Source organism: Pituophis catenifer, unplaced genomic scaffold, assembly GCF_029215685.1.
Source record: "Pituophis catenifer annectens isolate HBS135680 unplaced genomic scaffold, rPitCat1.0.hap2 SCAF_1, whole genome shotgun sequence".
In the NCBI taxonomy this organism is placed as follows: Eukaryota; Metazoa; Chordata; class Lepidosauria; order Squamata; family Colubridae; genus Pituophis; species Pituophis catenifer.
The window spans coordinates 351,560,637-351,621,584 of NW_027256881.1; the positions used below are offsets into that span (position 1 = coordinate 351,560,637).

The window sequence follows — 60,948 nt, forward strand, 5'->3', positions numbered from 1 at the left end:
TGTAATAATAATAATAATAATAATAATAATAATAATAATAATAATAATAATTGTCACAAGTAAATGCCTTATTCTCCATTATGTAAATAGTATATGAACAGAGTATCAGGGGTTAACTTATTCTTCACTTCTTAATGTATTCATACTTCACCACTCCCATACTTAGCTCCACCCATTGTATATATAAGGAGCTGCATACGTTCATTCTGTGCTTCTATCTGTGAATATTCAGTGAATATAGAATGCCTTATGTAAATAAAGAGAGATATATTTGAACTCTTAATTCTCAAATTATTTATTGAGTCTGATCCTGAAAATATCGCAACAATAATAATAATAATAAATTTCTGCCTTCTACCCCATTAGCACTCATATTAGCTGATCCAACTATGGCATAAGCCAAAATCCATCTTGTGTGCAGGGGCTCAGTTTCATGGAGGTCAAATTCACAACTTCCCCATGACTCCATCTGCTCTGTGAATTAGAAGAAGAGACACAAACATATTTTCCATTCTGCTGCCTGAAGAGAAGCTGTTGCTAAGGGGATAGGACACTGGCTTTCCCTGCAATTATCAGAAGCACATTCATTCTTCATGTATCCCCTGTGGATTTCCAGACACAAAGATCTTCCAGGATAAAACCTGCTTTAAAAAAACATCTCTGAGTTCACCAGATGGGGGGCAGAACGTGTCACCTTAGGCTGCCTTGCAAAGAGCTCACTCCTGGGTTTGAAGAGACTCACATGCCTTTGTTTCCTCAATGGTCACAGCCCAAACACAGGTAAGAGGAAGGATTTTTGATATAAATTTGTCCTGGGGCCATCCAGGTGGCACAGGTGGTGTCTGATCTGCTAAAGCTACAGTGAGATTTCAGGAGCAACCTTCAAATTAGTTTCTGCATGAACCTTGATTTCTGTTCTAGGAGGGAAGGTGATAAGAATGACCGGGCAGGAGTTATGCTACTGCTGATGATGCTGATGCTCTTCTGGCTCCTGGCTCCAACTACAGCAAAGAGGCTGCAAACCCTCTGTGTGTTCAAGGAGTATATCCCATTAAAGGAAAGCTACTATAGGCCTGGAAATGTCATTATTGGTGGGAATTTGCCCTTGGGAACCATTTTTAAGCCTGTAGCCCCAGACTTTAATACACTGGAGCTTCTTGTACAGAATGTGTAAGTTTCGATTGGAAGAAACATGGAAATAAAGGTTCTCTTTGTTTTCAATCTTTTTAGAAATACTTTTGGTATTTTGCAGTGTCCTAGCGTAGTGCACATATTGTGCTTCTTTCAGTAAAGTTCTAGGCTTTTAACAGAGGCTGGAATTCTCAGTCTCTTCTTAAGTAGATAATAAAAAACAAACACAAAGTGTGCCACTACATTAGAAGCTGTGCTGGCCAAGTGAAGAAGTCGAATTATAATATTAATCTGAACAATAATTTGTGGTAGAAAACTCCAAGAGCAGCTTAGCAATCTTCAAGTGTTTAGGAGTTAGAGAAATCCCTCTCAGTGTTGGAATCAGCATGGCTAATGCATAATGGCCTTCAGTAAATCTAGGAGGTGACTCCCACTGTAGTCCTGTGCTCAGCAGTCCTTACCACACCTGAAGAACATTCTCCCAGAGAGACCCCAAAACATTAGCCTGAAAGAGGAGCAGATGGGAAGGATTGCAACCATTGGAGCAAAGTGAAGATGGGAGAGAGGATAGAGGGCTATAAAACTGTCTATGATATGTAGAGAAAGGCTTGTTTCCTTTCTCACAAAGTCATCCACATTTAGCTAAGGGAGATCCTTTGAGAAAATCCAAACCCAATGAAATTTCCTGCCTCCAAAATATCCCCCCCCAACAGTTAATAAAATTCTACCAGCATATACTAGCTTTCCTGCAGTGTTCTCCAATGTTTTTCTCACTACAGACTCTTCAACAGTAAGTACCAGCAGTTTCTTGCATTGATGTTTGCTGTCTCTGAGGTCAATAAGGATTTTCTTCTGCTCCCCAACATCACCCTTGGCTTCCACATCCATGGCCATTTCCAGAGTGAGATATTTATTTCCTTAAACAGCCTCTCCATGCTCTCCTCACGAGGCCAAGTGGTTCCAGGATACAAATGTGACCTGCAGGACACTCTACTGTCTGTCATTGGTGGTCTCAGTGCCAAGTCCTCAAGGCTGATGGCCTCCATCTTCAGTGTCTTTAAGGTCCCACAGGTAAGAGAGCTCTCTTGGATAGAGTATGGAATAGGCAAAAATCAGAAATCTACACAAAAGACAAAGATAGGGGGATTTCTTTTGAGGGAGTATATCATGAGCTTCTGACTCTTAGTTTATATTTGATAAAAGGATAGCCATTGTTTTCATGCTGTTTATTTTCTGCATCAGTCTGGTGGTTTCTTCTCTTGTCTTCTGATGTGCCACAACCAATCAAAATGTGTATCTGGTGGCTCTTACTAAGATTGGCAGGAGATTAAGCTGACACTCAAGGAGAGTCAGCCTGACTGCTGGGCCACAAACCACACAATGGTGACCCCCTAAAGTCACCATAAAACTTTACTTTGTCTTTGAAATGCTTTACTTTGTCCCTTTTTCCAGCTCGGTGTTAGTTTTGAGTTCTCTCAGGGAGAGAGAAGAGTTTATCCTTCCTTCTTCTGGATTAATCCCACGGAATCTCCTCAGTATGTGGGATTAGTCCAGCTGCTCCTGTATTTCCAGTGGAACTGGGTAGGGCTGGTGGCCCCTGAAGATGACAATGGAGAACGTTTCATTTCAACTCTGACACCAATGCTCCAGGAGAAGGAGATCTGCCTGGCCTTCACTGAAAGGTTGAAAATGGATGATATTAACATCACACTCAAAAAATTAATTCACTCTTTCATAACCTGGTCTAAAATTGAAGTGTTTATTCTGTTTGGAGAGTCCACTGTTCCAGCCAGTATACAAGGGGCTGTGTTTTTTTTTGAAAATAACAAAAATATATCATTTAGGAAAATTTGGATATTAACTTCCCATTGGAAACTTAGTATGACTGCATTTCAAGACCCATTGAAATTAATAAAGCTTTTCCATGGGGTTTTGCATTTCAGGGACCACACCGGGAATGTCTCAGAATTCAGTCATTTCCTCCTGTCTTTAGACCCCTTGAACCCCCAAGGAGATGTTTTTCTCCCTCCATGGTGGGAAAGGGTCTTTGGCTGCAAAATCCATAAATCAGGAAAGATTCCTCCAAAGGGGGAAAAACAATGTACAGGAAAGGAGAATCTGCAGAATGTGCCCAATTACACTTTTGAAAGAAGCATGACAGGTGAAAGTTACAATATCTACAATGCTGTTTATGCTCTGGCACATGCTTTACATGCAATGTATGGATCCAAAGCCCGACCCACCATGATGAGGCTTGGAAAGAGGATCTCCAATGTCCAGTCATGGCAGGTAATTTCTCAGACTTTTTCTCTAGTCCACCGATGCTTAGAGAGGAAGCTCCTCATATGAACTTCTCAATGTTGCAACCTATCCAGAACAATCTCAGTTTTGCTTGGAATGTGCCCCAAATATAACTTGAAAAAATACACTCAATTTGTTTTAATCTTAGTTGATGTTTCTATGGCTTAGTACTGTGTGTGATCCTGCCCATTTTGTTTAGTTTTCCTTTGTTGCACTACTCAGATTGCTGTGCGAAAACATCTTCTGTTTAATAAGGGGTGGAAACTAACCAAGCAGAGAAGAAAGCTAGAACTAAGGAGAAATTTCATAATGCAAACCATCAGGGCAACCGCTTGTCTTTAGAAGTCGTGGCTGCCCCATCGCTGGAGGCATTTAAGAAGAGATAGGACAGCCTTTGCCTGAAATGGTAGAGGGTCTCCTGCTTGAGCAGGGATTTGGACCAGAAGACCTCTAAATTCCCTTCCAACTCTGTTATTCTGTTTCTATGTCAACCACAGAACACAACAGGATTCAAAGTGGTTGTAATGGGCTCCTGGACTGAAACTCATCAGAATCTTCTGCATCAAAGACTAAAATGTTGGACCTCTCTGAATAGTGAAGTGACCAGCCAGGACAGGGGCTTCCTTCTACATGGCCCAGTTGGTCAGACCTTCTTCCTGCATTCTGCTGCCTTTGACTATGAACTAGACAAAGTCAGTGGAATTTTCCATGGTTGTGATAGAAACCATTTATTCATTTCTAAAATTAATTTGTCAGTTAACAAGACCTTGAGCCAAAGTAACTATTTGAAACTGCAGGTAGCCAAGTATCACAAAAGGGAAAACACTACAATTAAATTTGGAATGTGGAACTACAATTTTTGTATGTCTTGTATTTTGATGAAACTGGAGTTGGAAACCACGCCCAGCAATAACAGGAAATTTTTATAGTTTCAGAGTTCAATATTTGGCATTACTCTTGTTTTTTCAAATCTCCACCAAGAGAACCCCTCTAACTTTTCAGACATAAATTAATCTTCTCAAGATGGCCATTATGTGATGATAAAAGCCATGTTGTCTCATTTGTAGCTCTAGCCCATATACTCATTTCTGAAACTCTCCTTTCTTTCAGATTCTTGCCTATTTGAACAACATACAGTTCAACAACAGTGCTGGAGAGGAAGTCTCCTTCTCAAAAGATGGACTGGGATCTGCTCATTATGATCTTCTCAACTGGGTTCTCTTCCCCAATCAATCTTTTCTCCCCATGAAGGTTGGGCAAGTAAATCCTGAGGCTCCCCCAGGCCAAGATTTCACCATTAAATCTGATGGAATTGTCTGGGCCACAAAGGTGAGCTACAAGGAAATGTAAGTCCAGGGAAAGATTAATTCTCTTCCTGGGATGCAGAACACCTTCCTAACTTGAAAAATAATAAATCAACTCAGAAATTAACCCAATAATTTGGTGAAAAATCTGCTTTGTATGTAACACCTTTGAGGTCTTATATGTGTCACTCCACAAAGGGTTAGGCTTCGGAACAATGCCTGCTTGAAATGCACGATGCTATTAGAGCAGGCATCAGTGATTTCCATGGACCATTGATGCTCAGTTGTATCCTGATGGTTCTTTCTTTTAGAAATGCTGTAGTTCAGTCACAAGCCTTCCTCTGCAGGCTGAGACCCCAGTTCCAATCTCCAGTATCTGCTGGTAGGTTGCGAGTGCCACTGGCCTGAATCCCACAGGAGATGTTCCTGGTTCCTGATAGACGGTAGCAAACTTTTATAAGAGAGTCTGAATGTAGAACTCAGAATAAGGAAGGGAACTTGGAATGGGGAAAGAATGAATGCAACAGGTTCATTGCTTAAGTAGTTTCAAATATTTCTCTTTTAGACGATTCTTTTTGCCAGGTTCAACACTATGGTGAATCGGTTCTTTTGAAGATGGAAATGTCAATGTGTAGATTTCAGGATACATGATCACTGAATAGACCTTCTCAAGTATTTGTCTTTTCTCTTTCAGAAGGTGCCCTTTGCCAGGTGTGGCATGAAGAGGTGCCATGCAGGAGAGAAGAGAAGAGTTCCAGAGGGCAAGCAGGTTTGCTGCTACCAGTGTGATCCTTGTCCAGAAGGGACCATTTCTAATCAGACAGGTAGAGCAGACTTCAAATATAAATCTTCCAATATCAAGGAAGACATTAATTAATTTATTTTTTGTTATTCTTCCCATTTTTGATAAGATTGACATGCACTTATACTTTTCAATGGAACCCTTCAGTTTACAGATCTAAACTGTCCTGGCCACTAAGGTCACAGAGATCGTCAACAATTCCATGCAGGGTATGTTTAGGGCAGAATTTATGAATCTCCAACTTATATTTCCACTTCTACTCTAACATCCAATTGGGAAAACCAACTCCCAAACTTTTCTGAGGAGGTCCAAGCTTTAATTTTTATCATTTGGAGTGTGCTTCTTGAGTGGTTATGGTTAGGGTTAGGCTCCCCCATGGATTTAGCTTGTCAGAAGGTCGCAAAAGGGGATCATGTGACCCTGGGAAAAACTGCAATGGTCATAAATGTGAGTCAATTGCCAAGGGGTTGAATTTTGATCACTCAATCCTGGAGAGGCTGCGACGGTTGTTAAGTGTAAAAAAGTGTCACTTTTTTCAGTGCCATTGTAATGAATGTAATGAATGCTTGTTAGTGGTAGCGTGGCCTACAGGTGGAGCTCTCACCTCACAATAAGGAGGTTGTGAGTTCAATCCTAGGTAGCGGCAGATATTTCTCGCTGGGCACAGTGAGTAAATATCAGCTGCGAACGCTGCATTGGTGACAGGAAGGGCATCCAGCCAGTAAATCCTCAACTCCATTCATTGCCCTAACTCTACTGACTCCATGATACAAGGGATTACGGGGTCATTAAAAGACACACGTACACAAAAAAATCAGAGTGTGCTTCTTCTGTCAGCAGTATTAAACTCTGAGGAAACAGACCTGCCAGAGAAGGAGGAGATCCATCTATCTATGTTTCTTTGATAGAGCAGGAGGGAGCAAAAGAAGTCTGAATGAAAAGATATGAAGTACAAAGCAGAGAGGTCAAGGCAGGGATAATGTACATGTAAACAAAACAGCAGCTTTGCTGGATAACATATCTATTTTGCGGGTTCCATTATAAAGTTGGGAGAAAAGCAGGTAGCAATCTCAGACTGAAAGCCACATTATACAAAAAGTGCACAGTGAATGGATAGCTGGAATTGAACAAATGCTTATCTCTGGCTATTCTATCCTCAGGATTATCATAAATGAAAGATGATTTGCTCTTTTTGACACCCCATAAATAGCACAGGGGATTATTTCATTACTCCTTTTGTAGGTAAGTCAACAGCAGAAAGGCAACATTCCTATCATCTATGCCAGAGGGATAATGTGCATGGAAGATGCTCAAGAAATCCTTAGACAAAGACTTTTGATTTCAGATGCAGCTCACTGTGAACCCTGCCCAGGAGACCAATATCCCAACAAGGACAAGGACCACTGCATTGCCAAGAAGATCCACTTCCTTTCCTATCAAGACACCCTTGGATACATCTTAGTTTTTCTTGCTATTTTTCTCTCAGGGATCACATCTGCAGTCCTGGTGATTTTCCATAAACATCATGACACACCAGTTGTCAAGGCCAACAACAGAGATCTCACCTACATCCTCCTGGTCTCCCTCCTGCTTTGCTTCCTCTGCTCCTTCCTCTTCATTGGCCAACCTGGGAAGATCACCTGTCTCTTCCAACAATCTGCCTTTGCCATTCTCTTTTCCTTTGCAGTTTCCTCTGTCTTGGCAAAGACTGTCATGGTTGTTCTGGCCTTTATGGCCACCAAGCCAGGGAGCAAGACAAGGAAACTCTTAGGAAAACCACTGACCAACTCCATTGTCATAGCCTGTCCCCTGATCCAAGCCCTTCTTTGTGCCACCTGGCTGATAACCTCTCCCCCGTTTCTTAACTTGGACTGCCAGTCCTTGTTTGGAGAGACCATCTTGGAATGTAAGCAAGGCTCAGTTGTAATGTTTTACGGTGTCCTCTCTTACCTAGGACTTTTGGCCCTTGTCAGTTTCACAGTGGCATTCCTAGCTAGGAAATTGCCTGATAGTTTTAATGAAGCCAAGTTCATTACTTTTAGCATGCTGGTCTTTTGCAGTGTTTGGATCTCCTTCCTCCCTACCTATCTGAGCACCAAAGGGAAGTCCATGGTGGCTGTGGAGATTTTCTCCATTTTAGCCTCTGGAGCTGCTCTCTTGGCTTGTATCTTTTTTCCCAAATGCTACATTATTCTGCTGAGGCCCAATCTGAATTGCAGAGAAAATATAGTACGAAGCAAGAATTTCTAATTATTTCAAGGATTGGCCTCATTTTTATTTGTCTTTGTGGCATGTTTAGAATGTGATAAGATTTCTAATAAATGATGACCTGAAGGAGGAATTTGTCCATAAAAGAATTCCTTATGAAGTTCTGCAATTTACAATATTCCTGTGGTCAGCTTTTTTTTAATGTTTTCAAAGTGTCCTTAATGAGATCCAATGCCCTGTATGGAAGGAAAACTTGTTATTAAATATGTGTTTATTCTTTCTGATATTATATGGCAAGGGGAAAAAAACAAGAATTAGATACAAGCAACTGCAAGATGCTAAGGAAATAGGAGGTTTGGGTTTACCAGACCTGAAATTGTATTTTGAGTCATGTTGTCTGGCCTGGTTAAAAGAGTGGGTGAACTTTCATAATAAGAGGCTATTTGAATTAGAGGGCCACGAATTAAGGTTTGGATGGCACCATTATTTATTTTATGATAAAGTTCAAGTTAATGTTGATTTTAATCACTTTGCTAGACGTCCCATACTAAGAGTTTGGAATAAATATAAAACAAGGTTCTATATGAAGTTGTCTCTTTGGGTGTCCCCCCAAGAAGCTTTTTTTAGAAAAAAAATTGTGGCAAAGCCAGACTGCTGGACGTGTGCTAAAATATTATCTTTCAACTCTGGTGAACCTACATTAAAGTTGAGGGAAGAACTTAAATTATGTTTATCATTGGTTTACATATCGAGAACTGAAAGAATGGTTTAAATCAAATAAAAAGAGTTGTGAGTTTGATTTTGCTAAGAATGAATTGGAAATATTACTGTGTGGGAGTGATGAGCATATTATTGCTAAGTTTTATAAAATGTTATTGAAATTGAATTTGAAAAGTGAACATGTAAAACATTGTATGATTCAATGGGTAAGGAATTTTGGCTATAATGTGATGCCTGAACAATGGGAAAATATGTGGATGAAAGGTTTAAAATAAACTATAATTTAAAATATTTTTTTATAAGATGATGTATCGCTGGTATTTAACACCGGATAAATTATCCAGAATGTATAAAGGTATTTCAAATGAATGTTGAAAGTGTAAAAGCAAAGAAGGAATATTTTTCCCATTTATGGTGGACATGTGATAAAGAAAAGAAATTTTGGAGTAAGATTCATATTATAATACAGAATATTCTTAAAATGAAAATAAAAATGAAAGCAGAATCTTTTCTTTTGGGTTTATGGAAGAGGACTTGGAGAAAAAAACTTGGAACTTGGATCTTATATATGTTGACCACAGCAAGATTATTATACACACAAAAGTGGAAGGACTCTTAGATTCCCACTATGGATGAATGGCTACAGAAGCTGATGGAGTTGGCAGAAATGGCTAAATTGATCATTTTGGTTAAAGGAAAGAATATAAGTACCTTTGTTTCCACATGGAGACTGCTTCTGAACTTTGTGCCTGAAGTAGGGAAAAAAATTAAACTTTGATTTTGGGTTTTACCGATTAGATTGATATGTTTTTATAGAAATGGATAGTTTATATTACGATGGGAAAACAAAAACTTGTGGTTTGATGTTAATGCTTTTTTTTTTACTGCAACAGAGGGAGTCGGAAGGCAATGTTTCTCCTTTTCTTTTCCCCAATTTCTTCTCACTTTTCTCTTCCTGTTTCCCCCTCAACACACTGTGTCTTCCTATTTACTTTTGTATTTTGTATTTTATCTTATAACCTAATAAAAAATGTTAAACTGGAAAAAAGATGTGTTTATTATTTCAAGGAGGAAATTTTCTTATTTTGTTCCTTAGTTTATGTAGTGTATTTTTAAGGTAGTGTTTTAAAGGATTGGATTCAATATCGGTGTTTTTAAACATATATGGCTGTTTCCTTAGATGTTTGAGGCTTTATAGAACTTCCCTACCACTACTCAATTATTTTTGAAATAGCAGAGTTTAAATCCCCCCACCCATCCAGATCTGCAATACTGCCTCATCAATGTTGGGCAGAATCTACCTGAGAGGAGTGAGCAAAGAATGTCATAATTGTATGGAGTAGGTTAATCATCTCTTGTGACATTTCATCTCATGGATTTCCATGGTAAACTATGCTGTTCCATGAGATCTGTGTGCACAGAAGGTCTCCACAGGAATCATTCTATCCATGCCCAACATCACAATCCAATTTCTTTAATGAGGACAAGTTCCCAGTAACATCATTCAAGGTGTGCCAAGACCTTGCGAGGACCTGGCATGAGACGCTTTCAGATCTTGGGAGGCCTCCATTGTTTATGTGGGGGCTGGGGGGGGCTAGAGATAACTGCTCCTGTTTCTCCCCAATGCTTCTCTACCGGGACTATGCCCACCTTGGATTGTCGGCTAGCTCACTGACTCACTTGACGCCAAGTTTATTTTCATCTGAACTTTCCCTAACTGCGGGGAGGACTATTTAAATCTGAATGGGGGCTGGTACATGGCTCCATCCCATCAGCTGAGAGGGCTGGGCTCAGTTAAACCACCGTGAGAGGGTGGCTCTGATGTCGGGGCCCCTGGGGGCTGGACTGGGATGATATTGAATTTCTTGCATCTGCCAGCAGAGGGGACCTGACCATCGGACCAACCGCCGTGAGAGGGCGGCTTTTGGACCTGAGCCCCAGATGCTGTGCTGTCTGCATTGGTTCATCGCTGCCATCTCACCACAAGAGGGGGTCGACTGGTTGATCGGACCACCGTGAGAGGGTGGTTGGGTCTACCCCTCCCCCTTGGATTGTGGTCGACCTGGAACCTGATTTTGTCCTCTGTTGTGAGGGGACAGTGGACTTGGTCTTGTTGGAAATACCCTGGAGACTCCCATTCCATGTCTCTCCCCTGGACCTTCTATATGGACCCCCTAGGATATGGTTGCTCCCATCCTCTGTGGTCAAGATGTATTCTGCAGCAGAGCTTCTTGGTCTGCGAGACTCCCCCCTCTTGCAGGCTTGGCCCTCCACTCTATCGAGGGCCTACCTCGATGACGGGCTTTGGAACCCCGAGAGGTGGCATGCCGCAAAGAGGGGGTTGTGGGGTTTCTTAAAATTGTCTTTTTGTAATCTTTTAAGGGGTTTAGGGCGGGGGGTGGGGAGGGAGGGGCATAGGTCAGGCTCGTTACAGGGGCATGGAACGGAAGGCGGGGAGCGGGGTGTGGAGGAGCTCAGTGTGGATAGGGTGGAGGGCAATTCTATCAGGACCATGGTTGGGAGGGGCAGATATGGTGGGAGTAGGGGGCCACATCAGGTGGTGGGGGCACGCACCCGCTATCTCCAAGCGGTGGCATGCCTCAGCCCCCAGGACTCTTCTCGTCTCCCTGGCTGTCCAGAGTCTCAGAGCCCAGGCCTTAGACTGATGCTGTGCAACGCCAGGTCCGTGGTTAATAAGGCCCCCCTCATTTGTGAGCTAATACAGGAGGGGGGTGCGGATCTGGCAGGTATTACAGAGACCTGGTTGGGCCAAGAGGGGGGGTCCCCCTCGTAGAGATGTGCCCACCAGGTTTCCGCGCATTCCATCAGCCAAGGGCCCAGGGCAGGGGTGGGGGGGGTGGCGGTCGTCATAAAGGAAGGTCTTGATCCGAGGGAGGCCACTGTACCTCAGATAGCCGGATGTGAGTCTCTCCTGGTGAAGTGGGGCCATGGGATGCAGGTGGGCCTGCTGATCGCGTACCTGGCTCCCTGCCACGTGACAGCGGCCCTGCCCGAGCTTCTCAACGTTATTGCCGGGGTGGCGGTTGATACCCCCAGACTTTTGGTCATGGGGGATTTCAACCTGCCGTCTACCGGTGAGGCGTCTGGGATGGCTCGGGAGTTTATGGCTTCCATGACAGCCATGGACCTGACACAATTAATTCATGGCCCCACTCACGTGGGAGGACACACTCTGGACTTGTTTTTTATCTCTGGTCAGTGGCTGAGTGGTCTGGATATAGGGGATATAGTTATTGAACCCCTGTCATGGTCAGACCATTCTCTCCTGAGACTGGACCTTTTGACCGCTGCACCCCACTGCAGGGAGGCGGAACCGACCAGGTGGTTCCGCCCCAGGCGCCTGATGGATCCTGATAGGTTCCAGAGGGAGCTTGGGCCAGTTCCTGAAACTCTGGCTCATGACTCGGCTGAAGATCTGGTGGCTGCCTGGGATAGGGCGGCCGCCGGTGCTCTGGACCGAGTCGTGCCTTTGCGGCCTCTGACCCGACGCCGAACCTGCCCAGCCCCTTGGTTTTCCGAGGAGCTGAGGGAGATGAAGCGCCGGAAAAGACGCCTAGAGAGTGGTTGGAGGGCTAGTCGCTCCGAATCCGACCGAACACTAGTTAGGTCTCATATTAAGACCTATCTAGTGGCGATAAAAGCGGCAAAGTGTAACCACTTTTCCGCTCTTATTGCATCGGCAGATAACCACCCAGCCGCCTTGTTTAGGGTGACTCGCTCCCTCCTACATCAGGGAGCGCGGGAAGACCCCTTGCAAGGGCAGGCTGAGGATTTTGCACAGTATCTGCACGATAAAATCGCTCAGATTCGGGAAGGCTTGGACTCTGACTGGGTAGACCCTGGCGGGGTGACTGAGGCTGGTCTTGAGAATGTTATCTGGGATGAGTTCGACCCTGTGACTCCTGAGGACGTGGACAGGATCCTGGGGAGGTTAAACGCAACCACATGTTTATTGGACCCGTGCCCCTCCTGGCTGGTACTGGCCACCCGGGAGGTAACACGAGGCTGGCTCCAGAGGATTATAAATGCTTCTCTGAGAGAGGGTTTCTTGCCTCCCGCCTTGAAAGAGGCGGTGGTGAGGCCCCTCCTCAAGAAGCCTTCTCTGGACCCGGCCGTTTTAGCAAACTACCGTCCGGTCTCCAACCTTCGCTTTGTTGCGAAGGTTGTGGAGAGTGTGGTTGCGCGACAACTCCCACAGTTCCTGGATGAAACCGTCTATCTAGATCCGTGCCAGTCCGGCTTCAGGCCTGGGTACAGCATGGAGACGGCATTGGTCGCATTGGTGGATGATCTCTGGAGGGCCCGGGACAGGGGTTGTTCCTCTGTTCTGGTCCTGTTAGACCTCTCAGCAGCTTTGATACCATCGACCATGGTATCATGCTGTGCCGGCTGGAGGGATTGGGGGTGGGAGGCACCGTGCTGCGGTGGTTCTCCTCCTATCTCTCTGACCGGTCGCAGTCTGTGTTGACAGGGGGGCAGAGGTCGACCTCAAGGCGCCTTGCTTGCGGGGTGCCACAAGGGTCGGTCCTCTCGCCGCTCCTGTTCAACATTTATGTGAAGCCGCTGGGTGAGATCATCCGTGGTTTTGGGGTGCGATGCCATCTGTACGCTGATGACACTCAGCTGTACATTTCCACCCCAGACCACCCCAATGATGCCCTCGAAGTGATGTCCCAGTGTCTGGAGGCCGTGCGGGTATGGATGGGGAGGAACAGGCTTCGGCTCAATCCTTCCAAGACCGAGTGGCTGTGGATGCCGGCGTCCCGGTATAGCCAGCTGGTGCCATCGCTGGCTATTGGGGGCGAGTCACTGACCCCCACAGAGGGGGCCCGCAACTTGGGCGTCCTCCTGGACACACGGCTGTCTTTAGAAGAGCATATGACGGCCGTGGCCAGGGGGGCTTTTTATCAGGTTCGCCTGATACGCCAGTTGCGCCCCTTTCTGGATCGGGACTCCTTGTGCACAGTCACTCATGACTTGGTTACGTCACGCCTGGACTACTGTAACGCTCTCTACATGGGGCTCCCCCTGAGGAGCACCCAGAGGCTCCAGCTGGTGCAGAATGCAGCCGCGCTGGTGATTATGGGAGCGACATGGTGCTCCCATATAACACCTCTCCTGCGCGAGCTGCATTGGCTCCCGGTGGTCTTCCGGGTGCGCTTTAAGGTGTTGGTTCTCATCTTTAAAGCGCTCCATGGCTTAGGGCCAGGGTATTTGCGAGACCGCCTGCTGCTACCGATAACCTCCCACCGGCCAATACGCTCTCACAGAGAGGGCCTCCTCGGGGTGCCGTCGGTCAGGAAATGTCGGCTGGCGGCCCCCAGGGGGCGAGCCTTCTCTGTGGGGGCACCCGCCCTGTGGAATGAGCTGCCTCCTGGAATACGATTGATCCCGGACCTCCGGACCTTCCGTAAAGCCCTGAAGACATTTTTATTTCATCAAGCCGGCCTAGCCTAAATGGTTTTAATTGGGATTTTAAATTTTATGGATTTGGGGTTTTAAATTGGGTAGCCAGTGATTTAATTCTTTTAATTATCTTAACTTTTGCATTTGTATGTTTTTTAATTTTGGCTGTTCACCGCCCTGAGTCCCTTCCGGGAGAAGGGCGGTATACAAATTAAATTAATAAATAAATAAATAAAATAAATATGACAGTCATCAAAGTCAGGAGGCACCTACAAATCACAGAGTCCTGTGACATGTAGTCATTTAATCCTGGGTAGTGCACAATTCGTATGTTGATGATAACATCTCCATTTCCATCAGAAGGCCTCTCATGTGGGAAATGGAAACAATGGAGGAATGTGTGCAAATTGGCCCATAAAATAGCAAACTCAAATTCTCTAGTTTTCCCATAAGCTTTATCAAAATTTCTATGGCAACGTAACTGACATACTTTTTTATTAAGAGAATATTTCTCTGTTGAAGATAGTAACACTAGACGAGTGACAGCATAATTGATAGTTTGTTAATTATGAATAGGTATGATTACACCATCTATATATCATTTTCTCCTTCTTTCTCAAATGTATGAACATGAGTGTATCCTTTGGTCTTCAAGAGTTCCTCCACTGGCACAAAATATTCAAGAACCAATAATGGTGGAAACTTGGGAAAAAATATGGGTTAAAAATGTGAAATTTACGCAAGCACAAAATTTAAGAGAAAATGTTTATAAAATGATTTACAGATGGCATTTCGATCCTAAAAAGTTAGCTTGCATGTATCCGAATCTGCAATCTAAGTGTTGGAGATGTGATTGTGATTATGCCATTTATTATCATATATGGTGGACTTGTAAAAAAGTTAAAGCATTTTGGATCAAAATATGGTGGATTATCCAAAATATCCTTAAAAAGAAGATAAAGTTTACACCACAGTTGTTTTGCTGGGTATAATCACAGATTGTACGGTTATAGAGACTAAATTGATCTTAAATTTAATAACTGCAGCTAGACTTTTGGTGGCGCAATATTGGAAGAAGGAAGATTTGTCTACTACTGAAGAATGGACATTAAAAGTAACGAATTTAGCAGAAATGGTGAAAATTTCAGCTTATTTGAAAGTTCACTCACAAGAAAGATATATCTCGGAATGGAGAAGATGGATCGATTATATTCAAAACAAATATCGAACTAAAAAGTATCAAATAGCTTATGAATGAATAGAAAAATTAAGAGTATTCATATTTAGTTAAGTAAAAGGGGAGTTAAAGTGTCAAGGGGGGATAGGAATCCATAGATAGTTAGATTAGTTTACTATATGATTGTCAATTGTTATACCCTGTATTTTGTTCTGGGAAGTTCGTGGGGGAGAGGGAGTAGGGGGGTTAGGGAAGGAAGGGGGAGGGGGAAATATTTGTAAATTTATTTATTTTTGTGTAAAACTTTTTAATAAAAAAAAAGAGAGTTCCTCCCACTATTCTCTGGAGAAAATTTATCCTGGGCACACTCTTAACAAGTAATTCTGCTGTGAGACTTACTGGTTTTTGGTGCTGCATTTGAATCCACTGTGGTTTTGGGAGGATTAAGGATTAAGCATTTGTAATAGCCATATAAACATGACAGATAGTCCTTGTTTAGCAACAAGGATGAAATAGTAACTTTGCAATACATCACATTCATGGGAATGGGACAATTGGCCACAGTCATCTCACCCAGTCATCCCACTTCGCCCCACCCCCATCCCAACCAACCCACTACAACCACCCTTCTCTGGCAGCCCTTCCCCATCAGTCCTTCCCCTATTGCCTTGCCCCAGGCATTTTGCCACAGTACAGTTTGACCTGGCAGATTTGCCACATGGAACAATTAGCTGCATGTGTCTCAACTGTTCCCAGAACAAAACTGGTCCCAGAAGGTCCTTCCCACCACATTGACCTCCTCCTCCTCTTCCACCGCCTCCTGGAATTGGGGCACCCACCCCATATTTTAATCTCCTCCCACGTGACAGTCGCTCTTGGCAAAGAAGAATTGAGGCCAGGCGGACTGCAGCCAGGAAGAGGCTCTGTCCACCAGCAAGGCCAGCAAAGGCAGGAGATGAGTCAGATGGAGACTCAGATGGAGTGCTTCCTAGATCAGAGGCTCCTTCCAAAGAAGGGCCCTCTTGAATGCCCTGTGATTTTCCCCGCTTCCATCTCAGCTCCTTCTGTCCAAGGGTGATCAAGAATTAACTTGTATTGTTTTTTTAACAATATGAAGGCCCAGGGAAGGGGAGGTGGGGTGGCGGTTGTTATCAGGGAAGCCCTTAGTCCACGGGAGGTCACTGTTCTGCAGATAGACGGATGTGAAACCCTCCTCATGAGATGGGGTCCACAGGGTCAGTTGGGCCTGCTGATCATGTACCTATCTCCCAGATGTGTGGCAGCGGTCCTGCCTGGCCTACTCAACGCCCTGTTGGGGTTGGTGGTGGAGCTCCTCAGACTTATGGTGCTGGGGAACTTCAACCTGCCTTCCCTGGACAGGGGGTCAGCATTGGCTCAGGAGTTCATGGCATCCATGGCAGCCATGAACCTGACTCAGATTATTCAGGGACCGACTCATGAGGGAGGGCACACACCCAATCTTGTTTTCATTTCGGAGCAGCGGCGTGTTATGCTCGGTGGGGGGGTATTTGTCGTTTCCCCCCTGTCATGGACCAACCATCATCTCCTCCGGTTGGACTTCCAGAATGCCACCCCACCTTGCTGGGATGCGGAACCGACCATCTGGTTCTGTGCCAGGCACCTGATGGACCCAGAGAGGTTCCAGATGGAGCTTGGGATGATCCCTCTCTCTCTCTCCCATGCCCCGGTCGAGACCCTGGTGGAGGCCTGGGATAGGACGGCCGCTGGGGCTCTTGACTGTGTTGTGCCTTTGAGGCCTCTAACCCGGTGCAGACCCCGGCTTGCCCCTTGGTATACTGAGGAGCTCCGGGGGATGAAGCGCAGGAGGAGAGGCCTAGAGAGCTGTTGGAGGACTAGTTGTTCCGAATCTGACCGAGCCCGGGCTAAGATCGTTCACACGGTCTTACCTGGAGGCGATGGCGGTGGTGAAGCAGATATACTTCTCCGCCCTCATCGCATCCGCAGACAATCGCCCGGCTGCCCTGTTTAGGGTATCCCAATCCCTCCTGTATCAGAGGGCGGGGGAGGACCCTTTGCGGGGGTGAGCCGAGGAGTTTAGCCAACATCTTCCTCAAGGATGTATTAACCATCATTAGGATCCACCTACATGTGACCTTCCAGGTGGCCTTGACCAGCCAAAAGGGGCATGGATCTAGTTCACAGGTGGTCACATCTACATCCCTAGGATGACTTCCTTGGGTTCAACTGGATCAAACTGACCGACCCAAAGGTATACATGGTCAATCATGCCAAAAAAACATGGCTAAGACTGCAAGAACAAGAATGGATGCATGACCTCTGTCCTGCTTCCACCAGAGATCATACAAAAGGGTGACTAATGGTGTTGCTGTCCCATTTCAGGCCTGAAATCTGACTGGATGAAGTCTAGATAGTCTAGATAATCACCTCAATCTCAATCACCTTCTCTTAAAAGAGGAGGTGGGAGACTGAATGAAATAATCAGCATGGTGGTGTGTCCAGGAAAGGTTTCTTGAAGAGAGGCCATAACAGCAGTTCTTTAAATGATGCTGGGAAGACCCTCTTCCTCAAGGATGAATTAACCATCATTAGGATCCACCCACATGTGACCTTCCAGGTGGCCTTGACCAGCCAAGAGGGGCATGGATCTAGATCACAGGTGGTCACATCTAGATTCCTAGGATGACTTCCTTGGGTTCAACTGGATCAAACTGTTCCTAGATAACTGGGTAAGTTCTTTCCTCAGCCATGTCCATAGGATCTATACCATGCTTGGCCTCCAACAGGGAACAGATCCAAGCAATTTTATCAACCAGATGCACAGAGAATTCCTCGGGGAGGTCAGAAGGTAAACCTTCATGTGACCCTTACCCAGATGGTTCCGGATAATCTTTTAAAGGGCCATGGGTGGCACTCAGTGCAATAAAAAGTGCAACAAGAATGGAGAAATATAGACATTTTGCAGCTTCTACTGCCATGAGGTAGGCCTTAATAGAAGCTCTAGCTCATGTTGAGTCAGATTCATCCCTCATTCCTTCAGCAGACCTCTAGGTGCCTCTTGATCGTTTTTGATCCATCTATTGAATCATGCGGCATATTAGGAGCAATGGATCAGGAGAGGTTGCATGCAAGTGATCGTATCCAAGGCCATAATAGCTTTCCTATTTCAGGCAGTAACCAAGGCCTCAGCAGAACCATGCATCAGAGCCTCAGGTATAATCCTCAGTTCCTCGGATCTTGTCTCCCTGCAGAGAAGGGCAGCCTAAAAGAATCTCACAGTCATCAGGCCATGATTTGGCCAGGACAAAGAGGACAAGGATAGCTCCTCCTCAGATCACGTTCTAGTAGTCTGTCAAGAAAACCATGTTGGGTATGTCATCATTGTTTTGACTTGAGCCAGGAATGATGGTGGCCATGGTGAGATGCCTGTATGGCCAGCCCCAGGGATAGCAAATGGACACCTCTCAAGACCATCAGTCTGGGGAACCCCACAGTCAACTGTGAAATACCCTCCAGAGGCTCAGACACGGAGGTTGCTATGCAGCAGGAAGGTTGGTACAGTGGCAACGATCCCAACCGGTCCTGTGAATGAATCTTCAAGAAAAGAATTTCAGACCTGGCAACTTGCAGAGCAGCACCCCAAAAGACCAAAAGAGATACCTGGATGACAATTGCTACAGCAACAGAAATTTGCAAGTCTTGCCATAAAATTGGGAAAAAGTTAATATCCTGAGATTCTTCCTCAAATTACATTTCTGCCTTGTGCCACTATTCCCAAGTAGCCCTCATGTTACGTGACCCAACTAGGGCATAAGCCAAAATCCATCTTGTGTGCAGGAGTCACTTTCACATAGGTCAACTAGACAGCTTCCCCATGACTCCATCTGCTATGTGAATTACAAGAAGAGACAGAAACATGTTTTCCATTCTCCTGCATGAAGAGAAGCTGTTGCTAAGGGGATAGGACAATGGCTCTTCCCTGCAATTATCAGAAGAACAGATACATGCTTCATGTATCCCCTGTGGATTTCTAGGCACAAAAATCTTCCAAGATAAAATTTGCTTTAAAAAATATCTCTGAGTTCACCAGATGGGGTGGGCAGATCATGTCACCTTAGCCTGTCTTGCAAAGAGCTCACTCCTGGGTTGGAAGAGACTCACATGCCTTTGTTTCCTCTATGGTCACAGCCTAAACAAAGGTAAGAGGAAGCATTGTTGCTATAAATTTGTCCTGGTGCCATCCAGGAGGCACAGGTGGTGTCTGATCTGCTAAAGGTCCAGTGAGATTTCAGGAGAAACCTCCAAATCAGTTTCTGCATAAACCTTGATTTCTGTTCTAGGAGGGAAGGAGACGAGACTGACAGTCATGCTACTGCTGTTGCTGATGCTTTTCTGGCTCCTGGCTCCAACTACAGCAAAGAGTCTGAAAACCATCTGTGTGTTCAGGGGTTATATCGACTTAAAGGAATGCTACTATAGGCCTGGTGATCTCATTATTGGTGGGAATTTGCCCTTGGGAACCATTGTAACGTCTGTTGTCCCAGTCTTCGATACAATGAATTTTCCTATAGATCGTGCGTAAGTTTCAACTGGAGGGGAAATATGCAGATAATTGTTTTCTTTGCTTTAAATTCAGGGAGTTTTTTCAGAAATACTTCTAGAGTCCTGGTGCAGTGCACATTTTATGCTTTTCTCAATAAAATAGCAAGCTGTTGAAATATGCTGGAATTCTCAATCTCTTCATCAAGAAGATGATAAACAACAAAAATGAAGAGGGAAGCTGTGCTGGCCTAGTGAAGAAGTTGAATTGTAATATTAATCTGACCAGTAACTTCTGGTAGAAAATTCAAATAAAAGCTCAGCACTCTTCAAGTGTTCAGGATACAAAAATCCCTCTCAGTGTTGGAATCAGCATTACTCATGAATAACGGCCTTCAGTAAACCTATGAGGTGACCCCCACTGTACTCCTGTGCTCAGCAATCTTTACCCCACCTGAAGAAGCTGCTCCAAGAGAGACCTGAAAGAATTACATTGAAATGGGAGCAGTTGTAAAGGATTTCAGCTACCGAAGCAAAGTGAATATGGCAGGGATGATAGAGAGTATAAAACAGTCCATGATATTGATGGAAAGGCTTGTCTCCTTTCTCACAAAGTCATCCAAGTTTAGCCAAGGAAATCCTTTGAAAAAAACCCAAACCCAGTAAAATTTGGGAGTTTCTGCTCCCAAATTTTCCCCCAAACAGTGAAGCAAATTCTACAGCCATGCACAAGTTTTCCTGTAATGTTCTGCAATGTTTTTCTCACCACAGACTCATCATTGGTAACTACCAGCAGTTCCTTGCATTGATGTTTGCTGTCTCCCAGGTCAATAAGGATTTCCTTCTGCTCCCCAACATCACCCTTGGCTTCCACATCTATGGCCATTTCCAGAGGGAGAGGTCTATTTCCTTAAACAGCCTCTCCATGCTCTCCTCACGAGGCCAAATGGTTCCAGGGTACAAATGTGATGTGAAGGACACTCTGTTCTCCGTCATTGGTGGTCTCAGTGCCAAATCCTCGAGGCAGATGGCCTCCATCTTCAGCATCTTTAAGGTGCCACAGGTAAGGGAGCTCTCTTGGATAGAGTATGGAGTAGACAAACTCTCAACTTTCCAATCCACATCTATGTGAACGCTGAAACAATCAAAGCCAGTTCACTGTGTTTGGATGATCAGTGTTTGGTTTAATTCGGTATACACAGGAATCAGGAAAAGATGAGAATGCTCCATACAAAGTCGGCGCTGAGAGCAAACACCTCTCAGCACAATTTAAACAAGCTGCGCCGCCCGCACCCCACCCTCGTAATGCATCTCAGCTGTTTGGCAGCCACTTCCTGCTCACTCTAACCAGGATATGGGATCATGACGCTCCCAAAGCTACAATGATGTTGATTCGTAAGCCACATATCCCCTCATCTCGCACCCGTTCAACCATCATCAGTAGTCCATTAGTGCCTCCACCACAACCGAAACCTAGCCACCCAGTGCACATCCCCTCCTGGAATCATTGCAGGAGCGTTGTGTGTGTGAACCTTCTTGTGACAAGCCATGGCTGGGCTCGACACAAACATCAGAAGCATACTCAGAAGCGAAAGAGGTAGTTTTTTCTGGGAGGGGGCATATAACGAACATGTGACATCAAAATGTGTTGCTGGGAGATCTTCCTAGAAAGGGGAGGAGATTAATCTTGCCACTCAAAATGAGTCAACCTGACTGCTGGGGCCACAAACCACACAATGGTGACCCCTAAAGTCAAATATCTAACTTTACTTTGTTTTTGAAAAAAGACTCTCTTTTTCTCCAGCTCGGTGTTGGCTTTGAGTTTTCTCAGGGAGAGAGAAGAATGTATCCTTCCTTCATCTGGATTAATCCCAAGGAATCTCCTCAGTATGTGGGTTTAGTGCAGCTGCTCCTGTATTTCCAGTGGAACTGGGTTGGTCTTATGGCCCCTGAAGATGACCGGGGAGAACATTTCATTTCAATTCTGATGCCAATGCTCCAGGAGAAGGAGATCTGCCTGGCCTTCACTGAAAGGTTGAAATTAGATAATATTCGGATTATAATGAAAAAATTACTTCTCAGTTTACAGACTTGGTCAAAAACTGAAGTGATTATTCTGTTTGGAGACTTCGATTGTACTATTGGTGTACAGGCAATTTTGTTTGTCCAGGAAAAATTGACCAAAACAACATTTCAGAATGTTTGGATCTTAACCTCCCATTGGAAATTTAGTGCGAGGGAATCTAAAAACACCTTGCTATTTCTAAAGTCTTTCCATGGAGTCTTGCATTTCAGGGACCACACCGGGGATGTCTCAGAATTCAAACACTTTGTTCTGTCTTTAGACGCCTTGAACCCACAAGGGGATGTATTTCTCCCTCTATGGTGGGAAAAGGTCTTTCGCTGCAAGATTCACCAACCAGACAAGATCCCTCCAATGGGGAAAAAACAATGTACAGGAAAGGAGAATCTGCAGAATCTGCCCAATTACATTTTTGAAACAAGCATGACAGATGAAAGTTACAATATCTACAATGCCATTTTTGCTGTGGCACACACTTTACATGCAATGTATGGACCCAGAGCCCGACCGACCATGATGAGGCTTGGAAAGAGGATCTCCAAAGTCCAGTCATGGCAGGTAATTTCTGTGGCTTCCTTAGAAAGGAAAACATATTAAAAGCATTTATTACAAATATATGAAATAAGAATAATGTTTTGTTGGAAGAGTTTGGGGGTGGGGGGAGAAGAGAAGTAAACCAAATGAGCTCTCCATAAGATCCATAGAAGAAAGACCTTCGTAAAGTCCTGAAAGGCTTCAAGGGTTGCCAGAGTTTCAGGAGGTAACCCTGACAGGGAGTAGATGTCAGCTGAGACCAAAAGAACAATCTGGATGTATTTGAGAAAGAAGCTTCCAGAAGTCAGTAGAAGTCCTAGTTGGCATATTTGCGGAACACCCTCTGTTTCCCTCAGCATGGAACCCAAATCCAACTTGTAGAAAGACACTCAACTTGTTTTAACTTTGGTTTATGTTTGTATAGTTTAACATCCTCTGTGACCCCACTCAATTTGTCCACTTTTACATTGATTGCACTGCTCAGCTTGTTGTGTGAATTCAGAAAGTCTTGGTCCATCTGAGCACATAAAGCAGGACTCAAAATAGTCTTAATGGGTTGTTTGTCTGAAACCCATCAGACTTTTCTGCATTAATGGATAGATGTTGAACTTCTCTGAACAGTGAAGAGACAAACCAGGGCAAGTCCTTCCTTTTCCTTGACTCCATTTCATCAAACAGGTGCTCTGCATTGTGCTCTGTTCAATTCTCAGGCAGAGAAAATCAGAGGAATTGTACTCTGTTCTCATACAAATTATTTAATCGTTGCTAAAGTGAATTTATTGGTTACAAGACCCCAGGACAAAGTAAATATTTAAAACTACATGTAACCAAGTATTACAGGAGGAACAGCATATACAACCTCATAGACAACCCTCACTCTGTCAAGGACCTTGGAGTACTCATCTCAAATGATCTAAGCACCAGAGCCCACTGTAACAGCATTGCCAAAAAGGCATTAACAGTTGTTAACCTAATCTTGTGAAGCTTCATTTCTGGTAATATTATACTGCAAACTAGGAGATACAAAACCTTTGCTAGACCAATTCTTGAATACAGCTCATCTGCCTGGACCCCACACTGTATATCAGACATTAATACAATTGAACAAGTCCAGAGATATTTCACGAGAAGAGTACTCCATTTCTCTGCTCACAACAGAATACCTTATGCCACCAGGCTTAAAATCTTGGGATTAGACAATTTAGAACTACGTCACCTTCGGTCTGACCTAAGTGTAGTATACAAAATTATCTGCTACAATGTCCTACTGTCAATGACTACTTCAGCTTCAACCACAATAATACACGAGCACACAATAGATACAAACTCAAAGTAAACCGCTGCAAACTCGATTGCAGAAAATGCGACTTCAGCAACAAAGTAGTCAGTGCCTGGAATGCACTACCTGACTCTGTGGTTACTTCCCCAAACCCCCAAAACTTTAACCTTAGACTGTATACTGTTGACCTCACCCCATTCCTAAGAGGTCTATAAGGGCCTACTATCCCTGTCCTAATGTCCCTTTTTATTCATATCAATTTCATGTATTCATAATCATGTTTATACTTATATGTGTTATCTTATACGTATTTGAGAAATAAATAAATGAATAATAAATAAATAAATAAAATATTATTAATTTTGGAATGTGGCACTAAAATCTTTCAATGTACTTATTCTGATGAAGCTTGATTTGAGGAAAACATGATACAAAGGACCAAAGAAAAACCATTTGTAGTTTCAGAGTTAAATATTTGGTGTTACTGCAGATTCTTCAGTTCTCCACCAACTCCTCTACCTTTTCAGAAATAAACTCATCTTCTCAAATTGGTCACCATGTTCTGATAGAAGCCATAACTGTAGCTCTAACTGAAGGTCTCTTTTATTTCAGATTCTTCCCTATTTGGGCAATGTGCAGTTCAACAACAGTGCTGGAGATGAAATCTCCTTCTCAGAAGATGGACTGGGATCTGCTCGTTATGATCTTCTCAACTGGGTTTTCCTCCCCAATCAATCTTTTCTCCCCATGAAGGTTGGGCAAGTAAATCCTGAGGCTCCCCCAAGCAAAGATTTCACCATTAAATCTGATGGAATTGTCTGGGGCACAGAGGTGAGCTGTAAGATAAAATTGTAAGTGCAGGGAAAGATTCATTATCTTCCTGAGATGCAGAGTATCTTCCTAACTTGAAAAATAATCAATTGAGTCAGAATTCATGGTAGTCATTTGGTGAAAAATCTGCTTTGCATCTAGCACATTTGATGCCTGATTTGTGGCATTCCACAAAGGGTTAGGCTTGGGATCAACATCTGCTTGAAATGCAGGATGCAATTACACCAAGCAACAGTGATTTCCATGGACCATTGATGTTCAGTGTATCCTCATGATTCTTTCTTTTAGAAATGCTGTAGTTCAGTCACAAGCCTTCCTCTGCAGGCTGAGATCCCAGTTCCAATCTCCAACATCTGATGGTAGGTTGGGAGTGCCAATGGCCTGAATCCCCCAGCACCTGTTCCTGCTTTGTGATAGACGGTGGCAATCTATTTCTTTAGAACAGAATCTGAAAATAGGAGGAGGAATAAAAAAGGGAAATAGGAATGAGGGAAAGAATGAATGCAGCAACTTCATTGCTTAAGTAATTTCAAATATTTCTCTTTCAGACCATCCCCTTTGCCAGATGTGGCATGAAGAGGTGCCATGCAGGAGAGAGGAGAAGAGTTCCAGAGGGCGAGCAGGTTTGCTGCTACCAGTGTGACGCTTGTCCAGAAGGGACCTTTTCTAATCAGACAGGTAGAGCAGACTTCAAAAGTAGATCTTCCAGGATCAAAGAAAACATTCATTAAATCTATTTTGTTTATTGTGATCATTTTTGATATGGCTGACATGCACTCGTACTTTTCAGCAAAACCTTCCAGTTGATGGATCTAAATTGCCCTGGCCACAGAAGTCACCTTTCCTAATCCTTAGCAGTTCCATGCAGGATAGTTTTAGAGCAGAATTTATGAATCTCCAACTTGCATTTCAACTCCTCCTCTAATATCTGATTGTGAAACCCAAATTCTAATCTTTTCCTGAGGAAGTGGGGCTTTCAGTCCAAGCTTTAATTCTTATTACTTAGGGCATGCTTCATCCATCTAGACTATCAAACTCTGAGGAAATAGACCTGCTAGAGAAAGAGGAGATTCATCTATCTGTGCCTCTTTGATAGAGTAGGAGCAATCAAATAAGTCTGAATGAACACATCTGAAGCACAAAGCAGGGAGGTTAAGGCAGGGATCATGTACACATAAACAAAACAGCAACATTCCTGGATAACAGGTCTATCGATCTTCTGTGGGTTCCATTATAAAGTAGGGGAGAAAACAGGCAGCAATCTCAAACTGAAAGCCACATTACTCATGGAAGTGCATAGGGAATGGATAGCTAGAATTGAACTAATCCTCGTCACTGGCTAATCTATCCTAGAATTATAAATGCAGCATGATTTGCTTGAATGAATGAATTCTTAACCAAAGATTCTTGATTTCAGACGCACCTCACTGTGAACCCTGCCCAGAGGACCAATATCCCAACAAGGACAACATCCAATGCATTGTCAAGAAGATCTACTTCCTTGCCTATCAAGACACCCTTGGATACACTTTAGTTTCTCTCGCTGTTTTTCTCTCTGTGAGCACATCTGCAGTCCTGGTGATTTTCTATAAATATCATGACACACCAATTGTTAAAGCCAACAACAGAGAACTCACCTACATCCTCCTGGTCTCCCTCCTGCTCTGCTTCCTCTGCTCCTTCCTCTTCATTGGTCAACCAGGGAAGGTCACCTGTCTTATACGACAAGCTGCCTTTGCCATCCTCTTTTCCCTTGCAGTTTCCTCTGTGTTGGCAAAAACTGTGATGGTGGTTCTGGCCTTCATGGCCACCAAGCCTGGAAACAGGTCAAGGAAACTCTTAGGAAAACCACTGACCAACTCCATTGTCTTAGCCTGTCCTCTGGTCCAAGCAGTCCTTTGTGCCACCTGGCTGACAACTTCTCCCCCATTTCCTAACTTGGATTTCCACTCCTTGTTTGGAGAGACCATCTTGGAATGTAAGCAAGGCTCAGCTATAATGTTTTACATTGTCCTCATCTCTCTAGCTTTTTTGGCCCTTGTAAGTTTCACAGTGGAATTTCTAGCTAGGAAATTGCCTGACAGTTTTAACGAAGCCAAGTTCATTACTTTTAGCATGCTGGTCTTTTGCAGTGTTTGGATTTCCTTCCTCCCTACCTATCTGAGCACCAAAGGGAAGTCCATGGTGGCTGTGGAGATCTTCTCCATTTTGGCCTCTGGAGCTGCTCTCTTGGCTTGTATCTTTTTCCCCAAATGCTACATTATTCTGCTGAGGCCCAATCTGAATTGTAGAGAAAATATAGTAAGAAACAAGAATTTCTAACTAATTCAAGGATTGGCCTAATTTTTATTTGTCTTTGTGGCAGGTTTAGAATGTAATAAGATTTCTAATAAATGATGACATGAAGGAGGAATTTGTCCATAAAAGCATTCCTTATCAAGTTCTGCAACTGCTTACAATATTCCTCTGGTCAGTCTTTTGTTTTTCATGTTTTCAAAGTGTCCTTAGTGAGGTTCAATGCCCTGTATGGAAGGAAAACTTGTTATTAAATATGTGTTTATTATTTTGGATATTTCTAAGTTTATATGGCAAGGGGAAAAACAAGAATTAGATACAAGCAACTGCAAGATGCTAAGGAAATAGGAGGTTTGGGTTTATCAGACCTGAAATTGTATTTTGAGTCATGTTGTCTGGTCTGGTTAAAAGGATGGGTGAACCTCCAGAATTGGAGGCTACTTGAATCACTTTGCTAGACGTGCCATACTAAGAGTTTGGAATAAATATAAAACAAGGTTCTATATGAAGTTGTCTCTTTGGGTGTCCCCCCAAGAAGCTTTTTTAGAAAAAAAATGGCGGCAAAGCCAGACTGCTGGACATGAGGTAAAATATTATCTTTCGACTCTGGTGAAACTACATTAAAGTTGAGGGAAGATCTTGAATTATGTTCATCATTGGTTTGCATATCAAGAACTGAAAGAATGATTTAAATCTAATAAAAAGAGTTGTGGGTTTGATTTTCCTAAAAATGAATTGGAAATATTACTATGTGGGAGAGATAAGCATATTATTGCTAAGTTTTATAAAATGTTATTGAAATTGAATTTGGAAAGTGAACATGTAAAACATTGTATGATTCAATGGGCAAGGAATATTGGATATAATGTAATGTTTGAACAATGGGAAAATATGTGGATGAAAGCTTTAAAATTTACACTAAGCTATAATTTAAAAGAAAAGTTTTATAAGATGATGTATTGCTGGCATTTAACACCGGATAAGTTATTTCAAATGAACGTTTTATCTACTTTGTTTCCACATGGAGACTGCTTATGAACTTTGTGCTTGAAGTGGTAAAAAATGAAACTTTGATTTTGGGTTTTACCGAGTAGATTGATATGTTTTTCTAGCAAAGGCTAGTTTATATTTATAAATGCATTTTAATGTTTGTATTCGATGTTTCTTAATCTTGACTGTTCACCGCCCCGAGTCCTTCGGGAGAGGGGGCGGTATAAAAATTTAAATAAATAAATAAATAAATAAATAAATAAATAAATAAATAAATAATATTATTATGGAAAAACAAAGAGTTGTGGTTTGATGTTAATGCTTCTTTTTTACTGCACCAGAGGGAGTCGGAAGTCCATGTTTCTTCTTTTCTTTTCCCCAATTTCTCCTCACCTTTCACTCCCCCTCCCCCTCCCCCACTGTGTCTTCCTATTTACTTTTGTATTTTATCTTATAACCTAATAAAAAATGTTAAACTGCAGAAAGATGTGTTTATTATTTCAAAGAGGATGCCATGGAGGACTTTTAATGTGATAACCCAAACCTTGAGTTGGGCATGGATGCAAAGCGGAAACCAATGCAGCTTGTAAAACTGGGATATTACATGTTCCATACTAGGGGTAGATAACATTTTCCACCCTGCTTCATTCAGCACCAGCTGTAGCTTCCAAATCCTCTTCAAAGGTAGCCCTATGTAGAGCCCATTGTGTGAATTCAAATGCAAGATGACCAGGGCATGAGTGACTGAGAATGGGGAATCACGATCCCCAAGAAGCAGCTGGGACTCCCCTCCCCACTCTTCCGCACACGAGCAAAGCTCCAGAGCTGACCCACACACACTGCTTGTATCTTGGGGCCCCACAGCCAGGCCACCCCGGTTTCCTTCCTGCCTTGCCTTGCAGCATTGGCACCACCAGCAGCAGCAGCCAGGATCAGGAGGCAAGCAGGCCTGGACATCCCCTCAGGGAAGTGGGGCTGGGCAGTAGAGTCCCGGTGCCCTGGGAACTCAAGGGTTGGGTACCTGCTGCCCAGGGTCCCAGGCAGCTCATGCTACTGTCCAGGACCTGCCCACGTGGCCTGAGAGGATCGGTGAGGCTCCTCCAGTGGATCAGGGCCTAGCGCCCACTCTAATCCCACCCCCAACATGAAACACATTGAGCTGGCCATGCCCACACTGGCCATGCCCACCCAGGCAGCTGCAACCACCCAGTAACTCCCACCCCAGCCCTCCGAGGGCAACAACAATCCTGATGTGACCCTCAATGAAATGAACTTTGACACCCCTGATCTAGCTCATGTTCAGTCAGCTTCATCCCTCATGTTTCCAAAACAGAGCTCTGAATGGGTCTTGATTCTTTTCAGCTCCCTCAGTTGAATCATGGAACAATGGACCAAGAGAGGTTTCATGCGAGTGATCCTATCCAAGGACTCAGTAGCTTTCCTATTCCAGGTAGTGGCCAAGGCCTCAGAAGGACCATGCAGCAGAGCCTGGGGTATAATCCTCAGTTCCCTTTGGAACCCCACTAAGAGTGGACTGGTCAAAGAGATCCAGCCTCCCTGCAGAGAGGGGCAGCATAAAAGAATCTCAAAGTCATCAGGCCATGATCTGGCCAGGACAAAGGGGACAAGGATAGCTCCTCCTCAGATCACGTTGGAAGTGATCTGTTTTGAGTTGAACCAAGAAGGATGGTGGCCATGTTGAAATGCCTCTAAGGCCAGCCCCAGAGATGGCAAATTGACCTCTCTCAAGACCATAACTCTGTGAAACCCCACAGTCAACTGTGAAATGCCCTCAAGAGGCTCAGACACTGAGGTTGCTGGGCAGCAGGAAGGCTGGTACAGTAGTAATGATCCCATTTGGTCCTGCGAATGAATCCTCAAGAAAAGAATTTCAGACCTGGGAAATTGGGGAGCAGCACCCCAAAACACCATAAGAGACACCTTGATGACAATTCGTACCCTTAGGCTACAACAACAGAAATTTTCAAGTCTTGCCAAAAAAATAGCAGTTAATATGCTGAGATACTTCCTCAAATTACATTTCTGCCTTGTGTCATTGTTCCCAAGTAGCCCTCCTATGATCTGAGCAAACTAGGACGCAAGCCAAAGGGTCATTTTCATATGAGTCAAATACAAAACTTCCCCATGACTCCATCTGCTCTGTGAATTACGAGAAGAGACACAAACATGTTTTCCATTCTGCTGCATGAAGAGAAGCTATTGCTAAGGGGATAGGACAATGGCTCTTCCCTGCAATTATCAGAAGAACAGTCATTCTTCATGTATCCCCTGAGGATTTCTAGGCACAAAAATCTTCCAAGATAAAATTTGCTTTAAAAATTATCTCTGAGTTCACCAGATGGGGGGCAGAAATGTCACCTTAGCTTGCCTTGCAAAGAGCTCACTCCTGGGTTTGAAGAGACTCCCGTGCCTTTGTTTCCTCTATGGCCGCATCCCAAACTCAGGTAAGAGGAAGCGTGGTTGTTATAAATTTGTCCTGGTGCCATCCAGGTGGCACAGGTGGTGTCTGATCTGCTAAAGTTCCAGTGAGATCTCAGGAGCAACCTTCAAATCAGTTTCTGCATAAACCTTGTGTTCTGTTCTAGGAGGGAAAGTGATAAGAATGACTGGGCAGGAGTCATGCTGCTTCTGATGCTAATGCTTCTGCTGCTCTTCTGGCTCCTGGCTCCAACTACAGCAAAGAGGCTGCAAACTGTATGTGTGCTCAGAGATTATATCGACTTAGAGAAAAACTACTGTAGGCCTGGTGATCTCATTATTGGTGGGAATTTGCCCTTCGGAACCATTTATAAGTCTCCTGTCCAAGAATTTAATAAAGTGAATCGTCATCTACAGAATGTGTAAGTCTCAACTGGAAAGGAAACATGCAGATAATTATTTCCTTTGCTTTAAATTTGGGGACTGTTTTTAGAAATACTTCTTCTAGTATTTGTACTGTCCTGATGTAGTGCACATGCACTTTTCTCAATAAAATAACAAGCTCTTCAAATAAACTGGAATTCTCAATCTCTTCATCAGGAAGATGATAATACAACAAAAATGAAGAGGGAAGCTGTCCTGGCCTAGTGAAGAAGTTGAATTATAATATTAATCTGTAAAGTAACTTGTTGTCGAGAACTCAAAAAGAAGCTCAATCCTCTTCCAGTGTTCAGGAGTTACAGAAAATGCCCCTCAGTGTTGGAATCAGCATTGCTGATGAATAATGGCCTTTAGTAAATCTATGAGGTGACCCCACTGTAGTCCTGTGCTCAGCAATCTTTACCACACCTGTAGAAGCTGCTCCAAGAGAGACCTTAAATAATTATGGGGAAAGGGGAGCAGTTGGAAAGGATTTCAGCCACTGGAGCAAAGTCAATATGGCAGGGATGATAGAGAGCATAAACCAGTCCATGATATCTATGGAAAGGCTTGTCTCCTTTCTCACAAAGTCATCCAAGTTCAGCCAAGGGAAATCCTTTGAAAAAAATCCAAACCCAAAGAAATTTGGGAGTTTCTGCCCTTAAAAGTCCCCCCAAAAATGTGAAGCGAATTCTACAGCAATGCAGAAGCTTTCCTGTAATGTTCTCCAATGTTTTTCTCACTACAGATTCATACCTGGTAACTACCAGCAGTTCCTTGCATTGATGTTTGCTGTCTCTGAGATCAATAAAGATTTTCTTCTGCTCCCCAACATCACCCTTGGCTTCCACATCTACCGCCATTCCCAGAGGGAGATGGATATTTCCTTAAATAGCTTCTCCATGCTCTCCTCACAAGGCCTAGTAGTTCCAGGGTACAAATGTCACCTGCAGGGCACTCTGCTGTCTGTCATTGGTGGTCTCAGTGCCAGGTCCTCAAGGCTGATGGCCTCCATCTTCAGCATCTTTAAGGTTCCACAGGTAAGTGAGCTCCATTGGATACACTATGGAATAGACAAAGATTAAAATACACACAGAGAAGCCAAAGAGGAAACTAAAATTAGGGAGGGCATATAATGAGTTTGTGACTCTTAGATTATTCTTTATTAAAGGGTAGCCATCATTTTAGTGCCATCTATTCTCTGTATCAGGTTGTTGGTTTCTTCTCTTGTCTTCTGACAACCAATAAAAATGGCTAAGAAGGGAAGAAGATAAAGTTTGCCAGTCAAAGTGAGTCAGCCTGACTGGAGGGCTATCAACCACACAATGGTCACTACTAAAATCAACATAAAACTTTTACTTTATCTTTTTCTCCAGCTCGGTGTTGGCTTTGAGTTCTCTCAGGGAGAGAGAAGAGTTTATCCTTCCTTCTTCCGGATTAATCCCAAGGAATCTCCTCAGTATGTGGGTTTAGTCCAACTGCTCCTGTATTTCCAGTGGAACTGGGTTGGTCTTCTGGCCCCTGAAGATGACAGAGGAGAACATTTCATCTCAACTCTGACGCCAATGCTCCAGGAGAAGGAGATCTGCCTGGCCTTCACTCTAATGCTGAAATTGGATAATGTTAAACTCACTCAGAAAAATTTTGTTCTCTATTTCCGCACCTGGTCTAAAGCAGAAGTCTTTATTCTGTATGCCGACTTAGCTGTTACTCTCACTGTAATAGGGGTGGTACAGTTATTTGAAGATACCTTGAAAATATCATTTAGAAAAGTTTGTATCTTCACTTCCCATTGGAAACTTGGTGTGGAAGAATCTGAATACTCATTGCAATTTATAAAGCGTTTGCATGGGGTCTTGCATTTTAGGGACCACTCCAGAGATGTGTCTGAATTCAGCCACTTCCTCCTGACTTTAGACCCCTTGAGCCCCCAAGGAGATGTCTTTCTCCCTCCATGGTGGGAAAGAGTCTTTGGCTGCAAGATCCATAAATCAGGAAAGATCCCATCAAAGGGGGAAAAACAATGTACAGGAAAGGAGAATCTGCAGAATCTGCCCAATTACACTTTTGAAAAAAGAATGACAGGAGAAAGTTACAATATCTACAATGCTGTTTATGCTCTGGCACACGCTTTACATGCAATGCATGGATCCAGAGTTCGACCAACCATGATGAGGCTTGGAAAGAGGATCTCAGATGTCCAGTCATGGCAGGTAATTTCTAGAGCTTTTGACTCAGTCCAGAGATGCTTAAATTGGAAGCTCCCCATATGAATTTCTTCAGTTACTGATAAAATGTCTGTGTACTTCCATTCCAATTCATCTGACACCCGGCTCTTTTTTTAGTTTACGATTTGTTGTGCCACTCAGCTTGCTGTGAGAAAAGAGCTTCTGATTAACAATGGATGGAAACTAACCAAGGAGAGAAGCAACCTAGAACTAAGGAGAAATTTCTTAAGGAACAGTTTACCTTTAGAAGTCGTGGGTGCCCCATTGCTGGAGTCATTTAAGAAGAGACAGGACAGCCACTTGTCTAAAATTGTAGAGGGTCTGTTGCTTGAGCAGGGGGTTGGACTAGACGACCTCCAATGTCCCTTCCAATACTGTGATTCTCTCTATGACAACCACAGCAGACAGCAAGATTCAAAGTGGTCCTAATGGACTCCTGGTCTGAAATTCATCAGAATTTTCTGTGTCAAAGGCTGAAATGTTGGACCTCTCAGTGAAGAGACCAACCAGTTCAGATGTTCCCTTCCACATAGCCTAGTAGATCAAACCTGGTTCCTGCATTCTGCTGCCTTTGACAATGAGCCAGAGAAAATCAGTGGAATTTTCCATGGTTCTGATATAAATAATTTATTCATTTCAAACATTCATTTATCAGTTAAAAAGGCCTTGGGCCAAAGGAACTATGGGAAATTGCATATAGCCAAGTATCACAAGAAGAAAAACCTAAGATTAAAGTTAGATTGTGGAACTAAAATTCTTCTGGTTTGGTGAAATACTAGTTGGATACTGTGCCCAGTGACAAAGGGAAAACCTACTTTTATAGTTCAACACCCAGACTCCTCAGATCACTAGAGATGGACCTAACTTCTCAAATATAAACCCGTTTTCTCAAAATGGCAATCATGTTGTGATAAAAACCACAATGTCTCATTTGTAGCTGTAGCCCACATACACTTATTTCTAAAGGTCTCTTTTATTTCAGATTCTTCCCTATTTGAGCAACGTGCAGTTCAACAACAGTGCTGGAGATGAAATCTTATTCTCAGAAGATGGACTGGGATCTGCTCGTTTTGATCTTCTCAATTGGCTTTTCCTCCCCAATCAATCTTTTGTCCCCATGAAAGTTGGGCAAGTTAATCCTGAAGCTCCCCCAGGCCAGGATTTCACCATTAATTCTGATGGAATCATCTGGGCCACAAAGGTAAGCTGGAAGGAAATGTTGTAAATTCATTCTCTTCCTGAGATGCAGGACAACTTTCCAACTGGAAAAATAATCAATTGAGTTAGAAATCATGGCAGTCATTTGGTGGAAAATCTGCTTTGCATGTAACACCTTTGAGGTCTGATTTGTGTCATTCCATGAAGGGTTAGGCTTGGGAACAACATCTGCTTGAAATACAGGATGCAATTACAGCAAGCAACAGTGATTTCCATGGACCATTGTCACTCAGTTGAATCCTCCTGGTTCTTTCTTTTAGAAATGCTGTGGTTCAGTCACAAGCCTTCCTCTGCAGGATGAAACCCCAGTTCTAATCTCCCCCATCCATGGGTGTGTCAGTGGTGCCAGTGGCTTGAATCCCTCAGGAGCTGTTCCATATTTCTGATAGACGGTGGCAGTGTATCTCTTTAGAAGAGTATCTGAACATAGAAGTAGGAATGGGGAAAAGAATGAATGTAGCAGGTTCATTGCTTAAGTAATTTCAAATACTTATCTTTCAGACCATCCCCATTGCCAGGTGTGGAAGGAAGAGGTGCCATGCAGGAGAGAGGAGAAGAGTTCCAGAAGGCAAGCAGGTTTGCTGCTACCAATGTGACCCTTGTCCAGAAGGGACCATTTCTAATCAGACAGGTAGACCATACTTCAAATTTAAATCTTCCAGAATCAAGGAAGACATTCATTAAATCAATATATTTTTGTTATTGTATCATATTTCATACAATTGACATGCACCTACACTTTTCAATAGAACCTTTCTATTGATCTAAACTGCCCTGGCCACAGAGGCCACCTTTCTCGATCCTCAGCAAGAATAGTTTGGGAGCACAATTTATCAATCCCCAACTTCCATTTCTGCTTCTACTTATACATCCAATTGGGAAACCAACTTCCAGTCTTTTCCTGAGGAAGTGGGGCATGTGGTCCAAGCTTTTATTTGGTCATTTAGAGGGTGCTTCTTCCATCATCTCCCCCAAACTCGGAGGAAATAGACCTGCCAGAGAAAGCGGACTTCCATCTATTTATATCTCTTCGATAGAGCTGGAGGAAGGAATGGACAGATTTTTTAAAAGTTTTTTATTTTTGCACAACTCATTTCATGAATGGTTTGATTCCTGGGTTTCATACATTTCAATATAAATAATCATAACAATATTATTCCTAATAATTAAAGCCCATTTTCATTTTTCATTTTACTAACATAGTTTCTACTGTCATCTTTCAACTCTTAACCTTCTCATAATTCTATCATACTTCATATCATCTTAATATCTGTTTTTACTATTTCCCCCCTCATATTTCTACTTCTATTTTAGCTCTCTTTTTTCCCCTTTCTCCTTTCATTCTAATAATCAAAGATCTTTCCTTTTTTCATTATTCAATATTCCAATATATCAATCATGATCTTTCTCTAGCTTTTTGTTAATAATCACATTTTTAATATACATAATATTATCTCCAATCCTTCATTTCTTATATTCATTACGTTACTACATTATACAGAGATAATTTTTATCTCTTACACCACATATAGACAATTATCCAAGTTATATGATTTTAGTATTCATACACATTATTAAAGTATTTTCATAAAAGATTTTACTTCACACTCCTTTTCTTTTCATTCTACTTTATCCCACATCTTTCACCCTCATCCAAATTTTTAATCTTTTTTTTTTTTAGGTTGCCTCCCACACTTCTTTTAGATCATTTATTCCATCTACGCTTATGTCTGTGTTTTGACTCTTGACTTCTAGCTTTCTCTCCTCACATCCTTTTCCCCTGTTTTTTTGTTCTATGACTTCTTATTCTAACCCCTTTTTCTTCTCCCCCGCTATCTTCCTGTTTCTCCCATTTCCTTTTCACATCTTCTAAAATGTTTTCTTTCTGCTCTAATCCCTTTTTCACTATCAATTTTACTAATATCTTCTTGGTATTATCTTCTTTCTGATTTCCCAATTCTGCAGTCTCCTCCTCTTTTTCAGATATTTCCATTCTTTCCTCATTGTCCTGGTCTTTACTTGTTACTCCTTGCATTATATTTTCCAGTTTTTGCTCTATACAATCCATACAGCCAGATATTTCCATCATCTCCTTACGTTGTTCTTTTATAGAATCCTTAATGTCTTGGTATGTCAGCTCCATATCCTTATCTCCACTTATTTCCATTTTACAGTCAGTCCAATTAAAAAAAAACATTCAGGGGGTTAGCCATGTCCCTTCCAATCACTTTTATTTGTTCAACAGTTTTGTATTTTGAAGTTTAAAGTAAATTTAAAGTAAATCCTTATAATCCAACAAAGATAAAAATTCCCATGCACAGTTCTCCACTTAGCAGCAGATGGCGCTCATGATTCAGCTTCATATTGCCTCTCTGCATAGTGCTGATAATCCAATTTTAATTATTTTAGATTGTAAATCCAGTAGGTGGGCAAAGAAATAGTAATAAAATTTGATGGTCATAAAATATAAACAATTTCCAGATCAAATCCCAGTATATATTTCTTTAAAAAAATACCACGTCTTCACTTTGAGAGTTCAATTTTTAATTTAGTTTTCTTTAAAATGTTTCTCTTCTTAAATATTATAGCATATATATATATATATATATATATATATATATATATATATATACGCAAAAAATTAAAATCTCGGGTGTTTTCCTGCATCATGTTAAATAAGTTAGTTAAAATGTTTAAAATTCTGGTTAAAATCCTAGCTTAAAATCTTCCAAAAATCCTTACAGAGCAGTCTGCAAGGTCCTTTAAAACCTTAGCTAAAATCCTACCAGTACCTTAAAAGTTTTCCGTACAGATAGAAAAATATTGATGATGGTGAGAAACCCTAAGGATAAAATTGAGTTGGAAAACCAGGGGATATACGAAGTGCCATGCACCTCCTGTCAGTCATCTTATATTGTACAGACAAATAGACGAATAAGTGTACGTTTAGAAGAACATAAAAATGCAGTGAGGAAAGAAGATTAAACTTCTTCTTTGGTACAACACATGAAGGCCACGGGACACAATATTGATTTTAATAAAAAACCAGAACAGTGGCGAAAGAGGAACATTTCAACAAAAGAATAATCAGGGAGGCCATCAAAATTGAAAAGAGGCCACAGAATATGAACAGACGAGACGACGCCTCTAGGTTATCAAGTATTTGGGGACCTGCATTGAGAGAAACTTGAGTGTTAACATCAGAAGAGAGGCAGAGATTCCAACAAGCAACCAGTGGTGTTGTAAGGCCTGCCAGAATTCTTCCCGCTCTGCAGAGGGTGGCTAGCAATAGGGAGAGAGAGAGGATCGAGCCAGAAGACAAGCTGAGATCTCGACTAACAATCAAGGGTGCTGGGATGCCTACCAGAATCTTTTCCCCTCTACAGCAGACAGATAATAACAGAGAACCTGAGAAAGCTGGGCCTGTAACACGTAGCCAAACAGCCAGGATGGGGAAGCAGGAAGAAAAACTGCTGTCCTCCAATCAGGATACAGAGTTACAGGCTAACCAGCATATGAAAGAGGCTTGGTAGTACAGGGGTTTAAGGCACCCTGTTATTAAGCTGGTTATTAAGACCAGCTGCCTGCAATTACTGCAGGGTTCAAATCTCGCCAAGGCTCAAGGTTGACTCAGCCTTCCATCCTTTCTAAGGTAGGTAAATTGAGGACCCAGTTGTGGGGGCAATAAGCTGACTTTGTATAAATATACAAAAGGATGAAGGCTATTGCTAAGCACATTGTAAGCCGCCCTGAGTCTTCGGAGAAGGGCGGCATATAAATCAAATTAAAAAAAAAAATGTCAGTAGCAGCAAACATAGAAAAGCGACAGCTCCGACCTCGCAACACACCCATAGCTTCTAAACTAAACAAGAGCCTGAAGATGAGAGGGTTGTGAGCCTGTCGAAACGTTGCCAGAAAGAAAAACTTGTAAGGTACTGGTAGGATTTTAGCTAAGGTTTTAAAGGACCTTGCAGAGTGCTCTATAAGGATTTTTGGAAGATTTTAAGCTAGGATTTTAACCAGAATTTTAAACATTTTAACTAACTTATTTAACATGACGTGGGAAAACACCAGAGATTTTAATTTTTTGCATATACACACCCGCGAAAAACTTAAGAAGACGTGTGTGTGTGTGTGTGTGTGTGTGTGTGTGTAAATGTGCTTATTCCGCAACTAGCAAATAGTTCCAGTATTCTTCCCCCTCATATTTCTTGGGGATATTTTCAAAGGAAATTATTCTTTTGCGCAGTTCACAAGCCACTCACTTTCTTTTTATTGCAAAAGTTTTACAATTACATTTTCACCCCATTTCCCCCCCAACCCACCCCAAGCTCCCCGACCTCCCTAACCCTCCCAACGCCCCCCTAACCCTCCCCTCCCCCCGGACTTCCACAGAATATAATCCCATCAAAATCCCCTTTTTATAAAACTTGAACCCCTCCATCCCCCATATAATTTTTCATCTTCACAAAATTCAAATATTTCTATCTTTATATAACACCTTCAGTGAAAAGCTATTTGATACTTCCTAGTTTGATATTTGTTCTGCACATAATCTATCCACTTTTTCCATTCCCATTCATAAGTCTCTTGTGAGCAATCTTTTAGATATGCTGAAATCTTCGCCATCTCTGCAAAGCCGGCCATCTTCAAAGTCCATTCCTCGATAGTGGGCAAAGCTTCATTTTTCCAGTATTTACCTATCAATAATCTCACTGCTGTTATCATATACAATATCAACTTTGTTTCACCCAATGTAAAACCCTTGACTATACCCAGTAAAAACAATTGTGGAGAAAATTGAATTTTTTTCTTCAAAACATTCTGCATGACCCACCAAATTTTTATCCAAAAAGCCTTAACTTTCTTACAAGTCCACCAAACATGATAATATGTAGCATCTAAGCAGTCACATCTCCAACATTTTGGCTGAACATTAGGGTACATACACGACAATTTCTTAGGATCTAAATGCCATCTATAAAACATTTTATAAAAATTTTCCCTCAAATTCTGCGACTGTGTAAATTTAACATTCTGAACCCAAATTTTTTCCCATGTTTCCAACATCACTGGCTCTGCAAAATTTTGTGCCCACTTAATCATACAATCTTTAACCAATTCAGTTTCTGAATCTCTTTCTAACAAAACATTATAAAGCGTTTAATATGCATTGGACCTTTCTCTTTTATATGTCTAACCAATTCTTCCTCATGCAACATTATACCAATTTTTTGGTCCTCTTTCCATCTCAATTGAAGTTGATTATACTGTAACCAAGTTAGATTAATCCCTTCATCCAACAGTGTTTCTAACGTCTTCAGTTGCCAACTGCCCACATCTGCAAAAAGAACTTTATATAACCCCCCCCCCCGAGTGACATTATATTTGTATTCCACATGATATGACCAAGATCCAGCCAACCACCCACTTTCTCTGCTCCTGCTCAGTCCTGGGTATTCAGGTCATCTTCGGCTTCATGGCAGCCATGTTTGCTGCCACTGCTCCCTGTCATTGGTGGAGTGGGCTTTCCTAGTCAGGGAAGAGAGACGCGGCTCCCCTCTACCTGCTAGGCTGTCCCCCTTTGCTTCGTCACCCCTCCAGGGTGGCTATGGTCCCGATTTGGACCCTCCAATAACGAGAGGTCTGAGCTGACCACGGAGTTTACGGATCAGGTTTCTGAAGGCACCAGAATTACAACCGGATGTCAGGAATGAACAGACTTGAAGTACAAAGCAGAGATGTTAAGGCAGGAATAATGTACTCAAAACAAAGCAGCAACATTTCTGGATAACAGATCTGCTGTTCTTCTTTGTGTTCAATTATAAAATGGTGGAAAAAGCAGGCAGGAATCTCAGACTGAAAGCCACATTACTCATGGAAGTACATAGTGAATGGATAGCTGGAACTGAATAAATCCTTGTCTCTGGCTAATCTATCCCCAGGATCATCATAAATGAAGGATGATTTGCTCTTTTTGATGCCCCATAAATAGCACAAGGGATTGTTTCATTACTCCCTTTGTAGGAGGGTCAACAGCAGAAAAGCAACACACGTCTCACTTTTGCAGGAGGGAAAATGTGTATGGAAGATGCTCAAGAAATCCTTAGACAAAGACTTTTGATTTCAGATGCAGCTCACTGTGACCCCTGCCCAGAAGACCAATTTCCCAACAAGGACAAGGACCACTGCATTGCCAAGAAGATCCACTTCCTTTCCTATCAAGACACCCTGGGATACACTTTAGTTTCTCTCGCTCTTTTTCTCTCTGTGAGCACATCTGTAGTCCTGGTGATTTTCTATAAACATCATGACACACCGATTGTTAAGGCCAACAACCGAGATCTAAGTTACATTCTCCTGGTCTCCCTCCTGCTCTGCTTCCTCTGCTCCTTCCTCTTCATTGGTCAGCCAGAGAAGATTACTTGTCTCTTCCAACAACCTGCCTTTGCCATTCTCTTTGCCCTTGCAGTTTCCTCTGTCTTGGCAAAAACTGTTATGGTGGTTCTTGCCTTCATGGCTACCAAACCAGGGAACAAGACAAGGAAACTCTTAGGAAAACCACTGAGCAACTCCATTGTCCTAGCCTGTCCCCTGATCCAAGCAGTCCTTTGTGCCACCTGGCTGGGAACCTCTCCCCCATTTCTAAACTTGGACTTCCACTCCTTGTTTGGAGAGACCATCTTGGAATGTAAGCAAGGCTCAGCTGTAATGTTTTACGGTGTCCTCTCTTACCTAGGACTTTTGGCCCTTGTCAGTTTCACAGTGGCATTTCTAGCTAGGAAATTGCCTGATAGTTTTAATGAAGCCAAGTTCATTACTTTTAGCATGCTGGTCTTTTGCAGTGTTTGGATCTCCTTCCTTCCTACCTACCTGAGCACCAAAGGGAAGTCCATGGTGGCTGTGGAGATATTCTCCATTTTGGCCTCTGGAGCTGCTGTCTTGGCTTGTATCTTTTCCCCCAAATGCTACATTATTCTGCTGAGGCCAGATCTGAATTGTAGGGAAAATATAGTAAGAAACAAGAATTTCTAACTAAAGCAAGGATTGGCCTCATTTTTATCTCTCTTTGTGGTGTGTTTAGAATGTGATAAGATTTCTAACAAATAATGACGTGAAGGTGGAATTTGTCCATAAAAGAATTCCTTATCAAGTTCTGCAACTGCTTAAAATATTCCCGTGGTCAGTTTTTTGTTTTTCATGTTTTCAAAGTATTGTTAGTGAGGCCCAGTGCCCTGTATGGAAGGAAAACTTGTTGTCAAAGATGTGTTTATTATTTTGGATATTTCTAAGTTTATATGGCAAAGGAAAAAAACAAGAATTAGATACAAATTACTGCAAGATGCTAAGGAAAAAGGTTACCAGATCTGAAATTGTATTTTGAGGCAAGTTGTCTGGCCTGGTTAAAAGAGTGGGTGAATAAGAGTCTACTTGAATTAGAGGGCCATGAATTAAGATTTGGATGGCATGGTTATTTATGATAATCAACTTAATGTTGATTTTAATGATCACTAGATGTGTCATACTAAGAGTTTGGAATAAATATAAAACAAGGTTCTATTCAAAGTTGCCTCTTTGGGTGTCCCCCCAATAAGCTTTTTTAAGAAAAGAAATGGTGGCGAAGTCAGACTGCTGGACGTATGGTAAAATATTATCTTTCAACTCTGGTGAAGATATATTAAAGTTGAGGGAAGAACTTGAATTAGAAGGTTATGTTTGCCATTGGTTTACATATCAACAACTGAAAGAAAAGGTTAAATCAAATAAAAAGAGTTGTGGGTTTGATTTTGCTAAGAATGAATTGGAAATCTTACTGTGCTGTAGTGATATTATTACTAAGATATATAAAATGTTATTGAATTTGAATATGGAAAGGGAACATATAAAACATTGTATGATTCAGTGGGCAAGGAATTTTGGATATAATGTGATGCTTGAAAATGGGAAAATATGTGGATGAAAGGTTTAAAATTTACACTAAAGTATAATTTAAAAGAATTTTGTATAAGATGATGTATTGCTGGCATTTAACACCGGATAAATTATCCAGAATGTATAAAGGTATTTCAAATGAATGTTGGAAGTGTAAAAGAAATAAGGAACTTTTTACCATTTATGGTGGACATGTGATAAAGCAAAGAAAATTTGGAGTAAAATTCATATTATAATACAGAATATTCTTCAAATGAAAATAAAAATGAAACCAGAAACTTTTCCTTTGGGTTTAATGGAAAAAGACTTGGAGAAAAATTTTGATCTTATAGATATTGACAGCAGCAAGACTATTATACGCCCAAAAATGGAAGGACCCTTAGATTCCCACTATGGATGAATGGCTACAGAAGCTGATGGTGTTGGCAGAATTGGCCAAATTGATCATTTTGGTTAAAGGAAAGAATATAAGTACCTTTATTTCCACATGGAAACCGCTTCTGAAGTTTGTTGTTGAGGTGGAAAAAAATGAAACTTTGATTTTGGGTTTTACCGATTCGATTGATATGTTTTTTCTAGAAATGGCTATATTATGTTATTATGGAAAAACAAAAAGTTGTGGTTTGATGTTAATGCTTTTTTTTTTTTTACTTCCACAGAGGGAGTCAGAAGTCAATGTATTTTATCTTGTAACTTAATAATAAATGTTAAACTGCAAAAATATTTGTTTATAATTTCAAAGAGGATGCCATGGAGGACTTTCAATGTGATAACCCAAATCTTCAGTTGGACACGGATGCAAAGCAGAGACCAATGCAGCTTGTAAAACAGGGCTATGACATGAGCCATTCTAGGGATAGATAACATTGTCCACCCTGCTTCATTCAGCACCAGCTGTAGCTTCCAAATGCTCTTCAAAGGAAGCCCTAGGTAGAGCCCATTGTGTGAATTCAAATGCAAGAGGACCAGGGCATGAGTGACTGAGAACAGGGAATCACGATCAGAGAACAGGGAAGCAGCTAGGACTCCCCTCCCCACTCTGCCCCACCTGAACTCAGCTCCAGAGCTGACCCACATGCCATGCACTCATGTATTTTGGGGTCCCTGCAGCCAGGCCACCCCCGCTTTGCTTCCTGCCTTGCCTTGCAGCAGCAGCAGCAGCAGCCAGGATCAGGAGGCAAGCAGGCCTGGGCATCCCCTCAGGGAAGTGGGGCTGGGCAGTATAGAGTCCCGGTGCCCTGGGAACTCAAGTGTCGGGTACTTGCTGCCCAGGGCCCAGGGCAGCCCATGTCCTGCTGCAATCCAGGAAATGCCATGTGACCTAAGAGGATCGGTGAGGCTTTGCCAGTGGATCAGGGCCGAGCGCTTACCCTGGTCCCACCCCCAACATGAGGGATGTTGAGCACCCATGCCCACACTGGCCATGCCCACCCAGGCAGCTGCAACCACCCAGTCACCCCCACCCCGGCCCCCCAAGGGCAACAACAAACCTGATCTGACCCTCAATGAAATGGAGTTTGACACCCTGCCGTAGCTCATGTTCAGTCAGCTTCATCCCTCATGTTTCTTCAGCAGAGCTCTGGATGTCCCTTGATCCTTTTCAGCTCCCTCAATTGAGTCATGGGACATGTTGGGAATAATGGACCAAGAGAGGTTGTATGTGATTGATCCTTTCCAAGGCCTCAGTAGCTTTCCTACACAACACCATCTATCAAAAAACAATGATCACACTCACTATTTTTTTAAGCATAAAAAAAAATTAGCAACTTACCCAAAATTAGGCGAAGGAACAAGGCAGGCAGGCAGATTCAGTTGTTCTCAGCAGGCCGATGAGATGGATGCAGCTGTGTGGGATGCAGGCAAAGCAATGTAGGTGAGCAGTCGTTCGGGATTCGGGAGTTGCTCGTGAAGGTCAGCTGGAGGCTGTTGACGGTGGGTTGGTTAGCTAGGCTCTCCTGGGATGGAGCTGAGGTGGCTTAACCAGCCAGGCAAACCCACCTCTCAAGGATGAATTCATGCTGGGTGGGTCTCAACTATAGGCTTCCTCCCCAAAACAGAAGACTTTCCGCCTCCAGCCTTCCACCAGTCTTGCCTCTCTCCTCTCCGTGGCTCACGTAGGTGTTGAGATTCTCCACAGCTAAATTTCATTCTGTTTAACAAACTTCATCTATAGGAGGAGTGACAGAACCTGGACATAGAGTCCAAAGAGAAATTAGCCTAGAGCCGTGATGGCGAACCTATGGCACACGTGCCACAGCTGGCACGCGGAACTGTGTTGCCTGGCATGCACAGTGGTGCCCATTCCTCTTCCAGGTTTCTGGCGCACGCATGCGCACCGGCCAGCTAGTCTTCTGGTTACTGGTGTGCATGCACATGCGACGATCAGCAGGACTTCATGCATGCGGCTGTGCCAGAAACCAGAAGATCAGCTGGCCAGTTGATCGTCCCACACACATGCTCGCCAGTAACCAGAAGACTAGGTGGCTGGTGCGCATGTGTGTACCGGAAACCAGAAGTTTATTTCCTGGCACACACATGTCCACTGGGCAGCTTCTCTTAGCACATATGTGTACCGGCCATGCCATTGACCACCGCTTCCTGGGATCCACGTTGGAGGCCGTTTGTGCCAGCAAATGAGCTCTGCTGTCTCTGCTTGAGGTTTGCCTTATGGGGGGGGAGAGAAAGAGGGGAATGTTCTTTGCAGAGATGGTTGTGGCTCCTCCTCCCCCTGCCAGCTTTGCTGTTAATCTCGGGGTTTGCCTTTGTGGGGGGGGGAAGAAAGGTCCTGGTTGGAGGCAAATCCTCTTTGCAAATCCTCCTCCCCCTGCCAACCTCACTGTAAATCTCAGGGTTTGCCTTACCGGGGGGGGGGGGAGAAAGGTCCTGGTGGGAGGGACATCTGTGGGGCCAGTGACTGCAGCCATGCTCCAGAAAAGCCCCGTTGGAGTACCGATCAGCCGTATGCAAAGTGGTGGCCAGCGCAAGAGAAGCAGGATGCCAGACGCTCAGCTCTGCAGACCCACGGAGCTGGGGTGAGGGGCTTGCCCACATATGTTTGCTGGTGCCACTGCCTCTTTGCTGGCACAAACGGCTTTCCACCACTGCCTCTTTGCCGGCAAAGTTATGTAGGCAAGCCCTGCACCCTGCCAGCGCAGACCATGCTGGAAATTGCCTGAGCAGCTCCAGCGGGGCTTCTCCAGAGTGCGGCTGCAGTCACTGGCACCACGGACCTTTCTCCCCCCGTAAGGCAAACCTCGAGATTTACGGTGAGGCTGGCAGGGGGAGGAGGAGGAGCCACCATTGCCTCTGCAAAGAAGATTCCTCCCCAACCAGGACCTTTCTGCCCCCCCATAAGGCAAACCCCAAGTTTTATGGTGAGACAGGCACAGGGAGGAGGAGGAGCCACCGGTTTTTGAATTTGGAGAAGAAAGGGTTTTCAGGTGGCTGCACCAAGATCCCCTCCCCGAATCACAAAAGTGCACTGCATTTCAGGCGGCAGATCTGGCCTTCTGCGGAGGAGGAGGAGGAAGGCACATGGTTCTGCAGTGTGCACTGGAGAACCACAGAGGAAAGCCTTTTCGGGTGGATTCGGGGAGGGGATTGCAGCGCTGCTGCCCGAAAAGACTTTCCTTCGTGGTTCTCCGGTGCACATTGCAGAACCGCCTGCCTTCATCCTCCTTCTCCACAGACACACCTCCTGGCCAGATCTGCCACCTGAAACGCAATGCACTTTTTTGATTTGGGGAGCAGATCGCAATGCTGTCGCCTGAAAACCCTTTCCTCTCCAAATCCAAAAATGGGGCATGTCAAGGCCAAAAAAGTGCATTGCATTTCAGGCCTCTGGGGGAGAGATTGAAGTCTGCCACCGGCTGCTACTGCCACTGAGTGAGAAGCGGTAGCGTGAGAAGCACCAGCAGAGATTGGGTGGCAGCAGAAAGGATGGGTGTGCTGGGGCTTCAGTCTGCCCCCCAGGCCTGGGTCCACACCAGAAGCCTGCTCATGTGGGGAGACAGGGGACCCCCAGCTCATCCATCCTTGCAGCCACCCCCTCCCATTGCCCCTGGGGGCGGCGGTTCTCACATTGCTGCAGGGGGCTTGCTGGGAAGCCCAGCACCCAGTGGGGAGGAGCCAAGGCAAGGCTGCATGTTTGGAGTTTCCCCAGCTGACATATGGCGGGGCCGAGAGCACTGCTGCCAGCTGGGAAACGGCTGTCTCGCCAGGGAACAGTTCAGTATCTGGTTGTCCTCCGGTAAGAGGCGCGCCAGCTCCCTTGGAAAAAGTGGTGGGTGCATGTGCGGGAGGACACATGCACAGTGTGGGGTGCATGTGTGGGAGGGGAAGGGTCATGTGCACATGCGCAAATGGGGTGCAATGCCAAAAAGGTTTACCATCACTGGCCTAGAGGATCTATGTAGCCACAAAAGTCGAATCCCTCAGGAATTCCATTGACCCTTATCCAACACCAAGAAAGCGCTAACCATTCATTGAGTGGGTTCCTGTTTGCATGACTAGTAATTAATCCGTCTTATTCTAATGTCATGTGTGGTTTCAATGCTTTGCATGTGACACAACATTTACAAAGACCTTTCTTGACATAGCTACCATACTGTTCTTTGAGCAGAAACTAATAGTCCAGGAAGACCATAGACTGAATAAGAGTCCTAAGCATTACAGTGCAATGTCATGCAGAACCAAAGATGAAAAATACCACTTCCGGGAGAACCAATCATGCACAGCTGCTTCTGCTTCCTAGTGTTTGCTTCAAATTTAGAGTCTTCCTTCCCATGTAAACTTTCATGCACTAATTCAGGGGTGGCCCTTTTACAACCTGTGGACTTCAACTCCCAGAATTCCTGACAGACAAGCTGGCTCAGGAATTCTGGGAGTTGAAGTCCACAGGTCATAAAGGGGCCATATTTGCCCACCCCTGCACTAATGCAAAACCTTGATAGCACTGCTTGGTCAATCATTGGTTGAACTGAATATCATCAGCATATGATGATACCGGATCTCAAACTGAGAAGGCTGTTCAGATGCACCCTGAAAGTCAATGGATTTGGCTCAATCTCTCTCCTGTGACCAACACCCAATGGAACCACCTTCAGATGAAGGAGAGACTCACATAACAGTATGCACCCATGCCGTTTACCCCAATTTCTAATTTCATCCCCCTGTCAAGTCTTTGTTAAATCTGGTTATTCCATCCAAGCATTGGCATGACTGCTCACAGCTACAAGGGTACAACTGATTCCCATGTGCCATCAAACCACATTAGCACTCATACTAGCTGACCAACTATGGCACAGGCCAAACTTTCTCTGGTCAGTTTCATGGAGGTCAAATTCACAACTTCACCAACTTCCATCTGCTCTGTGCATTACAAGAAACACAAACATGTTTTTCCATCCTGGTGAATAAAAAATTATGGCTACTCGGGTAGAACAATTGCTTTTCCTTGCAATTATCTGAAGTACAGTAATTCTTAGTGTGTCCCCTGTGGTTTCCAAGATTCAAAAGCTACGAAGATAAAACCTGCTTTAAAAAATATCTCTGAGTTCTCCAAATGGGGGCAGAACATATCACCTTAGCCTGCCTTGCAAAAAGCTCATTCCTGGGTTTGAAGAGACTCACATGCCTTTGTTTCCTCTATGGTCACAGCCCAAACACAAGTAAGAGGAAGCATTGTTGATATAAATTTGTCCTGGTGCCATCCAGGTGGCACAGGTGGTGTCTGCTGTACTCATGTTCCAGTGAGATTTCAGGAGAAACCTTCATATCAGTTTCTGCACAAAGTTTGTTTTCTGTTCTAGGAGGGAAGCAGACAAGAAAGACGGGGCAGGAGTCATGCTACTTCTGATGCTAATGCTTCTGCTGCTCTTCTGGCTCCAGGCTCCAACTACAGCAAAGAGGCTGCAAACCATATGTGTGCTCCAGGATTATATTGACTTGGATGAAAACTACTATAGGCCTGGTGATCTCATTATTGGTGGGAATTTGCCCTTGGGAGCCATTATAAAGTCTCCTGTCTTTGATTTTAATGCTTTGAAGCTTGATTTAAAAAATGAGTAAGTTTCAGCTGAAGGGGATACATGCAGATAAATTGTTTCTTTGCTTTACATTCAGGGAATTTTAAAAAAAAATACTTCTAGTATTTGTACTATCCTGGTGAACTGCACATTTTGTGCTTTTTTCGATAAATTAGCAAGATCTTCAAATAGGCTGGAATTCTCAATCTCTTCATCAGGAAGATGATAAACAAGAAAAATGAAGAGGGAAGCTGTGCTGGCCTAGTGAAGAAGTCAAATTATAATATTAATCTGAACAGTAACTAGAGGTAGGAAGGGGTAGAAAATTCAAATAAAAGCTCAACACTCTTCAAGTGTTCAGGAGTTACAAAAATCCCTCTTCGTTTTGGAATCAGTATTGCTCATGTATTCAGTAAATCTATGAGGTTACCCCCACTCTAGTCCTGTGCTCAGCAATCTTTACCACACCTGAAAAAGCTTCTCCAAGAGAGACCTTAAATAACTACGGTGAAAGGGGAGCAGTTGGAAAGGATTCTAGACACTGGAGCAAAGTGAATATATCTATAACTGTCTGGTTTGGTTCTGCAACCCAACAAGACAGACACAGACTTCAGAAGATAATTAGAACTGCAGAAAAAACAATGGCTACCAACCTGCCTTCCATTGAGGATCTGTATACTGCACAAGTCAAAAAGAGGGCTGTGAAAATATTGACAGACCGCTCACATCCTGGACATAAACTGTTTCAACTCCTACCCTCAAAATGATGCTGTAGAGCACTGCACTCAGAACAACTAGACACAAGAACAGTTTTTCCCTGAATGCCATGTTATCAGAGCTTCATCACTTGAGACTTTCAAGAAGAGATTGTATTGCCATTTGTTAGGAATGGTGTAGGGTCTCCTGCTAGAGTGGGGGGGGGGTTGGACTAGATGATCTATAAAGTCCCTTCCCATTCTGTTAATCTGTTAAATCTGCCATCACCCTGCTAAACAAATAATTCTCTCAACACTGTCAAGCTATTCACTAAGTCTGCACTAATCTTCTCATCGTCCCTATCACCCTATGACTATCATTAAGTGTTGTACCTTTTGATTCTTGATGAATGTATATTTTCTTTTATGTACACTGAGAGTGTATGCACCAAAGACAAATTCCTTGTGTGTCCAATCACACTTGACCAATAAAGAATTCTAGTTCATTCTGTTCTAAAATGACAGGGATGATAGAGAGTATAAAACAGTCCATAAAATCTATGGAAAGGCTTGTCTCCTTTCTCACAAAATCACCCAAGTTTAGCCAAGGGAAATCCTTTGAAAAAAAAACCCAAAACAATGAAATTTGGGAGTTTCTGCCCCCAAAAGTCCCCCCAAACAGTGAAGCAAATTCTACAGTCATGCACAAGATTTCCTGTAATGTTTTCCAATGTTTTTCTCACTACAGATACACCACCAGTAACTACCAGCAGTTCCTTGCATTGATGTTTGCTGTTTCCGAGGTCAATAAGGATTTTCTTCTACTCCCCAACATCACCCTTGGCTTCCATATCTACTGCCATTTCCAGAGGGAGATATTTATTTCTTTAAACAGCCTCTCCATGCTCTCCTCACAAGGCCAAGTGGTTCCAGGGTACAAATGTCACCTGCAGGACACTCTGCTCTCCGTCATTGGGGGTCTCAGTGCCAAGTCCTCAAGGCTGATGGCCTCCATCTTCAGTGTCTTTAAGGTCCCACAGGTAAGAGAGCTTCCTTCGATACAGTATGGAATAGAGAAAGATCAAAAACACGCATAGAAGCCAAGATGAAACTAAAAGTAGTTTTTTTAGGGGGGGATATAATGAGCTTGTGACCCTTAGTTTATTCTTTATTAATGAGTAGCCGTCATTTTAGTGCCATTTATTCTCTGTACAAGGTTGTTGGTTTCTTCTCTTGTCTTCTGACAACCAATAAAAATGGCTAAGAAGGGGAGAAGATGAAGTTTGCCAGTCAAAGTGAGTCAGCCTGACTGGAGGGCCATTAACCACACAATGGTCACTACTAGAGTCAGCATGAAACTTTTACTTTGTCTTTGAAAACAGAATCTCTTTTTCTCCAGCTCGGTGTTGGCTTTGAGTTCTCTCAGGGAGAGAGAAGAGTTTATCCTTCCTTCTTCCGGATGAATCCCAAGGAATCTCCTCAGTATGTGGGTCTAGTCAAACTACTCCTGTACTTCCAGTGGAACTGGGTTGGCCTTCTGGCCCCTGAAGATGACAGGGGAGAACGTTTCTTCTCAACTCTGACTCCAATGTTCCAGGAGAGGGAAATCTGCCTGGCCTTCACTCTAATGCTGGAATTGAGTGATTTTAAAACCACTCTGAATAAATTAATTTTCAATTTCCCTACTTTGTCTAAAACAGAAGTGTTTATTATGTTTTCAGACTCAGCTGTTACTCTCGGTGTAGCAGGGGCAATATATTATTTTGAAAAATTTGAAAAGGTATCAATAAGGAAAGTTTGTATCCTCACTGCCCATTGGAAAATTGGTCAGAAAGAATCAGAACAAACATTGCGATATATAAAGATTTTTCATGGGGCCTTGCATTTCAGGGACCACTCCGGGGATGTCTCTGAATTCAGCCACTTCCTCCTGTCCTTAGACCCCTTGAACCCCCAAGGAGATGTCTTTCTCTCTCCATGGTGGGAATTTGTCTTTGGCTGCAAGATCCATAATTCAGGAAAGATCCCTCCAAAGGGAGAAAAACAATGTACAGGAAAGGAGAACCTGCAGAATCTGCCCAATTACACAGGTGAAATGACAGGTGAAAGTTACAATATCTACAATGCTGTTTATGCTCTGGCACACGCTTTACATGCAATGGATGGATCCAGAGTTCAACCAACCACGATGAGGCTTGGAAAGAGGATCTCAGATGTCCAGTCATGGCAGGTAATTTCTGGGGCTTTTGACTCAGTCCACAGACGCTTTAATTGGAAGCTCCCCATATGAATTTCTTCAATTCCTGATTCAATGTCTGTGTCCTCCCATACCAATTCATCTGAGACCCTGCCTTTTTTTTTAGTTTACCATTTATTATGCTACTCACTGTGTGAAAAGAGCTTCTGATTAATCATGGATGGAAACTAACCAAGGACAGAAGCAACCTAGAACTAAGCAGAAATTTCTTAAGGATCAGAGGGTCTGTTGCTTGAGCAGGGGGTTGGACTAGAAGACCTCCAATGTCCCTCCCAATACTGTGATTCTGTTTCTATGACAACCACAGCACAGAGCAAGATTCAAAGTGGTCCTAATGGGTTCCTTGTCTGAAATTCATCAGAATTTCCTTCATCAAAGGCTAAAATGTTGGACCTCTCTGACTAGTGAAGTGACCAACCATATCAGATGCTTCCTTCCACATGGCTCAGTAGATCAAATATGGTTCCTGCCTTCTGCTGCCTTTGACAATGAGCCAGAGAAAATCAGTGGAATTTTCCATGGTTCTGATAAAAATAATTTATTCATTTCAAACATTCATTTATCAGTTAACAAGACCTTGGCCCAAAGAAACTATCTGAAAGTGCACGTAGCCAAGTATCACAAGAGGAAAATCCTAATATTAAATTTAGATTGTGGAACTAAAATTCTTGTGTTTTGATCAAATTGGAGTTAGAAACCATGCCCAGTGATAAAGAGAAAACATTTAGTTTCACAGTTAAATACATCTGATTCCTCAGATCACATCAAGAAACGGATGTAACTTCTCAAATATAAACCCATCTTCTCAAGATGGCCATTATGTGATGATAGAAGCCATGAGGTTTCATTGGTAGCTCTAGCCCAAATACTCCAATTTATGAAGGTCTCCTTTCTTTCAGATTCTTCCCTATTTGAGGAATGTCCAGTTCAACAATACTGCTGGAGATGAAGTCTCATTCTCAGAAGTTGGACTAGGATCTGCTCGTTTTGATCTTCTCAACTGGGGTCTCTACCCCAATCAATCTTTTATCCCCCCAAAAATTGGGCAAGTAAATTCTGAGGCTCCTCTAGGGCAGGATTTCACCATTAACTCTGATGGAATCGTCTGGGCCACAAAGGTGAGCTGCAAGGAAATGTTGTATATTCAAGGAAGGATTCATTCTCTTCCTGAGATGCAGAACATTTTTCTAAGTTGAAAAATAATCAATTGAGTCAGAAATCATGGCAGTCATTTAGTGAAAAATCTGCTTTGCATGTAACATATTTGATTTATGTCAATCCACAAAGGATTAGGCTTGGGAACAACATCTGCTTGAAATGCAGGATGCAATTCCAGGAAGCAACACTGATTTCTGAGGACCATTATCACTCAGTTGTATCCTCATGATTCTTTCTTTTAGAAATGCTGTACTTCAGTCACAAACCTTCCTTTTCAGGATGAAACCCCGGTTCCAAAATCCAGAATCTGTTGATGTGTCAGGAATGCCAGTGGCCTGAATCCCTCAGGAACTGTTCCATATTTCTGATAGACAGTGGAAAACTATTTATTTAGAAGAAAATCTGAACATAGAAGTAGGAATGGGGAAATGAATGAATGCAGCAAGTTGATTGCTTAAGTAATTTCAAATATTTCTCTTTCAGACCATCCCCTTTGCCAGGTGTGGAAGGAAGAGGTGCCATGCAGGAGAGAGGAGAAGAGTTCCAGAGGGCAAGCAGGTTTGCTGCTACCAGTGTGACCCTTGTCCAGAAGGGACCATTTCTAATCAGACAGGTAGACAGGACTTCAAATCTAAATCTTCCCTAATCAAGGAAGACATTCATTAAATCAATATATTTTTGTGTCATTTTTGATGTGATCGACATGCACTCATACTTTCCAATAGAACCTTTCAGTTTAGGGATCTTAATTGCCCAGGCCACAGAGGCCACCTTTCCTGATCCTCAGCAAGGATAATTTGAGGGCACAATTTTTCAATCCCCAACATCCGTTTCTGCTTCTAGTTTCACCTCTAATTGGGAAACCAACTTTCAATCTTTTCCTGAGGAAGTGGGATGTTGGGTCCAAGCTTTAATTTTTATCATTTAGAGTGTGTTTCTTCTGTCAGCACTATCAATCTCTGAGGAAAGGGACCTGCCAGGGAAAGAGGAGATCCATCTGTCTGTGTCTCTTTCATAGAACAGGAGGGAGCAAAAATAAATAAATGTCTGTGTCAGCCTCAGTTTGCCTGCTTCAGCTGCCATAAGAAAGGGGGGGGGAAGGGAACAAGAGGTGGGTTTTTTTTTTCTTTCTAGGATGGGTCTCGTGAGAAGCGAAACTGAAGCTTCAAAAGGGGACGGCTGACCAACTGTCCACATTCCTGATGAATGACGCTGCCAGACGTGTTGCCACCTGACCTTTGGAAGACCTTTGGATTGGCTGTTGATTTATGAACATGGGGGGGGAGAAGCTTAGTAGATGCATTTCGCGCGTTTTGCTCACTTCCAGCTTTACTCTGGGTTGTTAATCATTTCATATTCAGTAAAAGTACCAAATTCTTCAAAATGCTTGAGTTTGGGGTTTTCTTTCCTGGATACTGAAGGAAGCATACCTGACATTAAGCTGGAAGTCACAACCAGTCATCCCGGACAAAAACTGAGGGGACTGTAAATCTGGAATATGTCAGATCGAGGGAGTGATGGAGAAGAGAAGCTGGGGGCAGCCAGTTCAACCGCCCTCCAGTCGGAGAAGGAGACTGCAGAATGGTTGGAAAGACTCCGTTTGGAGACGGAGGAGGCTAGATGGTCGAAGGGAGTGGGGAGACTGCCGGACTGGGGAGAGGAACCCCGGGGGGTGACGACTTCCAGACCCCGTAGAAAGGAGGCAATGTGGATGCAACAACAGAAAGAACGTCTCATGATAGACCAAGCCTTGCAGCTTATCCGTGATGTAGAAGAAAGCAGAAAAAACCGTGAGTCTTTTGAAATTCCTGTGGAGAAGGGGGAAGCAGGCCCCAGAGGGGAGCCAGAAGAAACAGCCTGCGGGGGAGAGGAAGAGTTTGAGGAGGGAACATCCCAGGCTTCGGCAGCCCGAGGGAGAGATGCAGCCAGCCAGAGAACCCCAGCCTTGCAGGCCCCCCCCCGCAGACGTAAAAAGCCAAAAATCCCCCCCCCTTCCTGGGAAGTTTGATGGGAATCCAAAGACCCTGGGATTTTTCCTGACCCAAGTGTGGAACCACATGCAGGACTGGGGGGAGGACTACGAAACAGAGGCGGCTAAAGTCAGAAGCGTCGCGAATGCCCTAGAGGGAGTAGCTGCTGAATGGATGGTGGTTCTCCACAATAACACCTCCCCCTTGCTGAGAAATTACAACCAGTTCATGAGGGCCCTTAGGAGGCGTTTCGAAGACCATTTAGCTGAACGAAAGGCCAAACTCAGAATGAAGAGCATTCAGCAGGGCCGGAGGCCGGTGGCAGAGTATATCCAAGAGTTTCGTGAACTGGCACCCTATATGACAGGCTGGTCAGAAATGGCGCTTTTGGAGAGTTTCAAGGATGGCTTGAATGAAGAGATATATCGAGACTGCAGGAGCATGGGGGTCCCCGATGATTTGGATAGATGGTACATAGTAGCTGAGGATGTGGAGATCGAGCTGAAACGGAGCGAACTCCGAGGAAGGCGGATGGGGGACCAGTCATCCTCTTTCTACCGTAAGGGGCCACCCAAGATGACTGGCAGGAAGACCGAATCCAGACCCAAGTCAAAGCCCTTCACCTGTTTCAAATGTGCTCATTTGATGCTCAGTGTATCCTCATGGTTCTTTTTTTTAGAAATGCTGTAGTTCAGTCACAAGCCTTCCTCTACAGGCTGAGATCCCAGTTCCAATCTCCAACATCTGTTGGTAGGTTGGGAGTGCCAATGGCCTGAATCCCCCAGCAGCTGTTCCTGGTTTTTGATAGATGGTGGCAATCTATTTCTTAAGATGAGAATCTGAAAATAGAAGTAGGAATAAAAAGGGAAATAGGAATGAGGGAAAGAATGAATGCAGCAAGTTCATTGCTTAAGTAATTTCAAATATTTCTCTTTCAGACCATCCCCTTTGCCAGATGTGGCATGAAGAGGTGCCATGCAGGAGAGAGGAGAAGAGTTCCAGAGGGCAAGCCAGTTTGCTGCTACCAGTGTGACCCTTGTCTAGAAGGGACATTTTCAAATCAGACAGGTAGAGCAGACTTCAAAAATAGATCTTCCAGGATCAAAGAAGACATTCATTAAATCTATTTTCTTTATTGTGATCATTTTTGATAAGATTGAGTTCTGTTTTCAGCAGAACTTTTCAGTTGATGGATCTAGGTTTAGGTTTAGGTTTAGGTTTATTTGATTTGTATACCGCTCTACTCCCGAAGGACTCAGGGCGGTGAACAGCCAACAATAAAATACATAAATACAAAAAATTTAAAAACCAGATAAAATCAAATTAAATCATTTTGGCCCAGACAGATTAAAACACCCCAATAATTTAAAAACAGATTAAAATTTACATATTTAAAAGGGAAGAAAATTAGGCCAAGCCCGCCTGATGGAATAAAAAGGTCTTCACAGCACGGCGGAAGGAGCGCAGATCCGGGATCCTACGTATCTCCGGGGGGAGTTCATTCCAGATGGTAGGTGCCCCCACAGAGAAGGCTCTCCCCCTAGGGGCCGCCAGTCGACACTGTTTGGCTGACGGCACCCGGAGGAGTCCCTCTCTATGAGAGCGTACTGGCCAGTGGGAGGCTATTGGTGGTAGTAGGCGGTCCCATAAATAACCAGGTCCTAAGCCATGGAGCGCTTTAAAGGTGGTGACCAAAACCTTGAAGCGCACCTGGAAGACCACCGGGAGCCAGTGCAGCTCGCGCAGGAGAGGTGTTACATGGGAGCGCCATGTCGCTCCCATTACCACCCGCGCGGCCGCACTCTGCGCCAGTTGGAGCCTCCGGGTGCTCCTCAAGGTGAGCCCCATGTAGAGAGCATTACAATAGTCCAGGCGGGAGGTGACGAGGGCATGAGTGACCGTGCGTAACGAGTCCCGATCCAGAAAGGGACATAACTGGCGAATCAGGCAAACCTGATAAAAAATCCTCCCGGTCACGGCCGTCAAATGCTCTTCTAAAGACAACCGTGAGTCCAGGAGGATGCCCAAATTGCGAGCCCTCTCCATGGGGGCCAATGATTCGCCCCCAATAGTCAGTGATGGCCACAGAAGTCACCTTTCCTAATCCTCAGCAGTTCCATGCAGGATAGTTTTAGGGCAAAATTTATGAATCTCCAACTTTCATTTCAACTCCTCCTGTAATATCTGATTGTGAAAACCAAATTCTAATCTTTTCCAGAGGAAGTGGGGTTTTCAGTCCAAGCTTTAATTCTTATTACTTAATGCATGCTTCATCCATCAATACTATCAACCTCCGAGGAAATAGACCTGCCAGAGAAAGAGGAGATTCATCTACCTGTGCCTTTTTGATAGAGTAGGAGCGATCAAATAAGTCTGAATGAACACATCTGAAGCACAAAGCAGAGAGGTTAAGGCAGGGATCATGTACAGATAAACAAATAGCAACATTCCTGGATAGAAGGTCTATCGATCTTCTTTGGGTTCCATTATAAAGTAAGGGAGAAAACAGGCAGCAATCTCAAACTGAAAGCCACATTACTCGTGGAATTTCATAATGAATGGAATTGAACTAATCCTCGTCACTGGCTAATCTATCCTAGAATCATTATAAGTGCAGCATGATTTCCTTGAATGAATGAATTCTTAAACAAAGATTCTTTTTTTTTTTTGAAAAAAAAGTTTTTATTATTTTTTATAATCAAACAAATAACATTTTCACTTATCTATTTAAACATTTATAAACCCAACCTTCCACCCCCCCTTCCCAGCCCCCTCCCCCGACTTCCCAGAAGAAAAATAGGGTATAAATTTTACCAAACATACGCTAAGATATGCTAAGTTAGTGCAAGACTTAAAACTCCCTAGACCCCTTAACTCCCCTTCTACAGATTATTCATCAACCTCCCTTTAAACTCAAAATAACATATAATCCTTTAACCCTAAGAATTTTAAAAACATTAACAAACACTAATAAATCATTCAAAGCCTAAAAATCTCGTGATACATCTGTAAGATATTCTTAGTTCATTTACTTAATCATTTTACTCTCCCTCCTACTTTTATTCTCAAAATTCAGATATTTTTTTAAAGATCTTAAACCTTAATTAGCCATTAATTGAGTTCTTAATTCATTTACTTAATCATTGTAGTTAATCATTAATACATCAATAGTTAAACCAAAGAAAATTAATCTTCCATTCTTCCTTTCTTTCTATATTTTTTCCAGTCTTTCTTCCTCCCTCTTACTTTTATTTTGAGGAGGTTTTGAATTTTAACTGGGAGTTGATGTATCTTTAAAACTTGCCCCTTTCTTGAAACCATTTCCTCTGATTTGGAGCCCCCAAATCAACTCTTCTTGCTTATATAATCAGTCAGTTCATAGAAGGAAGAGTTAACTCGATCAGTTAGCAAAGAAAAGTCCAGTTGTTGCATTTCAGTTAATTGTATGAAAGCCTCTGCCAAATCTTCTTTGTCCTCCGAAACCTTGTAGGGCTGGTCAATTTCTTCTTCTTTCTGCTCCAAGTTATATTTTTGAAAAGTTCTGTCAGTTAATTCCAAAAGGGCAGGAAGAAAGTTTAAGGATTCTTGAAAGCCAGCCAGTTCCAGCTTCTCTGTTTTAGTCAAAATGTTTCCTACATTGTCATTGTGCTTTCCTACAAAAACATCCTCATTTGCTTTTATATCCTCCACCAGTTCTATAGATTTTTGTTCCATGATTGCTGTTAAGTTATTAATAATTGCAATTTGGTTATTCATGGCTTCCTTTATAAATTCTGTAAGATCTCTAAAAAAATCCTCCTGGCTCTATGAGTCAGTTCTCTGTGTCATTTCTGATGCCATTAGAGAGCCTCCACCACTTTCAGGAACTCCTTGCTTGGAAGCCATATTATTTTAAAAGAATTTTTCTTTTCAAAAGCATGAAATCTCTTGAGCAGCTTTCTCAGATTTATTTGTAATTTATCAAGCAAGATAGTCTTTTCTACATCCAGCTCTCAAATCCCCACGGCTTGAATCCAGTCTCTAAGCACAAATCTGTTAACAAGCACTTAACTTTCACTTTTTCGCCCACAATGAAGACGCCATTTCTACCTCTAGCTCAGCGAAATCCAGTAGAAACAATGTATCCCAGGAGTAAAGCAACCTAATTGCAAAGGCTTGTTCTCCTGCTTCTGTTCTGTCTGCTTTTGGAATCAATTAATCTCCTTGTTGTGAGCAGAGTCGGTTGCCGGCATCTGGCTCCATTTAAAACAGAGTCGCCACGGATCCGGAGCTTCAGTGGACTGAACGGGGAGCTCTCACCCTCCAAGCCCCTGGAATTGCTCCAGGGGCTTCCGGGGAGCTCTACCCTCGCCCACCGGCTCTCCTCTCTTTCTTCTCCCGAAGGAGAGGTTTTCAAGCCATCTGACAGCTGATTAGCACTGTCAGAATGGCTCCAACGGAATCGCGGGGCTGGCGGTCCTAAAAGACCGTCCGCAACGCCAGTGGTGCCAATCGGAAGCCTTAAACAAAGATTCTTGATTTCAGATGCAGTTCAGTGTGAACCCTGCCCAGAAGACCAATATTCCATCAAGGACAAGGACCACTGCATTGCCAAGAAGATCCACTTCCTTGCCTATCAAGACACCCTGGGATACATTTTAGTTTCTCTCGCTCTTTTTCTCTCTGTGAGCACATCTGCAGTCCTGGTGATTTTCTATAAACATCATGACACACCGATTGTTAAGGCCAACAACAGAGAACTCACCTACATCCTCCTGGTCTCCCTCCTGCTCTGCTTTCTCTGCTCCTTCCTCTTCATTGGTCAACCAGGGAAGGTCACCTGTCTTATACGACAAGTTGCCTTTGCCATTCTCTTTTCCCTGGCAGTTTCCTCTGTGTTGGCAAAAACTGTCATGGTGGTTCTGGCCTTCATGGCCACCAAGCCTGGAAACAGGTCAAGGAAACTCTTAGGAAAACCACTGACCAACTCCATTGTCTTAGCTTGTCCTCTGGTCCAAGCAGTACTTTGTGCCACCTGGCTGACAACTTCTCCCCCATTTCCTAACTTGGATTTCCACTCCTTTTTTGGAGAGATCATCTTGGAATGTAAGGAAGGTTCAGCTTTAATGTTTTACATTGTCCTCATCTATCTAGCTTTTTTGGCCTTCATCAGTTTCACAGTGGCATTTCTAGCTAGGAAATTGCCTGATAGTTTTAATGAAGCCAAGTTCATTACTTTTAGCATGCTGGTCTTTTGCAGTGTTTGGATGACCTTCCTCCCCACCTACCTGAGCACCAAAGGAAAGTCCATGGTGGCTGTGGAGATCTTCTCCATTTTGGCCTCTGGGGCTGCTCTTTTGACTTGTATTTTTTTCCCCAAATGCTACATTATTCTGCTGAGGCCCGATCTCAATTGTAGAGAAAATATAGTAAGAAACAAGAATATCTAACCAAGGGAAGGAGTTGCCTCATTTATATTTGTCTTTCTGGCATGTTTAGAATGTGATAAGATTTCTAATAAATGATGACATGAAGGAGGAATTTATCCAGAAAAGAATTCCTTATCCTTGCTTACAATATTCCTCTGGTCAGTCTTTTGTTTTTCATGTTTTCAAAGTGTCCTTAGTGAAGTCCAGTGCCCTGTATGGAAGGAAAATTTCTCGTTAAAGATGTGTTTATCATTTTGGATGTTTCTAAGTTTATATGGCAAAGGAAAAAACCAAGAATCTGATACAAACTACTGCAAGATGCTCAGGAAAAAGGGGGCTTGGGTTTTCCAGACTTGAAATTGGATTTTGGGGAATGTTGTCTGGCCTGGTTGAAAGAGTGGGTGAACCTCCAGAATAAAAGGCTACTTGGATTAGGGGGCCATGAATTAAGGTTTGGTTATTTATGGTATGATAAATTTCAAGTTAATGTTGATTTTAATAATTACTTTGCTAGATGTGCCATACTTAGAGTTTGGAATAAATATAAAACAAGGTTCTATATGAAGTTGCCTCTTTGGGTGTCCCCACAAGAAGCTTTTTTAAGAAAATAAATGGTGGTGAAGCCAGACTGCTAGATGTATGGTAAAATATTATCTTTCAACTCTGGTGAACCTACCTTAAAGTTGAGGGAAGAACTTGAATTAGAAGGTTATGTTTGCCATTGGTTTACATATCAAGAACTGAAAGAATGGCTTAAATCAAATAAAAAGAGTTGTGGGTTTGATTTTGCTAAAGAATGAATTGGAAATATTACTGTGTGGTAGTGATGAACATATTATTGCTAAGATTTATAAAATGTTATTGAAATTGAATTTGGAAAGTGAACATGTAAAGCACTGTATGATTCACCGGTTAAAGAATTTTAGATATAATGTGATGCTTGAACAATTAGAAAATATGTGGATGAAAGGTTTAAAATTTACACTAAACTATAATTTAAAAGAAAATTTTTATAAGATGATGTATCACTGGCATTTAACACCAGATAAGTTATCCAGAATGTATAATGGTATTTCAAATGAATGTTGGAAGTGTAAAAGAAAAAAGGAAGTTTTCCCATTTATGGTGGACATGTGATAAAGCAAAGAAATTTTGGAGTAAGGTTCATATTATAATACAGAATATTCTTCAAATGAAAGCAAAAAAGGAACCAGAAACTTTTCCTTTTGGTTTAATGGAAAAAGACTTAGAGAACAATTTTGATCTTATAGATATTGACAGCAGCAAGAGTATTATACGCACAAAAATGGAAGGACACTTAGATTCCCACTATGGATGAATGGCTACAGAAGCTGATGGAGTTGGAAGAAGTGGCAAAATTGATCATTTTGGTTAAAGGAAAGAATATAAGTACCTTTATTTCCACATGGAAACCGCTTCTGAACTTTGTGCTTGAGGTGGAAAAAAATGAAACTTTGATTTTGGGTTTTACCGACTAGATTGATATGTTTTTATAGAAATGGATAGTTTATATTACTAAGGAAAAACAAAAAGTTGTGGTTTGAAGTTAATGCTT

General features: G+C 43.0%; 1 protein-coding gene across 1 annotated transcript; it reads left to right on the forward strand.

Moving 5' to 3' along the window:
- Positions 1 to 50,767: 50,767 nt before the first annotated feature.
- On the forward strand, positions 50,768 to 59,177 carry LOC139313035 (vomeronasal type-2 receptor 26-like; the record flags this gene model as incomplete). Its single annotated transcript, XM_070938365.1, has 3 exons — positions 50,768 to 50,809; positions 51,736 to 51,954; positions 58,680 to 59,177. Coding segments are annotated over exons 1-3 (759 nt in total), but the record flags the coding sequence as incomplete, so codon positions are not given.
- Positions 59,178 to 60,948: the final 1,771 nt, after the last annotated feature.